Source organism: Miscanthus floridulus, chromosome 19 (assembly GCF_019320115.1).
Source record: "Miscanthus floridulus cultivar M001 chromosome 19, ASM1932011v1, whole genome shotgun sequence".
Classification (NCBI taxonomy): Eukaryota; Viridiplantae; Streptophyta; class Magnoliopsida; order Poales; family Poaceae; genus Miscanthus; species Miscanthus floridulus.
In genome coordinates, this window is record NC_089598.1 from 38,948,545 (window position 1) to 39,019,829 (window position 71,285).

Sequence of the window (71,285 nt, forward strand, 5' to 3'; positions counted from 1 at the left end):
TTGAGCTCTCATACTCAAGTCTTGCTTTGCCCTTCTCTTGGCTAGCTTTGAATGCTAAGTCCTTGTCTTTCTTCTTAGTAGAGGATGAGCCATCTTGTGGTGTGATGTGCATGTACATCTCATGAGCATTGATCTTTCCCAAGATTTGTGTCGGTGTAGCGGTGGAAAGATCACCTTGATGAAGCACAGTCACAATATGCCCCCATATTTGTCAATGAGGAGGACACTCAAAATCTTTCTTACAACATCGGATGATTGCATTTGAGTGAGTCCAAGCTCATTGACTTTATCTACAAGAACATTCAAACGTGAGTACATCTCATTAGCACATTCTTTAGGAAGCATCTCAAAAGAGTTAAGCTTTTTCATGACAAGATGATAGTGTTCCTCACGCTCACTATTTGTTCCCTCATGGAGCGTACAAATGTCCGACCATAGTGTATGGGTATCTTTGTGGTTTCTCACCTGGTTGAACATATCTTTGCAAAGGCCTCTAAAGATGGTGTTTTGAGCCTTTGCATTCTATTTTTCATAATTCACCTCATCGCCTTGTAGGTGTGTAGCATTCTTAGATTTTGGGAAGCCTTGTGAGGCGGCTCTAAGTATTCCAATATCTAGAGCTTCTAAGTACGCCTCCATGTGGATTTTCCAATAAGAAAAATCACCTCTCTCAAAGATAGGAGAAGGTCTATCCCCGTGAGACATCTTTCTCTAGGCGGTTAAGCCTAAATACGTAAGCACGAGGCTCTGATACCAATTGAAAGGATCAAGATGCCCAAGAAAGGGGGTGAATTGGGCTAATTTTAAATTTCTTTGCAATAATTAAGTCCTATGGTTAGTCCAATTAACCCCTTGTTCCTAGAAAATGTTTCTATTGATCTAACGTATAAAAGCTTAGCAACCTATGTTCCAATCCTACTCTAGCATGGTAATTCTAAGAATGTAAATGATAAAAATTGAATTGCTCAAGGTAAATGCTCAAAGTAAAGAGAGAAGAAGGAACACGGCGATATTTTGTCGAGGTATCAGAGAGTCGCCACTCCCCACTAGTCCTCGTTGGAGCACCCACACAAGGGTGTAGCTCTCCCTTGATCCGCGCAAGGATCAAGTGCTCTCTACAGGTTGATTCTTTGACTCTCTATCACGGTGAATCACCCACAACCGCTTACAACTTGAGTTAGGTCATCCACAAGCTCCGCCGGATGATCACCAAGCTCCCAATCACCACCAAGCCGTCTAGGTGATGGCAATCACCAAGAGTAATAAGCACGAACTCTCACTTGACCATAACAAGACTAATGAGAAGGGTGGATGCACATATTGCTACTCTTGATCTCACTAATAAGGGTTTTCTTTGGGATTCTCAAATCTCAATCACCTCACTAGGACTTTGCTCTTCTTGGCACTCTCTAAGGTGTTTCTCAGCTGTTGAAATGAACAAAAGTACCCCCCACACACGAATGGAGGAAGTATTTATAACACTGACTGAAAAATGAACCGTTATGTGCCTCTGCGGGGTGACCGGATGCTCCAATCATGTTGACCGGACGCTCCGGTCAGTTCTCCCTGAACTCTAGTATTTAAAGTGTGACCGGACATGTCCGGCCATGATTTTCTCTCTCTGAAACCTTACTGGAGTCAACCAAACGCTGGCCATCAACGTCCGGTCACTTCACCTCTCAGCGTCCGGCCGCACCAGACGAAATCACCTTAGTCAAATGAACTGACCGGACTCTGAGCCAGCGTTCGGTCAGTATTTGACCCTCCATTCACTTTCAACTCTCGATCATATGTGAATAAAGTTTACTCCATTGGATCTAAGGGATATTTTGGAGCTACCTAGTGCTAGATTTAGCAAGTGTGCACCACAGCTAACTCACTAGACTCACCTAGGTCAAGCTACCCATCCATACCCCCCTTAATTATATGGCCAAAGGAAAAGCAAAGTCCTAAACTACTCTAAGTGCCTCTTCAACACCAAACGACACTTAGAACTAGTCCGTCCTTAACCTTGTCGTCCATCCTTTGAAAACCGAAACGATTTCTATCGTAGGGGCATGACCACCATGATTGCCCAATCGATCTCCATTACCGTGATCTAACTTAATTGCCTCTGCAAAACACACGTTAGTCACAGTAATCACGTATTACATTAATCACCGAAACCTAACTAGAGGCCTAGATGCTTTCAACAGGCTCTACAAGTAGGGTAGTTCCATGCTAAGAATTTAAGACCACAGAATTGTGCCTAGTTCTAAAAATGGTAGATTTGGGCTTTGGATCATGGTATTATTTTCAAAGTTCAAATTTTTCATATAAAAATTTGCTAAATTGCAGAAATGGAAGTTTAGGATTTTAGATCATGCCATGCCAATTTTCATAAATAGAATTTCAAAGCTTGAGTTCATGACATGGTCAAATATTAGATCTAGAGATTCGAAATTATAAAACCTTTTTCGACAACACAACAAAATTGGACTTTTTTTTACTTAGATCTGATACATATTAAGTGGCTGTAAAATAGATGAAGAGAACAAAAGATTAGTATAACAGAATTGGGAATAGGTAATTAATGTGCTTGCAAAAATAACATGAGACAACCCCCTAACCTTCTTCAGTTCCTTCACTCTTTCTTCCTCCCTATCTCATTTTGCTGTTACTGCACCTTATCCCACTTTCCGTGCAGCCAATCCTGAATTTTCCCTTTCTTCATGCAAGGCAAAAAGAAAGAGGAAATAAGAAATTAAGAAGAAATAAAGAAAAGTGTCAATTAGTATTGCTCGTATTGTAACCTACAAGGTTACAACTACGACTAACCACCATATGGCGGCAATGCGGGCGCCAACAGAGATGTTCCTTGCCGGCATGTTGACCAGCTCTGTCCTTGAAATCAGTCTCCTTCCAAACGACAACCCAAACTTGGTTGAGATTGCCGCATCTCTTAAGTCCTAAGACATGTGTGCTGTAAGGATCCACCGCCAAAGTGAACACCTGAAAAGACATGGCCGATAGGGAAACAAAATCAGTATGAGAGGCCTTTCATCATGGAGAACTTGAAAAATTATTATATGGCAATGAATCAGAGGCAAAAGTTTTGCATCAGAAAAAGAATACTTACATATATACATATACAAAATAGTGTCTGCTGAACAGAGCCAAATCTCGTGGGCATTTCATCGAGCATGCGGTGTGCGCTGTCGCTAGTAGCTACAAGGGCGCTGCATAGGTACTAGTGAGGGAGCACAAGGGCACCGGGAAGCTGCGCAGCGCCATCACTGGTTAGCTTCTTCCTCGCGGTGGCGACGCTCACCTTCTTCATAATAATGGCCACTTGCCTGACTCCATTTGAGGATGAGCAGAGGAGGCGAGGTGAGATCAAGCACCACCTCGCGGGGCGAGTGTGACTAGTAGAGGAGGGAGGCGGAGGGCTCCCACGCCAGGTGCCGTGCTTTGTCGATGGGGAATAGCCATGCCGTGCTGCATCGCTGTCGGGTGGTTGCGGTCGCGGTCGCGTCGCCTCGCCGGTGCGCAGCGGGCTCCCTATCTCCACTACCGCCGCCACACTGCACGTGCAGCTGTTGGTCGCGCGTGCAACTGCCGGAGGGCGGAGAGGAGGAGGGGGGCGTTCGGGAAGCGGTCGGTGGCGAAGGCGCGGAGCAGAGAGGGAGGCATGGGGAGAGGCGTGGCTGCTAGCGGCGCGAAGCGGAGCCACGGAGGCGACGAGTTTTTGGGTCGCGAGACTTCGTGAGGTTTTGGATCCATATATGAAGCGGGCAGGACCCGAACCGATCTGCTTCGAACGGTCCTTATCGCGAGCTGCCTTGATCCGACGGTTGCGGGCTAACGGGCGACGTGGCCTTACTGGGCGCCCGCGGTTTGGTAGCAGGATTCCTATTAAGATATAGGTATTTGTATTTGGATCTGATCTAATTACATAAAATTGTTTTTTTTTTGGCAAAAGTTATTTTGGGTGTATGTATGTACACGGATTTCCTTCATTGGATGATCGATAGCTTAACCTAATCCGGTACTTGTGAGAGCAAATCAACAGAGGAACCCACACCAACCTCAATCCCAATCCAATCCGTCGCAGGTCGCAGGTCGCAGGATGCCTCCGCCGCGTGAGCACCACCAGCCCCAGGAGGAGGAGGACGACGACACCGCAGGCGTCGTCAAGCTCATCAGCACCGAGGGCTTCGAATTCGTCGTCGACAAGAAGGCCGCCATGGTCTCCAACACCCTCCGCAACATGCTCACATCGCCAGGTAGGGTACCCTTCATCACCTCTTCCGTTCCATCAGCGCGCCGTCCTCGCATCGCATCGCATCACATCCATCCCTCTCGTCATCCTCACCAGGCAGCTTCTCCGAGACGCGCCAGGGCGAGGTCCGCTTCCCGGAGATCCCCACCCACATCCTCGAGAAGATCTGCCAGTATTTCTACTGGTCGCTCCATTACTCCAGGTTCCTATGCTTACTTTCCACTTTCGACAATCGTCATCCCTTTTCCCCTTTCAGGCTTTTCACCGATAAGGCAATAACCCGCTTGTTACTTTTAGGCAGCCATTCACAGTTTGCTTAACCAGCGAAATCTGCTATTGGTTGATGCTATTTAGAATCTGTACTACGTTACATATTATTCTGTGTTTTTCAGTTCTCCCTCTGCCCCCATTATTTATTTACAAGTTCTGCATTAGTTTTGTAACCTGTAATAAATTCTTATACTAGTTTCTAAATATTCAGAGCAAAGGGCTCACCGATGGATTTGGTTTTACTCTCCTTAGTCCTGCTGTCCACAATTAGTATTTAGGGTAAAACAAACTGTTTGCATCTAATAATCTAGTAAGAACCAGCAACTTCCATCATTCTATGGCTCTTTGTCAGAGTTCACATATTCTCCTTGGCAATTATATCCACAAGAAATTGACACACGGCCCATCAGAACAATGACAAGACCTTACCATGTTTTGTAGCATGCATCATTGTTCTGTCTTTTATGTCATTGTTCAGTGGTTTAGAACGCACCAAGCGCGAGAATTTAGAATTTTACCTTCTAACACAGCAACTATTAATCTGCTTTTAGAATGTTATTCCATCTTGCTACCTAACTGTTCACAGGGAGCTTAGTGTTTACTCCCTCCGTCCCTTAATGCCCGTCGTTCTAGATTGTCCCTTAATGTCCGTCGTTCTAGATTTTGGCTCAGGAATTAAGGAACCTAGCGACACACCTGAACACCCCTATAAAATACGGAGTACAGTACATTCACCTGCTGTGAATGGACAGGCCATTAATGCTCATTCTTGGATTAGAAGCAGGCATGCCACACACAAACATTTTTTTACAGTAAACAAAACACAGTTGTCACATCAACTTTTTGGCCCTCAGAACTTGACGGAACTTGAGGGTCCTCGGCACAGGCCCTCAGATCCAGCCCCGCTCTGCCTTCACCTGGTAGGAGGCAAGGTTGTGGGAGGCAGCGCGACGACAGCAGAGGGCAGCGTCGACGAGGAGCAACGAGCCTTTGCAGGTCGGCGCGGAAGCCGTGCTCCACCCTTACGCTGTCGGATGAGTCTTGGCGACGTCACGTGGAGGAAGGGCCTGCGTTCCCGGCTCCCCAGGCCCGGCGCAGGATGCAAGGGAGGGGCCGGGCCAGAGGAGGCGGTGGACGCCGTGCGCCGCCGCACGAGTGAGCCTGCGCTCCCACCTCCCGCGGTCCAGCGATCGGCGACGATGAGGATGGGGCAACCGGCGACGAGGATGGGGCGAGCGGCGACGAGGATGCAGCGACAGGAGACGATGCGGATGCGGATGGGGCGACAGAAGACCGACGAGGATGCGGTCGAAGAGGGCGAGATTGGGGATCGGTGGATTTTTTTTTACGAAGTACCCGGCCTGTGCGGTGGTGTGAGGGGGAAGCGGTGAAGGGATAAGGCTGCTGCGGGCGACGAGGCTTCACGTGGTGGGAGTCTGCACCTATGTGTGGAACTCGCGTCACTAGCCCAATGACATACATTAAGGGACACCGCTCTCCTCCTAGAACGACGGACATTAAGGGACGGAGGGAGTAAGTCCACTCTACAGTGATTAGTGTGCTCTATACAGAGTATGCAGAGCCGATTGCATTTTGTCTTGCCTTTCTTTACTCTTCTTCTGCACTGGTGTTCACTGTTCATGCAAATTTCTCCTAGTTTACTGGTTGTACCAAGCATTGAACATAAGCCTAATTAGATTGTTGTTTAATTTTGGCAAAAGGTAAGATTTCAGTTGTGTGTACTGTTACAAGTTGTAAGCCATTGTAGTTACTTTACCCATTTGACTTATCCATCCCTTTGCTTAGTAAAGAATTAAGGCTCAGTAAGAATGAATTAAAACCTGGTTGTCTTGGTAACACATATAGTGAATCATGTGATGGCAAAACTGCATGCCACGAGAATGTGATCTTTGGTGTTTACTGCCTTATGGGCCTCTTCACTCAAGAATCACAAGGTGATGCTAGTTAAAAAATATCATCAAATTTAAGGGCACATGTGCTTCCTTTAGCTGTTTATTTGGCACTTCGATTTTTTTTTCTCCTGTTTAAGAGTTATATGGTCCAGATGATGTTAATTTTGGTGTGAGGCAGTCAGACAAGGACAATAGGGCCGTGAGGACTAAATTACCTGCGATGATTAACAAAACTTGAAGCGCATGTCGAGATAACTTGAACAAACTATGTATGTTGGTACATAGGGTTCACTATCATGTTTTGCAAAACTGTTGAACTATGTTTTCCATGCTGCCAAACAGCTCTGCTAACTAATGGATCATGTGGGGATCTTCGCTCTCTCTTTCTTTCACCGCACCATAAAAAAGCAATAGGGTTCTTGTTGGTGGAAGATATTCGATGGCTAAGAATGAACTTAATTGGTGGGCTTTTGAAGTGAAAATCCTTGTTCTGATTTTGGTGTCTGTATTGTTATTTATTTCCCTCTTAGCAGAGTTCATATTTCATTATATAGTGTGCATTGCCTTGTACAACAAACTTCTATGGGACTAGTAGTCATTACCATTTTTGCTTAATATTCATCAAACATGGACACCTTGATGGTTTTGCACGCTTTATTCTTCTACGTTGGTAGGTTGCTGCCTTACTGGTCATGCAAATTTGCCCTAGTTTACTGGCTCTACCATTGTCATGGGATATGTTCATAAATGTTAAACTTGAGCCCAATTGGATAGTTTAATGCTGGCAAGGTAAGATTTTAGAAGTGTGTAAGCCTCCTAATTACTTTACTGGTTTGTCTTGTCCATCCCTTTGCCTAGTAAAGAGTCATTACTTAGTACCCATTTATTAGTGATTGAGTTAAAGTCTGGCTGCCTTGGTGATGATTAGTTGATCTGATGATAACTGCATATCGCTGAGAATGTAGTTTTGTTGTTTCCTGCCTGGTGGACCTGTTTAGTCTAGTTGCCAGGATAGTGTCAATCAATAGTTTCGTCAAATATAATAATGGTGTCCATGCTTCATTTGTAGCTCTTAGTTCAACACTTTGGATGTCCCATTGAAGAGTTGTATGGTCAGGAATTTTGATGTGAGGGAGTCAGACATGGAGAATAAGACAGTAGGGACTACATCACATTCAATGTTCAGTTGATTACCAAAACTTGAAGAGCAGTAGAGCACGTTGAGATAACTCGAACTCCCTATTATGTTAGTTCCTAGGATTCTTGTTGGTGGAAAATATGAGGTGGCTCCCAACCCTGAACTTAATTGGTGTGCGGCTAAAGTAAATTCATTGTTCTGATTTTGGTGTCCACATTGTTATTTGTTTGCTAGTTAGCAAACTGAACTTTAGTTTGTGTTCTATTGTATATTATGCATTGCCTTGTACAACAAACTTTCTATGGGATTAGTAGACCCCCGTGCCTTGACTGTTCCTGTTTACTATGGAAATGTGAAAGCAGATGTTGCTACAATGTTGCAATGAGAGCTGGATGATTATATGCTTAGCAGCCTCTCCTGCATTCCCTTGGGGTTGTTGGTTTGCTGACTGAATCTCAATTTCGTTCGGTTTTGTAGTGGGAAGGAGACAGCTGAATTTCAGATCGAACCAGAGATCACCCTGGAGCTGATGATGGCCGCAAACTACCTGGACACTTGATGAGGGGCCTGACTGCCTGAGGGATCAAATCCTAGCAATGGTTACTAGTGAATCTTTCCCTCCCTCCGTCCCCTGGTTACATTACATGATGTATCCAGCATCCACTGGATGAAATGCTTGTTTTTTCGCAGATTTGATCCAATCCAGTGTAAGTTTCGCGCAATGTAATGTAACAGTGTAAACACAAGAGGGGGGAGGCAGAAGCCAAGGAATACATGTTGCAATTTAAAGTGTGTGCTACTATCGACTCTTGTAGAATAAACATACTCTGTTACTGCTAGTGTTTTGTTGTCTCCTGTGAGGCTATGACTTTGATGTATGGATTATTACCTGTTGGCGTATGTGCTGGGTGAGTGGGTGACTGATAGTGATAGGAATATGTATATATATAGGTACACACCAGTTACTGTGTGCTTCCTTCTTCCTGGACGGGTGCCAGGCAAACTGGAGTTTGGACGACTCCAATGCAAAACCGAACGGAGCCACATCGGTATATTGTTGCTGATTGTTGATCCTTATCGATCACTCCGGCGCCAGCGGCTCAAGTGCACGTGGCTCAGTGGCTGGCCACAGAAGGCATGTGTACAAGCTGAACTGTCGAAGGTAAGTTAAGCACATGCTTTCTTGTCTCCCTACAAGGTTGCTGATGAGTTGGCCAAAACTAGACACGATAAGGTCCAGTGAGGTCATGTTTGGTTTCTCTCTCCTAAACTTTAGTCACCTAAATGAGACTAAACTGAGTATTTGATTTGGTGACTAAAAGAGGTCTTTTAGTCCTTTTTAATCAGGGTTTTTGGCTCCAAAGTGACTAAAGGATGAGGTGTAGTCTCTTTTAGCAATATTTTGGTGACTAGTTGGCTATAAAGCTCATTTAGTCTCATTTAGTCGTAGTGTTCAGGTGAAAAGTGACTAAAATGAGACTAGATTTAGCTTACTAAACTTGAGGGGTCTAACCCCTGAGAGATGGGTGGAAGGTGACGTCAAAATGGGAAGAGAGCACGTCATCACTCCTCGTCGATCACGACTCAAAGCCATATACAAGCCATAAATAAGTTGGGGAATAAAGGGAGCGAGCATACGCCAATAGAGTGGAGTAGATGTCTGGAATCGAGAGCCATGATCCAAGAAAAAAAGCGACACCCAACAACCTATGACACGCAAGGTCGCAAGCACATGTTCTACCTAAAAACTTCTGCGCCTCCAACTTTTTTAGGAGTACATTCTTTTACCAGACATGTATGCGCACATAGGAGTATATGTGAATGGTTTTGTCAATAGTATGGTGTACTGACATGTGCTCCCTCTATTCCAGAACACTGGACATTTTAGGATCTACCACAGATACTGATGCTCAAGGTAAAAGACCTTACATGTACTCCCTCTATTCTAAAAATAGAGATAAAGATGTATTGAGAAAAAAATGTGCATTTGAAAAAAGAGAAAGATGCATTGAAAAGTGAGAATGACAACTATTTTATGACAAATTTGAATGTTATAAGGTGAAGTATTTTGGAACGAAGAAAGTAACTGATAAGATTACGAGTCTGTTCGATACACGAGTAGTTACTAGTTAGGACTAAAAAATAGCCTAAATTAGCTGAGGTAGGCTAGCTAGTTGGCTAATAGCTAGTTGAAAACTTGGTTCAAGAATTAGCTCACTTATTAACTCTCATATTTGAATGTACTATAGCTAATTTTGTCTAATTTGTTAGCTAGCCCTTAACATGTCCTAGAAAGAGTCAAGGTCACGCGTTTAGACATTTGAGCAAGGACAATGGTACAATTCTGAATTGCCCATCATCTTTTTTTTTCTTAGGACAATCAAGAACATATTGGATTTCATCCATGTTGGATATAGGATTTCTTTTTAGGCCCAACCAAACTGCTACAGACTTAGTAATTTTCAGGATTCGTTCATGGAACTTTCCGTACGGTCCTTTATACAGTGAAATCGGCTAACAAATACGCTAATGCTTAGGCTCGGGGTCCGTCCGTCCGGACCCGGAAAAATACAATCAAATCTCCCCACTCCCCACTCGTCTCCCAACTCCACGCTGCACGCCCTGGCCGTCCGCCCCAGTCTGCCGTGCCGCCGCCATCCCTCGTGGCGCCTCCATCTCGCGTCACGGCCCACTCCAGTGCGCCACCGCCGCCATCCCCCGCGCCCCCATCTCTTGTGGCGCTTCTGTCCCATGCCGTGCTCCGTCCTTTGCCGCACCTAGGACAGACCGCCAGGAGAGGGGGTCGTCGCTGGCCAGGCCCAGGCCAAGCACAGGCGCAGCTAGCCGCGCCACCATCCTCGGCCGCCGATTAGCCGGAACCAGCTGCTCCCCTGCACTAAGCTGCGTCGTACGGAAGAAGGGTGAAAAATGCAGGTTGCAAGTCTATGTTTCAAGTGTTTCAGATGTTTCATAGGTATGTTACAAGTATTTCATGTGGATACTGTAAAAGTAGATCGAGATGTTGCATATTTTGCAAGTGTTTCAGAGTCATATTGCAAACGTTTGTTCAAAATGTTTCATCTTTTTAGACGTATGTTTGCAAGCGTTTTTTATTTGGATGTTGCATATGTTTTATACATGTTGCAAGAGTATGTTCCAATGATTTCAGTTGTTTGTCTTATGTTGCAGTAAATACTTTCATGTTGCAAATGTTTTATCTAGATGTTGCATTTGTTTCATATATATATATATGTTTCAAGTGTATGTTCCAAATATTTTATACTTCAAACATATGTTGTAAAGTGTTTCATGCTACAATGTTTCTTGTTTCAGAGATATGTTTAGAGAGTCATGGAGCACAGCTCGGCATCGAGGAATGGGGCGCGACAAGCCGGATGCCCACGGATGGGGCACGCTAGGGGCTGCAGTCAAGGGGCGTGGCGCACCTAGGGTCCTACAAACGGGCGTGCTCATCCTCGTCCCGACTCCTGGGTCCCACCCACGAGGAGAGAAGCCGCGGGCACATCGACAAGGGCAGGGCGAAACGGACAGGGACGGGCTGCGCAGGTGTCACGCGCGGACGTCCAGACACTGGCCACGCCCAACAAATAAAGTACGCCTGCAGCTACAAAGCATCTTCAATAGTAGGACACATTACCAATGGACTTCAGAAAATAATCTGCTACCAGAAGCAAGCAAACCGAATCGGTCTCATGGCTCAATTTCATTTGTTCATTCTCACGAGATTGCAACCAGGGGAACAGAATCAGGGCTACACGACATGTAGTCATTCCAAAAAAAAAAAAAAAAACACTAAAACCAGTTCTTATTTGCTACCACATCCAGTCCGCTACGCAGAAAACTTCCATCGAACCTCTTATTTAACAAATCACAATATGGAGACTGCAGGCTGCTCCAGGAGACCCAGTGTCCAGTCTCCACTCCCAAAACTGTAAGAACAAAAATAAGTAAAGGACGCATCTCTATAACTCAGCACCGAGTTCCAGCATCAAAGTGTGGTTCGAGTCATCACTTCCAGGGCCACTGAACTGGATGGGGCCTGTCATGACAACGATATGTGAGTTAAACTGTATGTACGGGGGCCACTATAGACTAAACTGGATGATCATTGCTAGCAATTTCATTTCCACATACCAGGGCTGATGTATCTGTTCTTGATGGCCCATTCATCCCGCATTGATGCATATTTCTTGAAAGGTGCAGCTGGAAATTGACGTCACATGATATCAGATTTGGAAAAAAGATATAAATAAACCATAAAAAAATGTCATAATCATCAGTAAATCAAGCAAACATTCCAGAGTTCTTCATACCATCAAGTTCCACCATAGCCTTCTTGATCACTGGCTTGAACTTGCCTGATCGCAGAGAACAAATGCAAAGGTTACACTCGAAGTGACAAATGAGGCAGCACAAATTATAGCCAAAATAGAAATGCTAATCAACCCAAATGGGAACAAGACTAGCATGTCACACATTGGTTGCTACTTGAATAAACATCAAGAAGAATGTTACTAGAACATAGTAGAGTAGCCATCAGTTGGAAACAAGGTGAGGCAAGAAAATTACCGTGCCTCCTCTCAACATCCATCAATGATGTCAATGCTGTTCCACCAACAGTCCATTCTTCTACTGGAGCCGCAAGGTTGCCAACCTGAGCCAAGAAAAAAAAAGAGACAGCGGTCAAATCATGCAAGTACACAAGATCAGCCACAATCACGTTATAAAAGATCTCCCAGAAACTCCTAAAACTGTAGGTGTCTGTTTGCGAATTTCTCATGTGTCTACATGCCATGACTTTGTAGCTGTTACCACTTCACAGCGCAAGGTGAAACCAAATGTAAAAATTTGCTAGGCAACTTTGAATATTGGGATGGTGATGTTTACATAATTTGAACACTGGTGCCTATCTTTTCTGTGCCAGAGAGCTCCTCACATATTACAAGGTACAGTGCAAGTATGCCTCATTTGATTATGTCACATAAGATGATAAGATCAATAGTTATACCGATGAAATAAGTCCTGTCTTCCCACTTTGGAAAAGGGCACCAGCACCATAGCCTAATGCATAGCAATAGTTAGAATCAAAATTAGTAGGAAGGCCACATCTTCCTTCGTACCTGCAAATAACAAAGAAGCTGCATGAGAGAGAGTTGGAGAGAAGAGATCTGGAAATGCAATATTAATAAAAAAGATCCACCACAGGGAGATGACATCCCTTGGCTTTGTATTAAAAAAGTGGAGTATCAACCAAGTTATTGCTCAGCTCACAAATATGCAAAAAATAACGCTTACCCAAAGAAATGAGCTTGCCCTCTGAAATGTGCAGAGTATCTCCCCTCAGCTTTTCTCTTCTCCAGTTCAGTTTCCACCATGCTAATAAGCATTTTCTCGGTTTCAATTTTTGCAACCTGAAATAACAAGACTAGTGAGCATGTCTAGCTTACGTATATCCTTTCAGCAGAAAGAATCCTGTCAGAAGAGACCAAGAAAGCTAAGATGGTTAACCAATATTCCCAGTCTTTACCTGAACATTGCCATGGGGATCCCTTTCAAGCATAAGTTGCTCCTGAATAGTTTTGGGCAAAAACTCAAACAGCTCCTTTGATTCAGGCTGAAGCTTGCTTTTCCAGGCCCCTGCCTCATCAACAACATCATGTGCCAAAATTTCATTCAATTCTGCGATGAGTTTTTGAACCTGCAAAAGAAAAGGAGTGATGTCAGTAATATATTCTATGGCAACACAAAGTCACAGAACATAAAGAGAGTCAAACCTCTGGGATGAAATCAATCAGGCCTTCTGGTATAAGGATAACACCATAGTTGTAACCAAGATCTGCACGCTTGCAGATGATATCAGTAATGTAGTTTGTGACGTTCTTAAGGGTTTGCTTATTTGCAGCAACCTACAATGGCAAAAAAGGCGTTATTTGTGAAATAATGATGCACAGAATTATGAACAAACAATTAAAGATTTAAATGCATAATGTAAGAAAATGTAACCTATCAGATAGACAAAAATCAAGTCTGCTAACTTGTTCTTTAGATTCCACAATTTGAGATGTACAAAAAACTGCATTAATACAGAGTAAATTTGAACTATAGGGAGTATCAGATGGTGTAGATGTGCACAAACTCAATCTCGTCCATGTGTGCACAAACTCAATCCCATCCATATGATCCAATCTGAATGGCTCAGTTAAGAGGTGATAATCCCCTCATCTTCTCAATCACCTTTGCTTTTAATTGGACCAAATCTAATTGGGTCTGAATCAGCCAGAGGGATGGGAGGATACTCACCTCTCACCTGAGGCATTCAGATTGGATACGATGGATGAGATCGAGTTTGTGCACATGTGCACCAACATGTTCTTGTGTGCCCAATGCTCCCTCTTTGAACTAAGACCCACAGAACTAACTACTTTAACATGTATCACAGAAGGGCAACTATTTTGACACTTGGAACCACACAACTGATTTAACATGTATCAAATCCTTAAGAACTGCAACTATCTTGACACTGAGTAGTTACGAGAAGTTGGTAGGTACCAAATGCTAAAGCCGTTGTAGTTTAATGATACAAGTCAAGATAGTTGTGGTTTTGTGGGTATTAGGTCAAATTAGTTGTAGTTTTGTAAATTTACTCTAAACAAAATATGGATACTTGTGCATAGACAATTACACTCTACTTTTGTGCCATTGTATGTATCTAATCTGGCTAGATAAAGGTGGAACACCCAATCATGCTAATTCCATGTAGAAAGAACTTTGCATGTAAGAAATACCAACCTCTTCCCCAATGAGTGCAGCATTGGGGTGTGTTTGCAAAGCGCATTCCAACGTAATGTGAGAAGCAGCACGACCCATAAGCCTCACAACTGCAAGAGCAAGTGCTTGTTAGAAATTTTATTGTAAAAAATGCCAAAAATGTTAAAATGTGCCATCTGAAGTCCCGTTCTATACTTCCAACATTCATAGATTACTTGTTAGCACTGCTTTATAATGTCAAAAAAAATGCTCCATGGCATCACATGGTGTGGATGTTTTTCCAAATATTCCAATAGGATGCAAGATAAACTTACTAGTCCGTAATTATTAAATGACAACCTATTTTGTTGCTGCTCATAAACTTACAGTGGTAGTATTTTCCTGTTGATCTTGCATCAGTCATAACATTGCCAATCATTTCGGAGAATATCTGAAAAAGATTATTCTTTGTCATGATATATTCATGATGGGTTTTCAAATGCATCTGTGTAGGATGCCTTAGTTTCTCAAATTGAAAGAATGCTTGAGCAAGTATGCCATCACCATTGTAACTAATTAAAAATCTAGACTAACATTTGCATGCATGATACTGTGAGACGAGCACAAGGATCAAGAATTAGGTACCTTGCAAGCAGTATCAAATCCAAAGCTTGTTGGGACCTCTTTACATTTCAGATCTCCATCAATAGTCTTTGGGCAACCAATAACACGGGTCTTCATGTTCCTTGACCTATGGAGCAAAGTTCATAATTTGAAATCATAATCTTGATTTGCTTGTGAATAAGCAGAAAAACAGCTAGGTCAAGAAACAATAGACTACTATCGCAATGTCACATTCACAAGTCAGCCTTATATTGAAACGCCAAAACATAGTGTTAGCGGCCAACCTAAAGTATTCACCAAGGAGGCAGGCATTGGTGTTTGAATCATCACCACCAATGACAACAAGTCCATCCAAATCAAGCTTGTTGGCTGTGTCTTCAGCTTGCTTGAACTGCACAACCAACATAGGTAGTTGAGAAAAAATGATCGAGATTAGGCAATCCAGTAGAAAAGTTTTTCCAAAAGCATTTGCATATAAACATGGCCAGACCCCAGAGACATACCTGCTCCGGTGTTTCAATCTTGTCCCTTCCACTGCAGATCATATCGAATCCACCCTATCAAAAAGAAATAAATTTAAGTGCAACACCATCATTAAAAAGGAAATAGTATATATATAAAGAAGTTTCTTACTAATCAACTCATTATGGTCTGTCATGCATGTAAGGGTAGGAAATTCAATAAACGATAGTTAATTACTACAAAGGGGTTAACTTGCTGAACTAATCACGCTTTGTTAGTAAAAATTTTGCGAAACATTAACAGTAGTTGACACATAAGAAACGCAATTGCAACAAAAAAGGCCTACTCCAAAATCTTACCTAATCCTAACAGGCAAACAAACATGATTTAAACAAAGTGGCATTATTAAAATGTTCAGTCAGCAATATATATAGTTAATAAAGTATATGTTGCTGTACCTGGTTTCTGTAGGGATACACAAAGTCTGAAGTGAGCTCCACATACTTGCACTTCATGATCCCAGCTGGACCTCCCTTGAATCCATACAAGGTGCTGCCTTTTGCACGCTCCTGCAGGTAATCTGATCCACCCCAGACCAGGCAAAGTCAAACAAAAGAATTGCTTCAGGAAAGCCTTTAAAACAGTCAAACTCTTTCGTTGTCTATTCTTTTTTTTTCTTTTTTTTTGGCAAGGATTTCATTGTCTACTCAATTGTATGCAAATCCAAAAGTAGATTCACTCACTCCCAAAAAAAACAACTGAAATCAGTCAATTTAGCCTCATCATACTACCAAAATCCATTGAGATCTACAGCTGCGCGAGCTCACTGGGACCTCATTTAAAGACACTACATTACTGAAAAACCAAGGAGTACTCTTTAGATCTCCACCTGACTGCACTGCCCTTCCTTGAATCTACCATCAACATCAAATCTCCTCCATTAGCACCAAACAACTAGGCCTTGGCAATTTTGGTTATTGAAAAGCTCAGGAAGCCAACGCATATACTCACCAAAGATGCCGCAGATGACATTGTGGCCGCCCGGAGCCTGTCCACCGGAGAGCACGACACCGACCTTGAGCGGCCTGGTCGCCGCGGGCTCGGCCGCCGGCACCAGCAACACCGAGGGCTGGCCGAAGAGGTTGGGGAAGAGCTTGGCGATCTCATCTGCGACAGATCGATCGAAACAGCCAGCCGCAAATCTGGTGAGCTCGATGAAATCCGTGGTGGCAAACCACATGCAAGGACCCGAGATCCGAAGTTACGGCAGCGTCGGACGGTCACTCACCGGGGCTGCCCGCGGCGGAGCTGGCGGGGCCGTCGACGACGGAGAAGTTGGAGCGGAGGACGGAGGGGAGGGGCAGCGCGTGCAGGAGCCGGTTCGTCTGCACCTCGCTGTACACGGAGGCCAGCCGGCCGGGCGCCGGCCCGCCGTTCGCGGCCACCGCGCCGCCGTTGGACGTCGCCGCCGCCGCCGCCATGTGTCCGGTCTCGGGAGAGCGGAGCGGAGGGTGTTTCGCTGATGTGGGTTTGTGTTTGGTTTGGTTCGGGGGGAATATGCCGTGGGCGAAGCGAAAGGGCCTGTCGCCGTCGCGGGGGTTTTATGGGGGTGGCCGGGAGGGTGCGAGAGCGTGAGGCGATCGCGATCGCGTCCGGTGGGCCGTGGCCCTGGGTTCGTGTCGTGTCCGCGGTTTTGTCCAGGCGGCGCCGCGGCAGACAGGGTCGGGCGTGGAGACCGGGAATTTTGGTGGTTTTGCAGTGGGGCACCCAACAACTGGCGTTTTTCGGGTGTCTAGTCCGCCTGCTCGTTGTTTTCCGGCGGATTGACGTGCGTGCTGCCGAGCTCAGGATAGACCAGCCTCTTTTAGCCTGTCAGAACATAGCCATCGACGCAGCCCAAACGCAATCATACTGCATTTGACTATGACCGTGTTTAGGGGGTGTTTGGTTCCATAAACTAAATTTTAGTCTATGTCACATCGAATGTTCGGATGCTATTTAGGAGAACTAAATATGAGTTAATTATAAAACTAATTACATAGATGGAGACTAATTTACGAGACGAATTTATTAAGCCTAATTAATCCGCCATTAACACATATTTATTATAGCACCACATTGTCAAATCATGAACTAATTAGGCTTAAAAAATTCGTCTCGCAAATTAGCCACAATCTGTGCAATTAGTTATTTTTTCGTCTATATTTAATACTTCATGCATGTGTCCAAACATCCGAGGGGATAGGGACTAAAATTTTCCTGTAGTAACCAAACACCCCCTTAGTTGGGGAACCAAATTCCGAAATTAGTCTAGTTTTTGGAGTTTGGAACTAAACGGAGGGTGAAAAGCGGCCCGCGTACGTTTTCCGGCCTGAGGCCCAACGGCAGCCGCAAAACCGCGTGGCACACAGCGTCGGCAGGCAGCACCCCTCCATTCACGCATTCATCAACCCTAGCCCCGCTCTCCCCCGCACGCATCTCCCCTCGGCGCCCCCGCCGCTTGCAAGCCGAAGCTAGCGCACGCGCCTGCCTAGATCTAGCACCCCGGCCGGTAGATCTACGCGTGGCGTGGCCGGATTTAGTCGCTGCACGGCCGCGGCTTCGTAGATGGACGGCTTCCCTGATGACGGCTTCAACGGAGGCGGCAACGCGAACTTCGACGGCGGCTCCAGCAGCAACGACGGCACGCGGAACTTCCTGGCGCGGGCAAACCCGCTTTTGGGTTCGTCGTTGTACGAGGGCTTCACCGACCCACCGCCACCGTACACGGGGTCCAGCGGCGTCAACCCTCCCCGCTGGGGCCTGGATTCCCTGGACCTCAACGACGGCGTGGGATGGGCTAGCATGGATGGCTACAACGCCGACCTTCGGTCCGACCCTGGTGGTAGCCAGATGGGGCCGCCTCCCGTCCGTGTTCCTCGGCGGCGGAACCTCACCTACGAGCAGCCTCGCAGCGCCCGCTTTGGAGAAGGCGGTGACGGCATGGGAGGCCGCGCCACATCAGAAGTTGTCGGAGGTGATCGCGTGCCGTGCGTCCATCGTGGTCGCGCCTCTGCCTCTGCCGTCGAGGGTGGAGGAAGGGGCCGGCATCGCCGCCGTCGCGGGGCTGTCCCACACGTGGACAACGACATCGTGAACCCGATGCATGCTACCCCCGTGGGTCACATCCCGGTAGTTTTCCTCACCCATCGTCTATCTTGCATTGCTCATGTATACTATTGTGTTCGAAGCATTTGTTGTTCGCCCCATCATTGCCTGTTCATCGGTGTGAAATCATGTCTTATGAAATCGTTTAGGCTAGGAACGACAGGGGAAACTGGTCAGAGCCCAATATAAGCAAGTTTTGCCAAATCTGGTGCCACCAAATTGATAGTGGCAACTATGTCCGCGGCTGCATGAACAAGTCGGGGTGGAGAGATCTGATTGCAAGGTATTATGCAGCAACAACCTTGGTTCATGACAAGGACCAGTTCAAAAGTAAGTTACGCCAGCTCAAGCATTTATGGCATTTTATAAACGACCTCTGGAAAGGCACTGGCTTAGGCAGGAGAGACGATGGCTCCATCCTTACTACTAATGCTTGGTGGGACTCTCATACGGTGGTATGTAAGCAATCTTATGTTGAATCATGTACTTGGACGATTTGGACCGGATGTTCGTCGGCAACGCTGTTGATGGCTCAACCTCGTTCTGTCCTGCACAAAGCAATACAGTTGACGTGGAAAGTTCAGATGACGACTCCAATGATGAGCACGACGACCAACTTACGCCGCTTAGTGTCGGCACTAAGAGGGCAAGCAGCACCAGCACAATTGCCTCTAGCCCGAGCAAAAGGTCCAAGAGCCCCGCTGTCAGGACCATGGATGGTCACATGAAGGAACACAATGAGATTTCAAGGCAGAGGCTTGAGAGGATGATAGCCATGTGGCAAGAGAGGAACCAAAAATTTGAGGACAACAGCAAGGCGCTGGAGAGGAAGGTGGAACTAGTGCTACAATTGGCAAGACAGTGTGGTGCAACTGAAGAGACCCCAGCTGAGTGGATGGTGTGCTCAAGATCGTGCAGAGTGAGCCTGTTATGAACTTCTTCATAAGCTCCTCGTCCCAAGGAAGGATGCTGACGATTAAGCAATACATCGAGGTCCTCCCCTAGACCTTATTTTCTTAAGCTTTCTACGTAGTTAATAAGTTATGTTATTAGAACTATGTGAGGTGTGGTGGGTGTCATTTGTCATTGACCTAAGTATGTCATGTCGAACACTTGAACTGCTTATTTGTAGTATGACTGGATATGGCTATGATTTGTTGATGTATGTAGTGCATGAGTTTGAGTAACTGGCATGAGTCAGTTCGAATAGGGATGCATGCTAATGTTGCCTAGTTGATGTTGAAAACTGATTGGAACTGTTTTTCATTTTGGCAGGAGGATGTCCAAGCAATAGTGATGGGAATGATGTCATCGAGGCAAGATTTTTATGAGAATGATTTGGACAAGTTCATCAGTGACTAGATGGAGACAGAGGATGATGATGATGCTTTCCTGTATGGTATGTACCAGTATGCCTACCACATTGACAAGCACTTGTCAAGGTCAGAGTATAGACAGCCAGTCATTACTGGTTTGGAATGGGTACATAGTAAACTAGGAAATAGGAAGACCTGTTATAACATGTTTAGAATGAGCCCTGATATGTTCCACAGTCTACATGATTTGTTGGTAGAATCATATGGGCTAAAATCTAATAGCAAATCAGCATCTATTGGGGCTCTTGGGATGTTTCTATGGATGGTGGGGGCTCCACAATCTGTTAGGCAAGCGGAGGACATGTTTGAGAGGTCACTGGGGACTGTGCATAGCATGTTTCATAGGGTGTTGAAGTCTATTGTCAAGCTTGCTGCTGACATCATTAGGCCTAATGACCCAAATTTCAGCACTATGCATGATAGGCTAAGAAATCCTAGGTTCTATCCCTACTTCAAGGACTGTATAGGGCGATAGATGGGACTCATGTCCCTTGTGTGGTGCCTAGTGATAAGTTTGTGCAGCACCTATACCGCAAGGGGATGACAACACATAATTTTTTGGCTGTGTGTGACTTTGACATGCGATTTACATTCGTCCTAGCTGGCTGGCCAGGTTCAGTACATGACATGAGGGTCTTCACTGATGCGACAACAACATACACCAACATGTTTCCACATCCACCAACAGGTATACAATTAGTTGGTTGTACTTTTGTGCATACGAGTACAAGTTCATGATACTAACTGTTGTTTGGATGGTATAGGCAAATATTACCTTGTGGACTCAGGGTATGCTAACCGACTAGGTTATCTTGCACCGTACAAGGGAACAAAGTACCACCTACAGGAGTACCGAGAGGCACCAGAACCCCAAGGTAAAACTGAGATCTTCAATTATGCACATTTATTACTTAGGAATGCCATAGAAAGGTCATTTGGAGTGTTGAAAATAAAGTGGCGGATGATGAAAGAAGTCCCTAGTTATGCCCTCCATATACAAAGTCAAATCATTGTTGCATGTTGTGCCCTGCATAACTTCATAAGGGTGAGTGGCATAGGGGATTGGCACTTTGCTCGGTGTGACCGGGATGACAACTATGTGCCGGTAGAAGCCTGTGCCAATCAGCCAAAAACTATTCCTCCAAGCGGTAGTTCTGATTCCGAGCTTATGAATGCATTTCAAGAATCCATCGCAATCGGTTTGGCTAATCGAACATGATTTGGTCGTCTTTTTGAGGCGATCGTGTAACTGTTAATTTTTTTGACTGTAATTGTAATTTTTTGTCCGACAAACATTGTTGCAAGAACATTGGCCATTTCATTTGTTTACCAATAATTGTTGGTTTATGTTGATTGCTGTGCTGTTGAGGAGGCGCTAGGACAGATGCAATGACTCCTGCCTTGTTGATAATGATTGGGTGGATGTAAAAGCATGCTTTACTTGCATTCAATGTCATGCATGCATGCCATTAATAAGCTACATGCAGTTCATTAAATGTTCTACAGTAGTTTTTCCAGATTTTAGGAACTAAACGCCCCATGAAAAGTTATAGTGCACACTTTTTGGGCAACCTCATAGCTACAGTCATTTTTGGGATATTTTGGCAACTAAACACGGGCTATATTGAAGAAGTGAGCTATACGAACACATGAACCTTAAATGGGTGACAAGACATCTAAAATTAACCTATGTAGAAGACCTATTTTGAACTGTAGAGACACAATCCAAATATAAGCATTCTCTCTCCTCAAAACTCATTTGCAGAAAGGATTCTCTTTTATGTCATGTTATCGGAAAAGATGTCAAATAGGTATTAAACCGTTTGTCTGTAGTGTTACCCAAAGGTTAAATAGGTCTTATATTTTGGGTGTTGTTGTTGGAGATAGTCTTAGGCACCACCAACGGAGGCTAACACTTAGACTAGAAAATATTGAGACTACTATTCACACAATGCAAACTATCACTACTTGTGGTTTGTACAGAAACTTTTTCCTTTCATACCTCACCTTTATTTTCTCTTCCTCTTCTTTTTTAGCATGGATCATCATATCTCTCCCCAAGCATACGTAGCTTCTGCAAACTACTATGACGAGTGCAGAGCATCTATTTTTTATCCGATCCTACATGGTTCCTAGGACTACAAGTAAAAAAGCAGTATTAGGGAAGACCTCAGTAGCCCCAACAAAAAGACGGGTTCCATATATGAAAAGTGCTACTCAAGCTGACGTTTTTCCCAATGCCAAGGCACACACCCATCTCGTTCTTCATGGTCGTTGTGCCCCTGACTCGTCCTGAAATCAGTTCCACAACACATGCTCCAGTAAGGTGGTGTTTGGATCCAGTGACTAAAATTTAGGAGGTGTGTCGGGAGAATGTTGCATGGGGTATTCGGATACTAATAAAAAAGCAAATTACATAATTCGTCAGTACTTCACGAGATGAATTTTTTAAACCTAATTAATCCGTTATTAGCATATGTTTACTGTAGCACCACATTGTCAAATCATAGACTAATTAGACTTAAAAGACTCATCTCGTAAATTAGTTGTAAACTATGCAATTAGTTTCGTAATTAGTCTATATTTAATACCTCATGCATGTGTCCAAACATTTGATGGGACAACGACTAAAATTTAGGAGGGGCAACCAAACACCACCTAAGTGTCTCTGACATACTGCAGGATAACACTTTGCTGTGACATGAACATCTGGTGTAGATATGTATGTTGGGGAATAGGCACAAAAACCTCTCACAATCAATCGATCGGAGCCGAAAGCAATCACTGCATCCACTCAACAATCCTTCAAGCTCCGGGCCAGCTAGGGGGTGACATTTACCATGAGTAGCAGGAGCACCACTAGCCCAACTCGCCCTTCCTAGTGCCACAAGAACATATTCGGCGTGGCTAGCGCTCGGATGTCCGGACACCCATGCAGCCCACATCCAACCGCTTCGCTCCAACTTGTACGTGCTCTCCGTCCTCAACACTGCTCCCGTCGCTCCTCATGTCTAGATGGATGGCTGCGTAGCTCGCCCTCGCTTCGCACGCGCATCCTACCCCTGCTGCGCCCTGCTCCTTCCCTCCTGACCCTCTCCTCTCTCTCTTCGCGTGGGCGGGACCTAGGAGCCAGCCCCTAGCTCGTTGCACCCCCCCCCCCCCGTCCGCCGATCTCCAGCTATACTGCACCCCATCCCTCGTTGCCTGAGCCGTGTGCCCATCACTCAACGTGCCTTGTAAAACACTTATAACATAAAACACTTGATGCAACATACGTCAAATACAGATAAACCATTGGAAACAGATTGTTGCAACATATGTGTGAAACATATGCAACATCTAGATAAAATACTTGCAACTTGTTTGTGAAACATATGCAACGTCTAGATAAAAATACTTGCAACATGTGTGTGAAACATAGGCAACATCCAGATAAAACACTTACTACAACTTATGTTTGAAACAGATGAAACATTTTCCAAAACACGTGCAACATACTACTGAAAACACTTGTAAAAAATATGCAACATGTGTAACATCCCGATCTACTTTTACAACATCCATATGTAATAATTGCAACATACCTCTAAAACACTAAAACACTTGAAACATATATTTACAACATAGGGGAGGGGAAGGTCGGGGCTAGTCAATTCCGGTCGTCGGAGTAGGATCCAGCTGCTAGCGGTGGCATGCGAGCACCACCAGCACCGGGCACACTCGTGGATGCCCTTGGCTCGACCGAGGAAGACCTGAGGTGCCACGACACGTGCGCCCTAACGGCTATGGTAGGGTTAGTAGTGCGCCCGACAGCAATGGGCGATGGACAAATGGCGAGGGAGTATGATGAGGACATCGCTACGCTGGACACACCGACGCCATGGTCTTCCCTAAGTTGCAATTCGTTCCCAACTCAGCTGCCACGTCGCCCTCGGATTCAGCAGACATGTCGTCACTGTTTCGGTCATAACTTTCTCATACGACATCGAAATGGGCCGTTCTTGGATGTGTTGAAAGGGGACGATGACGCTGTCATTTTGGATCTAGTCCCAGCTCTAGAAGGTCCGTGGATCATTCTGTGTGACCACGGCAAGGTGCTGCATCACCTATTTAGGCCAACTTGGCCATGTATCGTGTCGGGCCTTAAGCCCAAGTTGTGGGCGCCCAACCCCTGGACGTCCCCAACCCTAGGTCGAGTCTTAGACTATAAACACAGCCGCCGTCGCTGCTACACAATTGGGTTTTGTTTAGAGTTTAGTTTTCCATCGAGAAGCTGAATCGTTCATTGTAACTGTGGTGACAAATCCTTTTACAGTGATCCAGGGCCCTCGTTCTTGATCTCCTCCACTGTGTCGATTAGTCCTTTGGAACCAAGTTCTTAAATCCTCTATTGATATTCGCGTCATTCATATTTGTAATTTCAGATTGCGTGTTTTACCTTCTTGCTTGTGCTCTTCGATTCGCTTGCAGAAAAAGCCTTCTTGGCGAGGTCAATCAAGTTGTGCTTGGTTGATAACCAACGGAGCAGTGGTGTAATGGTTGCAGGGTTCGAATCGTGTCTGATTTGAAGCCGGATCGCCAACATCGAGATCTCCACAAAATCGAACTTATCGGCTACCTCTCGGAAGATTGGGCCTGTACTCATCAGAGTAAGTGGCGTAGGTGACTGGGACACAGGTGAGCAGCGCAAGGAGCGAGGGTGCGTGGCATGGCCGATGATGGGGGAAGGGCATGACATGGTAGCCCGATGGAGCATGCGGTGGGGGAAGAGGACGAACGAATGAGTGGCTGAAAGCCCTAGTTTGATTTTGGATAATTGATCAAAACTATTTGGACTAATCCTTGCATCTAAGTGTGTGACTAGATAGGATGGTCCAATCCAAGTGGTGGAGCAAGTTGGAGTCCATGGTGATGATGGTGGACATGTGATGATGGTGATCATGCTCTAGACTTGGAAAAGAAGAAAGAGAAAAACAAAATGGCCTTAAGGCAAAGGTGATATCCATAGGGTCATTTTGTTTTCAGTGATCGATGCACTATAGAGAGTGTGATCACATCTAGGACTAGGATACATGGTCATACTATTAAGAGGAAAGCTCTTATCGGACAACTCGATCATCTAGTGCCACTAGGTGTTGGAAAACTTGCATATGCATTTAGGCCTAGTGCACAATCAGTGAGAAGTGATTAACATTTGAAAAATAATTATGAAAATGCTAACACACTTGCATATGATGGTGAAACACTTGGAGTGTTAGCACATTTGCAAAGGTGGTGGAAAAGGTAAAGAAAAGGAGGCGTAACTAGGCTCAGGGTGATGCCCTGGGGGCACCACCATGCCCTATCCGGTGCACCGCCACCCTTGATCGGCTAGAGGAGGCTAAGAGGGAGGTGCTGAGTTAGCACCGCCACCCTGTCTGGTGGCACCGCCACCCCTAGAGCGGTGCCCATTTGACCCTGACTGAGAGCAACAGAGAAGGAGGTGGCACCGGCATGTTTGGTGTACACCACTGTGGTGTGGGTGGTGCACCGCCTGGCCACTGCCACTGGTAGGGCGGTGCCACCGCCATTTTTATCTAGAGAGTGGGGTAAACCGAGTTGGTCACCACCACGGTCACCACCACCCTAGGGTGGTGCACCACCATTTTTATCTAGAGAGGTCTCGGGTGGCTTGGTCATCGCCCTTCCTAGGGCGATGCCACCGTCACTGTGTCCGGTGCCCCAGCCATTGAAAAGTTACCGTTGGGAGGGGCACCGCTGTGTTCGGTGCCCTCGTAGAAACCGGCTCTAAGGGTAATGACTCTATTTCGTGATGGGGCTTATAAATAGCCCCTTGGCTGGCCATGACCACTCTCTTAGAACCCTAAAGTCCTAAGATTTTATATTGTGAGCAAGCCACACCACTCCATTCACTTGCACACTTGATTCCATCATCTTAAGTGAGATTAGAGAGCCTCTAGTGCATTGCTTAGTGATCTAGCATCTTGTGGCACTAGTTGGGTGATATCTTGTTACTCTTAGTGTTTGTCGACACCAAGACGGCCTGGTGATTGGTGGATCATTGAGCGGAGGAAGGTGATTGTCTCCTGCTCCGATCATTGTGATTGTGAGGGGTTCTTGTGCCTTCCCTAGTAGAGCACCAGAGGTAACTCTAGTGGATTGCGCGTGGCTTGTGGATCATCATCTCATGTTGGTTGTGCGACACTCGGTTGTGGGTTAGGCATGTGATTCCTATTAACGCGTGAACCTTCAAGTGAGTGAATCGCCACAATGGGGACTATTTCTCCCTCTGTTTTCCACCACCATCGAGTTGCGTCACGGTGAGCTAGAGAGCGAGCACCTCTCATGAATTCCTCGTGCTCACATCTCCGCCTTCATGCCCTCTCTCCAGTCGACCCCACCTCGCCTTGACTCGCGTCATGCTGATCTCTAATTTTGGAGCTTTGCCCACCCCCGTGCCGTTAAGGCCCGTCACCGCCCACGCCGTGGCCAGCCTCCACCACTTCACCCCACGCTAATTCCTCTACACCACTAGCTCGCCTTGGCTCCCTCTTCATCGTGCGCATGCTAGTCGTAGCTCTAGTGCCACCTCCTCGTCGCTGCCGTGGCCGTGCCTTTGTGGTCCACCATTCGTCTCGCAGCGTGCATGTGGCTAGCCTCGCTCGGGGCGTCTCTGACCGAGCCGGCTTCTCAGTAAGGTCACTGGTGAGTTGTCATTGCTCATCCGCTACCCCTACCACCTTATTGGTGTTGTGGCTCACTAGAACGCCATCGCCTTTGGAGTCAGGAAATTATTCCCAGTAGTCGGGTAAGTCTTGCAAGTACATTGTATACTCATGGTTTGTTTACCCCTATTGTAGGTGTAGTTTGATGAGTAGCTATTGTGTAGAGGATTCTTCTGGTGGGCACAGACGGATACTTGTATCTTATCGTTAGACGTTTATTGTAATTCCGCTGTCTAAATTTCGCACTCTGAACTTGGTATTGTAATAATGTATTTTTAAGAACTCTTGTTATATAAAATGGACTAAGTACTATAAACTTGTTCTCATTATTGGATCCTGGAGGAAAAATATGGATTATTCAAGTTCTCCTTTGGGGTGTGCTCGATAGAACTGTCCGATATAGCTTGCTTTCAAGGTGCTTAGTGTCTGGTGGAAGACAAGCGCCTCCGAAGGTGTGTTATTTTGGGCGGTTCTGCCAGACTTTTGGTGCTATGATGAATGCCGCTATTGGCATGGAGGGACTTCAGCGTGACTCTTAGGCTGAGTGAAAGCGCAAGCGGGTGATTACTGGGTCTTGTAGTCACCCTAGGCTCAGAAGATATAGGTTGTCAGACGGGTGCCCTATCAGTCTTCAGGTGGGTAGTCATTCCGTTAGCCTCAGTAGACCTACCAGGCACCTCCCACTCAGTATCGTGCACCTGCTCTGTAGGTGCAATAACAGCCTCAGGGATAGCAGTTCTACCTCATCTAGGATAGGGGAACAAGCCTGGTGCTTGTTTCAAGTGTGGCAAGGAGGGCCACTATGCTTAGGAGTGTCCACAGAACCAGCCTGTGTAGTCTTCACAGCCTTCAGCCAACTCCTGTCTGGTCAAGAGGACGATTATCAAGAAGAAGGTGCCCGTAAGCCACTCTGGCCAAGTCAACTTCACTAAGGCTAAGGAGATTTTGTAGAATGAACCGGTGATGGCTGGTATGTTTACCATTAATTTCCACCCAACATATGTGTTGTTTGATTCTAGTGCATCGCATTTATTCATGAGCATGGGGTTTGCACAGAGGCACAATATATCTCTTATGGCTATTCCTATTGCCTATAGAATAAGTACCCCGGGTGCACAGGTGTGCGTTAATACTTGGACGAACACAGTCGGATTAGTGCTTTATAGGGTAGTTTTAAACCTTAAGCAGAGAGTTGTTGAGTTATGGCTTCCTTCTTCCGAGAATAGGATGTCTATCCTTATGACCTCAGATCCAGCCTTACCAGTTGTTGCTAATGTTGAAGCTTCTCCTGATCTTGTCTCTATTCCTATGGTTTGTGAGTTTTTGGATGTCTTCCCTAAGGATCTACCTGGGTTGCCACCAGATAGGGACGTAGAGTTTTCCATTGAGTTAGAACCTAGCACAGCTCCTATTTCATGGTGTCCCTACCGCATGGCTCCTAAAGAACTTGTAGAAATGAAAGAGTTAGAGGAATTATTGGAGAAGGGATTTATCCGTCCTAGCTCTTCATCATAGGGTTGCCTAGCTATTTTTATAAAGAAGAATGACAGTACTCTATGGATGTGTGTGGATTACCGCCCTCTTAATGCGGTAATCATTAAGAACAAGTATCCTTTATCTCATATTAATACTTTGTTCGATCAGTTGGCTGGTGTCAAGGTGTTTTCAAAGATTGATCTTCGTTCTGGGTATATCAAATTAAGATCCGTCCACAAGATATACCAAAGATAGTTTTCTCTATAGGTATGGGCTGTATGAATATCTAGTCTTGTCTTTTGGTCTCACTAGTGCTCCTGCATTCTTCATGTATCTCATAAATTCAATCTTCATGCCGGAGTTAGATAAGTTTGTAGTGGTGTTTATTGATGACATTTTTATATACTCCAAGAATAAAGAAGAGCATGCACAACATCTTTAGATAGTACTGACTTGATTAAGGGAACACAAGCTGCATGCCAAATCCAGCAAGTGCGAGTTTTGGTTGGATCAAGTGTAGTTTTTGGGACATGTTCTGACACCTGAAGGTATCTCTGTGGACCCAAGCAAGGTGCAAGATGTGTTAAATTGGAAGTCTCCAAAGTCGGTGCATCAGATCCATCAGTTCCTTGGTCTTACTGGTTATTATCGATGCTTTATTCCTGACTTCTCCAAAATAGCCTAACCAATGACTAAGTTGCTACAGAAAGATATCAAGTTTGTATGGAGTCCGGCTTGTGAAGAAGCTTTTCTAAGCCCTAAAGAAGTTTCTTACCTCTGCTCCTGTTTTTGCCTAACCAGATATTGACAAGCCATTTGATGTGTATTGTGATGCCTCAAGGACTAGATTGGGATGCGTGCTTATGTAGAATGGATGTGTGATAGCTTATGCTTCACGTCAGCTGAAAAAGTACGAGGTGAATTATCCTACCCATGATTTAGAGCTAGCTGCTGTGATGCACGTTCTAAAAATTTAGAGGCATTATTTGTTGGGAAATAAAGTGCATATTTATACGAATCATAAGAGCCTCAAATATATTTTCACTCAGTCTGAGCTGAACATGAGGCAATGGAGATGGTTGTAGCTAATCAAGGAATATAATTTGGAGGTTCATTACCATCCTGGAAAAGCTAATGTGATAGCTGATGCTTTGAGCTGGAAGCCGTATCAAGTTGAAGAAGCACCTTTGTCTCTTAACAGTGCTGAGGTGCTAGCTCACATTGCTCTAGTCTCGGATTTACTTGAGCAAATTATTATAGAGCAAAGGCAAGATGTTTTGGAAATTCCTCATATCAAGAAGTTAATTGCCGAAGGACGTGGTCCTCATTTCAGTGTTGATGATCAAGGTGTAGTGAGGTTCAAGAACCGATTGGTTGTTCCCTCAAGTGATGAGCTTAGAAGAAAGATTTTGGATGAAGCCCATCATTCCAAGTTGGCCATCTATCTAGGAAGTAACAAGATGTACCATGATTTACGCCACTTGTATTGGTGGTCAAATATGAAACAGGATATTACCAAATACATCTCTGAATGTAACATTTGTGGAAGGGTTAAGGCAGACCATATGCGTAAGCCTAGATTTTTACAGCCCTTGCCTATCCCTATTTAGAAATGGAAGGATATTTTCATGGACTTTGTTGTGGGTTTGCCTCGCACGACAAAGGGGTATGATTCCTCCTGGTGGATATAAGGTATTTAGCCAAGAAATATGCTAAGCTATATTTTGACTGGATTGTGACCCTGCATGGAGTTCCCCTTACTATTGTCTCTGATAGAGAGTCAGTCTTCGTCTCTCGTTTTTAGGAGCAATTTCAGAAATGTCTTGGTACTAGTCTCCTCAGAAGTTCAGCTTATCATCCGTAAACTAATGATCAGACAGAAAAAATCAATCAGGTACTTGAGGATATGTCGAGAGCTTGTGCCATTTCCTTTCCTGAAAAGTGGGACGAATGCTTGACTCTAGCTGAGTTTTCTTATAACAATAGTTTTCAAGAAAGCATTCGAATGGCACCATTTGAGGCCATGTATGGCAAGAAATGTAGAACACCTCTTAACTAGGTTGAGGTGGGTGATCATGGATATTTTGGGCCTAATTTCATCAACAAAGCTCGAGAGCAAGTTAGTGTTATTCAGAGCCATTTGAAGGCAGCTTAAAGTCATCAGAAAACTTATGCCGATGAGCGAAGAAGGCCCTTGCAATTTGAAGTTGGTGATCATGTGTATCTTAAGGTATATCCCATGAGAGGTGTACATTGATTTGGTGTTCGTGGAAAGCTAGCCCCTCACTATGTTGGACCTTACAAGATTTTGGCCCGGTGTGGTTCTGCTGCCTACCGTATCTAGCTCCCGGATATTTTGTTAGTAGTACATAATGTCTTCCATGTTTTCCAGTTAAAGAAATGTTTGTGGGTCCTAGAAGAAGCTGTGGAAATTGAAGGACTTTCTCTCCATCTCGATTTGTCTTATATTGAGCACCCTGTCAGTATCTTAGATGAAAAAGAAAGAGTGACTAGAAACAATGTGGTGAAGTTTTATAAAGTTCAGTGGCAAAATTACTCAGAGGACGAAGCAACATGGGAGCAAGAAAGCTATATCTTGAAGCATTATCCCCACCTTCTTTCTAGTTCACCGAGGTAATTGTTTAAATCGAAATTTATTTCTTATCTCTTTTCCCACACTAGGCACATGAAATCTTAGGACGAGATTTTGTTTAAGGGGGGTTAGATTTATAACACCCTCGGTGTTACACCATAAATTATTTACTAAAACATATCATAAGCATCATGTTTATGTGTTAATACATGTGATAAAGTGTGTAGATCAATTTATGTAACTCAAAACGATCAACTAAAATACGAAACAAAAGTTGATTCGATAGTCATGTTATATCACTTAGGATTTAAAACCATTTTTTATTAAGCAAAAATGCTATAAAACATGTATGTGATACTTAAATAAAGTTTGAAGTACAAACTTTGTAGATGATAATAAAATACTTGCGGTCGAAAAATGATATTACTAGCTAATATTTCCACTAGCTTAGAAATCACAAATGGAAATAAATTTCGGCTCTAAAACTTAGAAATTTTTAAGTCTGCCAACAGTTAGACACTGCTATGTTTAGCAATTTATTATAAGAGATTGGGTTAAGGAGTGGTGTAGTGTTATAGCTCGATTTCGTAGTCTCATTTGCCATCTTGAGCATGGTGAAGGTGGTTTAGGTCCTAAAGCAATCGTTTGGTTGTGTTGAACACTTTAAAATTGGTGCATGTCACTATGTCGGGTTGGTTGGCGTCGGGTGTGCGGTCACCACATGGCCTTCTCACGCCACGCACATGGCCACATCCCATGTAGTCAACCATGTCACCGTGCTTGGCCGAGGCTATCCACAGCGAGCCGTTGGCCCTACGCCCTGCTGCTCTGCCTCACGGTGACGTCTTGGGTGCCGCCGCGGTCACGCTACACTACCGTCACGTCTGCACTGCCGACCCTTCTCACATCGTGACACTACCGCTATCGACACCACTATGACGTTGTCATGCACCACCACTCGCCTTGTCCTAGAACGCACGTGGGATGTCATGGCTGCCCCACGCACGTCGCCTCGCCTTAATGACGTTGTGGCCGCGCATGCTGTGCCACCACCTACCTCCACGCGCACGTGGTTGGCCATAGTGTTGTGTAGCGGGTGTGTAGATTCCACCTTAGGTCCGATCAGCCACGTCCTGCCAAGGTGTGGATGAGCCGAGCCCACCTACCGCGTTGTCTCTTTCTTTCCCTATTTCTCCCTCTGTTTTCCACCGTCGTCGAGTCGCGTCACGGTGAGCCAGAGAGTGAGGACCTCTCATCAATTCATCATGCTCACGTCTCCACCTTCACGCCCCCTCTCTAGCCGACCCCACCCTGCCTTGACTCGCATCACGCCGAGCTTCAATTTTGGAGCTTTGCCTGCCGCCGTGTCATTAAGGCCCGTCACCGCCCGTGCCGTGGCCAGCCTCCACCACTTTACCCCGCGCTAATTCCTCTACACCACTAGCTCATCTTGGCTCCCTCTTCATCGTGCGCACCACCCATCACCGCCCGTGCTGCGGCCGTGCCTTTGTGGTCCGCCATTCACATCGCAGCGCGCACATGGCCAGCCTCACTGGGGTCGTCTCTAGCCGAGCCACCTTCTCGATAAGGTCACTGGTGAGTTGTTGTTGCTCACCCGCTACCCCTACTGCTTTATTGGTGCTGCGGCTCACCAGAATGTCGTCACCATTGCCGTAGGGTGCCCGTCATCATGGAGAGGTCCTTCTACGGCGTCCCGGCTCATGCAACTGCCGCCCATCGTCTCACGATGAACTCTAGATGAGCTTTGGCCTCGTAGATAGGTCAGCGTGGGTCCCGTGTGGCTGGCACAAGCGCCAGTGCCACCGCTCGCCACGCCGAAGCGCGCGGGGAAGGGCGGGAGCCTTGCCGTTGTAAAGAGGAGAAATATCTAAGGGTTCCGTTGCAAAGTCGCTGTCTATAGAAATAGTAACGTGGACTGTGGGTTGTTTTGCTTGAAGTCCAGGGACGTTTTTGCTAATGTGCTAGCGCGCGCAGAATTCCTCATCACGGGCCGCCTCGCGCTGCAGGCCGGCCTCACATGGGCCGTGCCTGTGGGCCACCGCGCGCTGCCCCGTGTGGGCCGAGTTGGGCCAAAAGCGGGTTACCTTTTTCGTGAAAAAATAGAAATAGCTTTTCATTTTAATTCTGAGCTAAACTTTGACAATTAATATAAAATAATGTAGATGTCCAAAAATTGTTAAACAAATTTTATTAAGTTCTTAAAATTGCGCTCTATCTGTTAATGTATTTAGTTCATATATAGACTTGTTGATACAAGGAGCTATTAAATCAATTGAGAGTGCTTAATATTATTAGGTTAAATATTGTAGGAATTTTTGTAGCAAAATGGTGATAGCTTTAGCTTTAAAAATTTTATAGTAGCTTCATGATATTATTATGTGCTCACTGTAATTTTTGTAGCCCTAAAATAGACTATTTAATATGATAGATAAATACCCATTAAGGCTAAATGGATAATGGCATGATATTGGTTTATAAAAATTAAGCAATTGTAGGGTGAGCTTGGAATCTATTTGATAGAGATAATGACTAGCTTAGTATTTTAGTCATTAGAGCTAGCTTAGTAGCTTAGCATATGTATTCTTATGTTAAGAGTTGCTGTTGTCAAAATACTAAGTGTTGTATCATCATCGCATGCATGTAGAGAACGAGTTGGCGGAGATCGTGACCATCAGAGATCACGAGTTTGAGGAGGTGATCGAGGAGTACGAGGAATAGATTTTCATGTAGGAGGAGTTCCCAGAGCCGCCACTAACTAACTGATCTGACACCGCGCCTGCCCAAGGCAAGGCCCGGTGCATAACCCTTATTTTGAATAATCACTGAATATATATATATCTGTGATGTGTATTTATGTTACAGGCATTTTATAGAAACCACCTATATAAATATATCTGTCCTATAAGTCCTACTAGCATAGGTCGAGTAGCTGCTATGCTTAGACTATCGGTAACGTGAGTAACCTGCCGTTACTCATAATAGGCGATTAGGTGATTATTATTATCACTCATGATAAAATGGTGAAAAGAAATAGAGACCGGGTAGGGATATGGTACGAGTATTGGTAGGTGTAAGAGGTTGTGTCCCGCGACCAATGGGGAAAGCTTGGTTACACTTTTTCTCTGTCCGTGTCGTTTAAGGACCGGTTGTTGTATTGGATTCTAGTCAGGCCACAGACTTATTATTCTGAGCACATACTTGCTTATGGGAGCGACAAGGCTTATTGCTCTCTTATTGTGGGTTCTGGCTCCTTCCGGACCGACTGATTGAAGGCGGGGATGGTGGAGGTCTAAGCATCACACCGAGTCCGAGACTTTTGTGTGGGGCTTGGAGTCTAAGTTTGGATGGGGACCTGGACCCCTTGACAGGAGAATGGTGGGTTGGTCCTACTTATGCCTAGGGTGCAAGTGAGGTGTGTGTTTTGGGGTACCCAGCTGGGCTACATTGATTCACGAATTGCCATATAATACAGTATGACTTGTCTACGATCTAGCACCGTAGTAAGAACTAGAAGATGAAAGGTGGTGAAATGGATCTGATTGCTCAACTCTTGCTTGAAACTATAACAGGTGCTTACATAGAATGGTTAGCTAATGAACTAATCATGAGTGCTAATAAAATACAGACATAAGGATTCACTGCTAGTAATGCTTTTGCAAAAAAAAAACCCCAGTAAACCATAAAGCCTATCATATCCTTTAGAGTCGGGAAATTATTTCCACTAGTGAGTATATTATGTACTCAGGGTTTATTTACCCCTATTGTAGGTGCACCTTGATGAGTAGCTGTTGTGTGGAAGATTCTTCTGGTGGACATAGACGGGTCCATGTATCTTATCGTTAGACGTTTATTGTAATTCCGCTGTCTAAATTCCGCACTGTGAACTTGGTTTTGTAATAATGTATTTCTAAGAACTGTTATTATATGAAATGGACTAAGTACTATAAACTCATTCTCATTATTGGATCATGGAGGAAAAATATGGATTATTCGAGTTCTCCCTTAGGGTGTGCTCGATGGAACCGTCTGATATAGCTTGCTTTCGGGGTGCTTAGTGTCTGGTAGAAGATGAGCGCCTCCAAAGGTGTGTTATTTCGAGCGGTTCTACCATATGGGTGCCCTTGGCTCAACTGAGAAAGACCTGAGGCGCCACGACACATGTGCCCCAACGGCTATGGCGGGGTCAGCAGTGCGCCCGACAGCAATGGGCGATGGACAGATGGCGAGGGAGCAAGCGGCACTGGTGACTAGGACATAGGTGAGCGACGCAAGGAGCGAGGGCACGCAGTGGGGGAAGAGAGCGAACGAAAGAACGGCTAAAAGCCCTAGTTTGGTTTTAGATAATTGATCAAAACTATTTGGACTAATCCTTGCATGTAAGTGTGTGACTAGATAGGATGGTCCAATCCAAGTGGTGGAGCAAGTTGGAGTCCATGGTGATGATGGTGGACATGTGATGATGGTGATCATGCTCTAGACTTAGAAAACAAGAAAGAGAAAAACAAAATGGACTCAAGGCAAAGGTGATATCCATATGGTCATTTTGTTTTCAGTGATTGAGACCGTATAGAGAGCGTGATCACATCTAGGATACATGGTCGTACTATTAAGAGGGGAGCTCTTATCGGACAACTCGATCATCTAGTGCCACTAGGTGTTGGAAAACTTGCATATGCATTTTAGGCCTAGTGCACAATCAGTGAGAAGTGATTAACATTTGAAAAATAATTATGAAAATGCTAACACACTTGCACGTGATGGTGAAACACTTGGAGTGTTAGCACATTTGCAAAAGGTTGTGGAAAAGGTAAAGAAACAGAGGCGTAACCAGGCTCAGGGTGATGCCCTAGGGGCACCACCATGCCCCATCCGGTGCACCGCCACCCCTAATCGGCTGGAGGAGGGCGAGAGGGAGGTGCTGAGTTGGCACCGACACCCTGTCCGGTGGCACCACCACCCCTAGGGCGGTGCCCATCTGATCCTGATTGAGAGCAGCAGAGAAGGAGGTGGCACTGACGTGTTGGTGTAGACCGCCGCGATGAGGGTGGTGCACCACCTGGTCACTGCCACTGGTAGGGTGGTGCCACCGCCGTTTTTATCCTAAGAGTGGGGTAAACCAGGTTGGTCACCGCCACGGTCACCGCCACCGTAGGGTGGTGCACCGCTGTTTTTATCTAGAGAGGAGGTCTCGGGTGGCTTGGTCATCGCCCTTCCTAGGGCGGTGCCACCGCCACTGTGTTTGGTGCCCTAGCCATTGAAAAGTGACCATTGGGAGGGACACCAACGTGTCCGGTGCCCTCGCAGAAACCAACTCTAAGGGTAATGACTCTATTTCATGATGGGGCTTATAAATAGCCCCTTGGCTGGCCATGGCCACTCTCTTGGAATCCTAAAGTCCTGAGATTTTATATTGTGAGCAAGCTACACCACTCCATTCACTTGCATACTTGATTATATCATCTTAAGTGAGATTGTAGAGCCTCTAGTGCATTGCTTAGTGATCTAGCATCTTGTGGCACTAGTTGGGCGATATCTTATTACTCTTGGTGTTTGCCGACACCAAGACGGCCCGGTGATTGATGGATTGTCGAGCGGAAGAAGGTGATTGTCTCCTGCTCCGATCATTGTGATTGTAAGAGGTTCTTGTGCCTTCCCTGACGAAGCGCCAGAGGCAACTCTAGTGGATTGCGCATGGCTTATGGATCCTAATCTCGTGTTGGTTGTGCGGCACCCGGCTGTGAGTTAGGTGTGTGACGCCTATTAGCGCGTGAACCTCCAAGTGAGTGAATCACCACAACGGAGACTAGCTTACCGGCAAGCAAGTGAACCTCAGAGAAAAAAAATCTTGTGTCATCTTGTTTTCGATGATTTCTTTGGTGTTCATTGATATATTGTGATTGATCTCTTGCCACAGTGGTATAACACTCCTACCTCTCTTGCATTACTTTTTTAGTGTAGCTAAACTCTTTAGTGTAATTTGTTTTGAGAGTTAGCTTGTCTTACTAGTGGTTAGTGAGGCTCTTTAGTTAGCCTGTAAGAGCTCACTAATTTAGAGGTAGTGACTTAGTCCTTTTTGTGTGACATAAAGACTATAGCAACTAGAATTGTGGATATGAGGCTTGTATTTTTAGTAGGCTAGTGCAACACTCGTTTCGCTTTATAATTATTTAACATCTTAGCTTAAGTGTTGTTGTAGAATTTTTTATAGGCTATTCACCCCCTCTAGCCATTAAGACCTTTCAGCGGCCACACTGCTTTGAAACCGAGCAGATAAGCATACGAGGGAGTAGGGATTTGTTTTTTTTTCTGAAAGAGATAGGGTCTGCTCTTATGGAACCGTGTATGGACGGTGGCATATGCCCGTGAATCATTATCGTAACATATTTTCATGGAAAATGGGTACTCAATGAACGTAACTTATATAAAATTATTTTACACTTGATTGACCTACAACTTTGTAGCCTCTCATTTCTGAAATATCACGAGAACATTTGGATCTACACTAATTCAAATATACAAATTTTCAGATCTGAACATTTGTAGGCCGGCGTGAGAAACTTTTTATTTCCAATTCTTTTTCATATTCTTTTGAAACTGATGACTAGCTTTTGTAAAATTAAAATGAATTATACAATTAATAAAAATTACAAAAATACAAAGTTTCCTCGATTCAACCTGCCTTCGCTTCATGGGCCACACGTCCTGCCCACGCAAAAATCAACCTGGTGCAAACCCGACGGGAGTAGGGGCCTGGTCCAACATGCGAAACCCAACCGCTTCATGGGCCACACGTCCTGCCCACGCAAAAATCAACCTGGTGCAAACCCGATGGGAGTAGGGGCCCGGTCCAACATGCGAAACCCAACCGCTCTTCGAAAAATTGTGCACCTTCGCAGCCAAGCAAGCAAACGACTCCGTTGATGTGCTCCTCCGTTCCCATAATCCCATCTGTGAATCTGTCTCTCTCGTGTGTCGCCCAAATCCACCACCCCCACGTCTCCCCCATCCCGTCCCCGTGTAGATTTCAAATCCGCGTCAGGCCAGGGCAGAGCTCAGGTCTCGGTCTCCCCCTTCGCCGCCAGTTGCCGCAGCTCCCAATCCCTCGAGATCCGCCGCCGGGGAGACCGCTGACCATGGAGGCCATGGAGGAGCTGTCGGAGCTCGCCGAGTCGATGCGCCAGGCGGCGTCGCTCCTCGCCGACGACGACCCCTCCGACGACGCCGCGCCACGCCGCCCCACCACCTTCCTCAACGCCGTCGCCCTCGGCAACGTCGTGAGTATCGGTCCCCCGCCGCCCCCCAACCCCACGAGACCCCTCGCGATCTGCTCCTGCTGCTAGCGTGCTGCACTGCTGCTGCTCGTGTGACCCGATCTGATCTGTTCCGATCCGCTTGTCCGTGCAGGGCGCTGGCAAGTCGGCCGTGTTGAACAGCCTCATCGGCCACCCGGTCCTGGTGAGCTCCTACCTCCTAGCCGAGCAGCTTAGTTCCGTTTCCTCCCTCTTCCCTTGTGCTGTTTTTTTTACTGGATTTGAACGCTGTTGGTGTGCGGTGCAGCCGACGGGGGAGAACGGGGCGACGCGGGCGCCTATAGTGGTTGAACTTCAGAGGGAGCCGGGGCTCAGCAGCAAGGCCATCGTTCTGCAGATCGACAGCAAGTCGCAGCAGGTCTCCGCGAGTGAGTTGGATCTCGTGGCCCTATTGACGAGTTTTGGAAGCTTGGGGGCTGAGCCTGATCTTGAACTTGATATTTCCTGTTTGGTTCTGCTGTGCTCGTGGCCGTGCTTCCTGCATCTATTGACGAGTTTTGGAAGCTTGGGGGCTGAGCCTGATCTTGAACTTGATATTTATATTTCCATTTATATTTCCTGTTTCGTTCTGCTGTGCTGCAGGTGCCCTCCGGCATTCACTGCAGGACAGACTCAGTAAGGGGGCGTCTGGTGGATCAGTGAGGGGCCGTGCTGATGAAATTTACCTCAAGCTGCGGACGAGTACAGGTTTGTTTGTGCTTTGAGTAGTATAACCATTTAAGCAACTATTAGCTGTAGAGTATGCTTACACTTTTGGTGATACTGTAAGGTGTTGAACTTAGTATGGAACAATGATGAAATAACAGTTGGGCTGGTATATGTATGCTTGTGACACTGTATGATCTGTGTTTGCACATTGCACTGTGGAGCAGTATAATCATTTGCCAGTACATCTTTCTATGTATTGATGTTCTAACATTGGTGAACCCCCACATAGTTGCTGTACTAAATCTGCTTTGTTAGTTTGCCTTTCTATTTTGTTGTGCTGCTTTGTGAAATCCTCACAATACTTTTCCTGTTTTTTTTCTTCAGCTCCCTCATTAAAGTTGATTGATTTACCTGGGATAGACCAGCGAGCTGTTGATGATTCCATGGTAGGTATTTGAATTATTTCTAAACTATTTTTGCTGTACATAGATGCTTAGAGATTAGGTAGAGTTCTGGTTAACTGCTTGCACAGTAATATCCACAATGAACTTCCGTCAGACCATTAAATTGTGAAAGACAAGCTATATGTTTTATCTTGGGGCCACTAGAACATAGCTTTGATTTCTCTGTAGCTTGTATCATTTTATTTGATAGCTTTTAAATTATCCTTGCACATTTACTTATGGAGATCACTTCTAGTTCTTTTAAGGCCATCAAATTCCTTACTCTTTAGCAGAGTGCTGATTGTTTCTTACTTTAGATCAATGAGTATGCTGGGCACAATGATGCAATACTGCTCGTTGTCATACCTGCAATGCAAGCTGCTGATGTCGCATCGTCTCGAGCTCTGAGGTTGGCCAAGGATATCGATTCAGATGGTCTGTGTCTTGTCTGAAAATATCCTCGGTAGTTTATTATAATTTTATTGTAGTAACTGATAACTGATGTATTTTCATTCACTGTAACTGTAGGGACAAGAACTGTTGGTGTTATAAGCAAAGTTGATCAAGCAAATGGAGATGCAAAAACTATAGCTTGTGTTCAGGCCCTATTGTCGAACAAGGGTCCAAAAAATCTTCCTGACATCGAGTGGGTTGCTCTAATTGGACAATCTGTTGCGATTGCGTCAGCACAATCAGTTGGGTCTGAAAACTCGCTAGAAACAGCTTGGCGAGCTGAAGCTGAAAGCCTGAAAAACATCTTAACTGGAGTTTCTCAGAATAAGCTTGGTAGAACTGCTTTGGTTGATACAATTGCTAAGCAAATCCGTAAAAGAATGAAAGTGCGGGTTCCTAACCTATTGAGTGGGTAAGAATTATGTCTCGGTTCTGCTATCTAATACATATAAATGCTATACAGTAGCACATGAGTTCTTCTCTTACTACAATGGTATTTATTCACTTTTATGCATGGTATGTTGCTAAAATTAAACCCATTTGCTTCTTGTGCTGCAATTTCAGCCTTCAGGGTAAGTCTCAAATGGTGCAAGATGAACTGGCAAGGCTGGGAGAATCTATGGTACAAAGTCCCGAAGGAACCCGGGCAGTTGCTTTGGAGCTGTGCCGAGAATTTGAGGACAAGTTTCTTGCTCACATAACATCTGGTGAGGTTAGTAATGAACTTACACTTCAAATTTGGTTATGCAGTTATACCTCCTAAAATTAATAGTTGATAATGATGTGAGTAACAAAGTGTACTGTTTTCAATATAAAAGGGATCTGGTTGGAAAATTGTTGCAAGTTTTGAAGGCAAGTTTCCAGACAGAATTAAACAGCTACCATTGGACCGACATTTCGATCTGAACAATGTCAAAAGGGTACGATCACTTCCAATTTTTTAATTGAGCTCTGGTTGGCAGTTAGCACATAATTAAACAGATTTTTCTCCACACAATAGATTGTCTTGGAAGCCGATGGTTATCAACCATATTTGATATCTCCAGAGAAAGGGTTGAGATCCTTAATAAAAATAGTACTGGAAATGGCAAAGGAACCATCACGACTATGTGTTGAAGAGGTACGTCCCAATCAATCAATAAGATAGTCATCACAACTCTGTGTTAGCTTCTACACATTTACTTTTGTTCTTCCCTACCCCTCAGGAGACAAGCAGTGAAGAAAATTAGTAGCTGCGTTTTGACAATTGTTGCAATACTCCATCCCAAAAGGAATGCAATTCTAGGTCCGAATCTGGACAAATGCTTGTCCAGGTTCGGACCTAGAATTGCATTTGTTTTGGGACGGAGGGAGTACCTTATAAATTAAAGTTTAGTTCTCATCGGATGCATTTGAATGATGTGTATTTATTTTTTGTTTATCTATTCTTGCTCTTGCCTACCTGATTTTAGTTTTTTAAATTGAGGTTGAATTTCATGTACCATGACTAATATCCCTCAGCTGTTAACTAGTAACTACTAATGCTTGTGATTTCTATCTAGAGGAAATTCTTTATGTCCACTTGTCCAGTTAGGTTTTGGTCTATCAAGTGTTTTCTATGTGCTATTATATGTTATGCCCTCTTTGGTATTGTCTTTGTCAGTCATGTCTTGTGTATATTGTCGTGAAGTTCTTTGTGTGTACACATTATGAAGTAATACTGTATATAGTTTTAGTGTCCATCTTGCCTCCTTCCATGGAAAACTAATTTTTCATTGCATTAGGTTCATCGTGTATTGTTAGACATAGTCAATGCTTCCGCAAATGCCACACCAGGACTTGGAAGGTATCCTCCATTCAAGCGTGAGGTATCACTTTTTCTGTTTTACACATATTTTTCCTCTTTCTGCTTGTTGATACTGTGTGTGGCCTTAATGGGGTGTAAACTTTCTTTTGTCTGGTCAAGGTTGTTGCAATAGCATCAAATGCATTGGAGACCTTTAAAAATGATGCAAAAAAGATGGTTGTCGCGCTTGTTGATATGGAACGTGCATTTGTTCCTCCCCAACATTTCATCCGCTTAGTGCAAAGAAGGTCAGTCATCAGGTTGCTGTAGTTTGTTTCTAGTTGTTATATTTCATTCGCATTGCTCTGTGCTTGTAACTTGACAAAAAGAAGTATTATATGCTTTCATTTGTCACCTCTTTTTCCACTGTAAGCCTGGCATTACTGGACCATTAAATTCAATTGGCTTTAGGCTGAGGTAGTACAAAACATATCTGCACTTCCAAGTAGCTACTCTATTAGTTAACCACATCATACATAAACACAGACGGAAATAGGCGACTTAAGGTTGTGATTGTGACTCTTCTCTGTTTGGAGTTTATATATATATATATATATATATATATATATATATATATATTATCTATGTTGCATGTAGTGAATTGCAGTTCTGTTATCTGTTGTAAACAAAACTGTCCATTATTCAGCTCCAGCAACATCTGGTTTCATGATGAAATTATTAAACACTGACCCATGTCCTTATATTTGTCTTGTATTGACAGAATGGAAAGGCAGCGTCGGGAGGATGAGTTAAGAAATCGATCTTCTAAGAAAACACAGGAAGCTGAACAGTCAACATCTAAGAGGGTATGATTTTGCGTCTATGCAGTAGTATTTGATTATAAATATTGAACTATGGGATCTTTTGGTTAGAGGTGTATAGTTCATACTGACTTTTTTGGCTTACAGTTACAGTATATATTGGCTCTGGTGGTTGATTAAACTGTTATTATAGGCCTCCAGTCCCCAAACAGATGCTGAGCAAGGTGGTGGCAGCTTAAAATCAATGAAAGACAAATCTGGCCAGCAAGATAAAGACGCAAAAGAGGGATCAAATTTGCAGGTTGCTGGTCCTGCTGGTGAAATTACTGCAGGTACAATACTCCTAAAATCTTACTGTGCCTAAGTTAGGTCATGGAAATACATTCTCAAACATTATGCATCTATGCTTGTGCAAACCAACGTTCTGCTAAACCTAAAATAGATATCACATTTTTCTTTAATGTTCCTTGTCACAAATTAACTGCATACTTGCACCATGTACGAACTAACTTCAATCTTGACGTTCCCCATTTAACTGCAATGAATACATTTTGATTGATTGGAGAAGTAAGCCTATAAGCATATTCTTCTGTTCCTCTGCAGGTTACCTCTTAAAGAAAAGCGCAAAAACTAATGGGTGGAGCAAAAGATGGTTTGTTCTTAATGAGAAGAGTGGAAAGGTTAATCAGTTCTTCAGAACATTTCTTTTGAACTCTTGATTTATTTGATATGTATGTGAAAGCCCTTTGGTTTTCAACTGTTTACTTACTGCTTATTGATTATTGTATTTCATGGTTCTTGTTTGATCTGTGGGTGTGGTTTTATTCACTGTGTTGTTTCTATGCCAGCTTGGGTACACAAAGAAACAAGAGGAGAGACATTTTCGTGGTGTCATCACTCTTGAGGTGTGCATAACCTTTGCCTTCATAATGTGTTATTTATTCGATGTGACACTGAGATGATATAATGATCATGTAACTTTTGCATTACCACTTCAACAGTTTTTCCCTGTTCTCTGGACCCTAGTAGAAAGTTATACTGATTTGGCAAAACATGGCTTGATGTTAAGAACTGTGAGATGGACTACTTCAGCAAGTTGCTTATGTTGTAAGCTGTATTCATTTGCAGGAGTGCAACCTTGAGGAGGTAGAGGAGGAAGAACCTTCTAAAAGTTCAAAAGACTCAAAAAAGGCAAATGGATCAGAAAAAACACCAAGTCTTGTATTTAAGATTACTAACAGGGTTGCATACAAAACAGTCCTAAAAGGTTGATATACCCTTGAATCGTACAGCCTACAGAGTTATATTTGCTTCATGATTCTGTTTTTTATTATTCTTTGCTTTAAATTTTGCAGCTCATAGTGCTGTTGTGTTAAAGGCTGAGAGCATGGCTGACAAGGTCGAGTGGGTAAATAAGATCAAAGCTGTTATTCAGAGCAAAGGGGGTTCTTTCAAGGGTCCAAGTACTGAGGGTGGTTCTATGAGGCAAAGCAATTCGGATGGCGCTTTAGTAAGTTCTAGATTAATACATAATTGAATTGCATTTCTAGCTTTCATTTGTAGTTTTGCTTTACTCAACTAAATCTTTATTTATTGGGGTCATCATGTAATTTTAGGTTCCCTTGTATGTTTGAGAAGTGCCAATACAAATACTGTTCCATTAAAATACACAAACTAACATCTGATCATACACTTTTTGAAAGGATACTATGTCACGGAGACCTGCTGATCCTGAAGAAGAACTTAGATGGATGTCTCAAGAAGTTCGTGGTTATGTTGAGGCTGTTTTGAATAGTCTGGCAGCAAATGTTCCGAAGGTTCATATTGTTCTGTCAATCAGTTGTATAGCCTTGTATTTGTATCAAATTTTCATTATTTGTCTGTGCTTATATTAGGCTATTGTGCTTTGCCAAGTGGAGAAAGCAAAGGAAGACATGCTTAACCAGCTATACAGCTCGATAAGGTTGATGTTCTGTACATTAATACTCCCTCTGTTCTCAAACACTTGACATTCTGGACAAGATGCAGTCAAACTTTTGAAACTTCAACTGTCAGTTTATAAGATATTGTTTAGTTTGCAAACAGAAGAGCCATGTGTAGACTTTTGTTGAGAAGTAATTTTGTAATCCCATAAATATTAGCTTTATAAATAAAAATATGCTGTGATAGTGGTCAAAGTGGAATACCAAATGAAAATATAATGGAGGGAGTATGTGTTTTCTATTTCTTCATCCATAGATTAGCACCTAGCGGCTTGTTTATGCTAAATAGCTTCATAATCTCACATTTCAGTTAGAATAAGAAATATTGTTGCAATATGCCATTCAAGGAAATAAAGCTGGCATATACTTGAACATACTAGTACACTAACTCCTGGACCTAATAATCTGGATTGTAGCCTGTATGATTGTTCTGAATTCCTTACTTTATCTGGACACCGTTTCGAAATTAAGGATGTAAAACTCACTATTACAGATTTATATTCTCTCCTTTTGTAATATTTCTAATCAATTTTGGTTGCCATATATTCAGTATGGCTTATGCTTATTTTTAGTACATTTTGAATAACTTTTGTATTTTCATTCATTTCTCCACCAGCGGGCAAAGCAATGCTAAGATTGAAGAGCTTCTTCAAGAGGACCATAATGCTAAGCGCAGAAGGGAGAAGTACCAAAAACAATCATCACTCCTGTCAAAACTTACTCGTCAACTCAGTATCCATGACAACAGGGCATCTGTTTCCTCTTATTCTAATGACACCCCTGAAGCTGGTAAGCTGCCATTTTCATTATCTGTTTAACAACATCAAGTGCTGCCAAACTTTCTCCCCTTATGCTATCCTGTAAAGACTATTGGCCAATATGGTTTAGTGCCTAATGTAGATAATAAACTGTCCGTGGGTACCTTTGATGCTCATTGAAGGTATTTTCTTAAGATTCCTGGCCAAACAAAACAAATTAGCTGGTGATTATTACTTGATAAAGCAGTGCTAGTAGTCCTGTGCTAACCATAGTTCTGATGTTTGCTAGGCTTGTAATTAACAAGTCTTCCTTGTAATTATATTAGCCAACATTAAGAAGTCAGCTTATATATGCAATGGTCATGCAAGGAGCCAAGGAGGCTCATGTCCCAAAGCCTTATTTAGCTAATGAACCTTATTGTCAAGGCTGGTCTAGCTTATGTTCAAATAGATCCTTTAGATGTTTCTTTCTATTGTTGTACCATTTAGCATTTGATACATTTTGCACACTGGTTGGATGCGCACACGGAAAGTATAATTAAATAGCAATTTAGACATTTTGTTTCACATTATGTGGAAGATTTCGTAACGATCAAAAAATCATTATTCGCAGAGAGCCCTCGAACACCGAGTCGCTCGGGTGAGGACTGGAGGTCTGCCTTTGATTCCGCATCAAATGGGCCTGTTGCTGCAAGCAAAAACAGTGAATCAAGGTCCAGAAGTGCTGATGGTCGCAGTCGGCGCTACGAGAACGGGGATGTGAGCTCAGGTGCCAACTCTGGCAGCCGGCGCACACCGAACCGGTTGCCACCAGCTCCGCCAAAATACTAACCGTGCTGATTGGTATTCATGAACATTGGGCCTCTTTGGTACAGCTTATTAGGTAAGCGCTTCCCAGATAAGCTCCACAAATAGAGTAAAAGCGGCGGTCAAAATGGTCTGATGCAGCTTCTGCTTTTTAGTACAAATGGGAGCTGTGGGAATAAGCGTGGTCAGAATAAGCTGCTGAAAAGCGTAGCGTTTGGCTATTGATTTCAGCTTATTTTGGCCATAGGCAGCTTATAAGCTATACCAAACAGGCCCATTATGTATTCTTGCCTGGCACACGCCCCTTGTTTGTCATATGGGATATTGGAGGAGCGTATTCCAGATCGGCTGCTAGAGATTGTGGTGTAGTGGAGTCTCGGGTGATTGCATGAACATTGTGTTCGCAGGTCGCTGCGACTCAGATGAGTTGTTTATAGAAATATATAGGTAACCATGGTCTCTACCGTTTATTATCTCCGCATATTTATGACCTGGTGCGGTGGTGCCTCTGGGATTTTGTTGGCATGATCCATCTTGCTTGCGCACTTGGTCATTCTAGGACGACGGCTATCAGACTTAAGATTATGTTGCCCTCCCCCGCATATTGTTCTTTGCCCCTGATGATTCTTATTAAGACTTGGTATATATATGACTTTGTGGTTGCAATTCTTCGGGATTTCGAGTGGTAGAGACGGTTGCCTGCTCGTGTGCCACACTTTCAATGCCGAATTTTTTTAGCCCTTTTTTTGATTTTTTTTTTCACAAATATGTCATTGGAGGTAAGATTTCAAAATATGGACCTTTAACTCAGTGTCATCGTTGCTGCCGTCGAGCTTACACTGCTCGGCGTCATTGTTGCTGCCGTCGAGCTCTTGGGCTTGACGCTGATGTGGCGGTGACTTGGCAGGCAGCTTGGCGCCGTAGATCAATTGGCGTTGAGCTCGGTGCCGTGGTTACTCTCCCTCTCTCTCTCTCGCACCGCCAGCGCACCGCCCTGTCTAGCCCTTGCTCGGTCGCCGCGCCTGCACCGGACCCCTTGCTGCGCCTATCGTGCCGCCTGTGCCCGACCTCGCCCGATGTGCCGCCGGTGCCATGGCTGCGCCGCATCGTGCTGCCCGCGCCCATCGTGCCGTGCCACCTGCGCTCGTCGTGCTGTGTTGCCCACGCTCGGCCTCGCCCGCCGTGTCGCTCGTGCCCGCCGTGCCGGCCTCGTTGCGCGGAGCGCCGGGCATCCCGTGCCCGTTGTGCGCCACCGCCATCCCCAGCACCTGCAGCGCCCGACCGTGCCACCGCTGGCCCGGCTCGTCGGCTTTACCCACGTCCGGCGTCTGCTGCGACTCCGTTGATGTCCACGACTCCGTCGTCGGACAGGTAAAAATTATGAATTTGCATTGAACGTACTTAGTTAGCTTTGATTGTAGTGTAGTAGTTTTGGCATTTGTTATTTACTAGTTAAAGCAATGACTCTGGTAGTTGATTTAGTTAGTGATCTAGTGAGATAGATATGTAGATAGATTGAAACATAGATACATATGTACATAAATATAGTTAGATAGCTACTTAGATAGATAGTTATATATTTAGTTAACTAAATAGGATCTAGCTATTTAGTGAGTACACTGTATATATATACGTAGTTATTATCTTATTTACTTAGCTTGTAGTTAGAAAGTACTTGTTAGGTACTATCTATCATTTAATTTGGACTAAAGGACATGTATTTTGTTACGTATTTGAAATAGATGTACAACCTAGTGACCATATATCATAGAGGTACCGTTGAAAGCGATCGCTATGGATATGTTGAGTTTGTTGACATGCAAAGCGTGCCTGTGCTATTCAATAAGAAGCCATCGTTTAGTGAGATAGTTGCAAGGGCTCGGGAGGAGTTGCATTGCCTTGGCGATGATGATGATGGCATTGCAGTTGAGGGTGTACTGCACCTAGGTTATCCTCCCAACATCCTCAGACGAACGATCCTAATTGGATGCGCGGATCAGTGGGAGAACTATGTGAGATCGGCTATGAAGAGCCAGCTGTAATGTTTGGACATGGTTACGCGTCGGGTGTTAGTTAATCCCATTCCTCAAGGGCATTCCTCACCAATGGGTCAACAGGCACACTTCGACCCTCCCGTCCCGGAACCTGATATGGATGTGGTGGTTGCACCTACGGTTCTCGATGCTCAATCTGCCTCCAATAAGGTAGTTGGAGATGTTTATTAGACTCATGTTGTTGTGGTAGATCCTCCTCATGAGATCCCTTTAACACAGAATCATCCGAATAAGTGTCTTATCCGCATGGTTACTAGGAGCTTACCCCATTCCTTACATCCATTTCTTTTATTATTTCCTCATTTCTCTACTTATGTTGCAGGAGACATTCCGGACAATGTGGATGTGCCCCCCCTGTTGCTACGCAAATGCTCTGTGGAGATGGATTCCGTGGCTCCAATAGTGTTGAAATTATGAATGATTCGAAGCCATATAAGATGGCAAGAGCTCTTGATTCTGATGATGATCGCCCTGTTGGAGAGATGACAGAGAGTGATATTGAGATGCTGAGGTGTATCTTTCCCAACCGTCGTGATCCAAGAGTTCACGAGTTCAGCAATCTTGCTCATTCCGATCAATCTGTCAGTGTCGTCCTTAGCCTCCTACGCCTACAAGCCCGCCTCTGCTAGAGCGATGAGCTCGCTCAGTCTGTCAGTATCGTCCTCAGCCTCCTCTGCCTCTGCTAGAGCGATGAGCTCGCTCAGTCTGCCAGTGTCGTCCTCTACCTCCTCCGTCTGCAAGCCCGCCTCAGCAAGAGCGATGAGATCGCTCAACCTGGCAGTGTCGTCCTCATCCTCATCCCCCTCACTAGACAATACAATCGGTGATTGAACGGTGCGACCAGCTCGCGTTCTATGCTCATCTAACTTCTTTTCCTCATACCTTGCACGAGCCACCTCTACGGCATGGTCATCGCTGCATCCAATCTCTTCATGTATAAAATACAATCAGTTAGCAACGTGATTATATTACATTTAAAATCAGGCAACGAAAAAAAGGCTTTCAACAACTCACTGGCACATAATGCAACAACATGCTCGTTCAAGACCTGCATCTGTACTCTTGTCTCCTCCCTTACCTCCTTCTTTGCCCTCTCCTCCTCTAACTTCCTCCGTCTCTCAAATCCCCTTTGTCAAGCACAACATTGATCGGGTTACGAATACCACACTGTCTAGCAAACTCACGCATCTTGTTTTTGTGATGTTTAACGAATAGGTTGACGTAGTCAGGTCCATATCCCCTCTTCTGTGAAATTACTTGCCTCCCCTTCAGTTCATCCAAGAACTTAGCTTGACCATCATAACATTCCCACCTATATTTTCTAGTGCTCTGTTCAAATAAAAATTATATCATATATGTCTTAGCAAAAGAAACAAAATACGATTTCATATTTACCTCAACCTCATCATAGTCAACCATATGGCCGCAATAATGTCCTATTCCAAGCTCCGTAGGGACTAGACCGTAGTTGAATTTAACACAACATTCACACTTGACTGGAGGTGCTTTGTAAATTAACCTTTCTTTCTTCTTTTCCTTTGTCTTTGGTGGCTCCAGCCATTGATTCTTAGGACCGTAGAGCCACTCATTGAAACGACACTTCACAAATCCATAACGCTACAAGAGAATACATTAGTACACGCACACATATAGAGACAAATATTTAAACAGATACACTTTCCACTTACTTCGTGTTTGTTCGGACACACAAACTCCAACATATTCTCAGGGTTTATCACAGCTCGATCTCCGCATTCGCACAGAGGAGGTTCCTCGAGTTGTCTAACTGTGGCTAGGTGCTTCTCCTTAGCCATCATTGGCGGGGGGTTAGGGGGGTGGAACCCAACGCTGGAAGTGCTCACGTGGATATCTCCCTCTACACCAATCGTCAAAAAGGAGGTACCTAGGGGCAAACTTCTCTGCACCGTCGATCCACTGAAAGAAAAAACACCTCTCATGGTCCTACACAACAAGATTCCAATAAAATATTAGTAGCCTATTTACACAAATGAAGAAAAAAGACAGTGGAAATAATTACTTACATTAAAATGACTGCATGTGTAGAAGCAACGCGCCGTTGTGTCTGGATGTCTCGATTGAAACACGTCGGCCGAGAAACCACAGTCACAGTTAGGGACAGAGAGGTCAGAAGGGACGGGGGCATCTTTGCTAGAGGCGTCGGGGTATAATTCTTGAGGACGACCCTGTTTTCGCAAAAACTCCTCACAATACATTTCTTGCATCTAACAAAACAGTTGTAATTTAACAAACAAAAATCAAAACATCACTAATTAATGTCAATGAGAACCATAACTACAATAGAACCAATTTTGCTCTAAGAACTGCAAGCAATTAACATTAAACCCTAAACCTAGGGTTTCCCATTTGATGCACAACAATGAACCCATAACATAACAACATGCGCTGCGGTTACCTAGGTTTGCTAGCTTTTCTACGCCTTGGCATCATCCTACGGTTGTATAATATAAATATTAAAAATTACATGAAACCCTAAGTCATAACTATTCTTAGGTTGAAAAATCCGACTAATATATACCGAATTGATACGAAAAAACTATGAGGGGAGCGAGGATACCTTGCTCTCGAAGATCTATGGATCAAATCAATGTTTCCAAGATCCAATATGCCGATTCGTGAGGTAGGGCGAAGTGGGGAGAGAAAAAATCCGAGAGGGAGGAGAAAGAAGAGGAAGAAGGCTCGAGCAGGAAGGTTGGGGCCGGGGTTAAAACACCACCTCGGCGCCATAGATCATGGCGCCAAGCTCGGCACTAGGATCTACGGCGCCAAGCTTGGCGCCAGGATCTATGACGCCGAGCTGCTTGTCAAGTCACCGCCACGTCTGCGTCGAGCCCAAGACTTCGGCGCCAGCAACGATGGCGCCGAGCTAAGGGTCCAGATTTTGAAATCATACCTCTAGGGGTATATTTGTAAAAGGTTTTCAAAAAGAAGGCTAAAAAAATAAAAAATTCAGACGAAAGTAAGGCATTAATGCATTATCTTGATTGTTGTTCTCATTTTAGTATTGGCGATGCCGAAGTAGTAGTCCGGGCTGACGAGTGGGCAGCAACACAAAATGGAAATGGGTTCATTTATCGAAGCCCAATATGTTTTCGATAATGATACAGGTCTTTAAAAAAATTAAGATGTTCGGACGGACACCTCCCTCCGCTCACTCCAGCACGCGCCGCTCGCCCAGTGATCATATCTGCTCGTCCTGTTCGCGCGCCTCAATGCTCGCTGTGCCATTTTCTCCCTGTGTCGTCGTGCCCATCCGCCCACCCCATTCTGCCTCGCCGCTACCGCCGGTCCCCTGCAGCGCCGCGCCCCATCCCCTGCTGTCTCCTTTGCGCCGCATTTTCCACCGGGCCTAGTCTGCCTCGCCTGCCTCCACTGCGCTGCCTCCTAACCGTGTTCGGCCCTCTTGCCGTGACCGCCTCCACCGAGCTGGCGAGCCACGGCCGCCTCCACCAAGCCGGTGAGCCTCCACGACGGATGCTTCAGCAAGGAGGCGAGGAGGATGAGATTCGTGTGACGTCGCGCCCGCCGACGAGTTGCGCGTGCCGCTGCCGCACAACGATGTCCATGCGCTGCCGTCGACGCCCGCGCCGGCGTGCCTCAATTCGTCTAAGCAAAGCTCATGTTGCAAAAGTATGTTTCAAGTGTTTCAGATGTTTCATCTAAATTTTGCAAGTGTTTCATCTTGATGTTGTAAAAGTAGATCTGGTGTTGTAGCTAGTGTTTCAGATGCATGTTTCATCTACCTTCAGACGTATGTTGCAAGTATTGCATCCGGATGTTTGAAGAGTAGATTGGGTGTTGCATCTCTGTCCTGGCTTTTCTGCTGCCTCACCTTCGCCTCGGTGTCTCCTCCTCCTCCTCCCGGCACCGGCTAGGCATCCACCGCCCCTCCCCCTCTTCTGGATGCTGGCGTAGCCACCTACTGTAGTCACCTGCTGTAGCTGTTGGCCGCGTGCATGCGTGTGCGAAGCGGAGGGGGCATGAGCGGGGACTCCCCACGTGCAGTCGTGTAGCGTGGGCCCCGCGTAGGCGGGCGCGGGATGCTGGTGCGCGGGTGGAAGACGGAGTGCAGGCGAGGGCATCCGAACGCGGGCGGGCGCTAGCAGTGCCGATATGTTTTTGCATGAGCTTATGGAAGTCCAATATATTTCTGTATGAGTTTGAATAAATTCTTGCTTTTTTTTTGATAACTGGATAAATTCTTGCTATTGACATAGGAGTGGCCTTGTACTTCCTCCGTCTCAAAGTGTAGGTTGCTTTAGCTTTAGAGCATGTTTAGGACGAAGCAGGGCTGCAAGCGTTATTCAGCATGTGCATCGAGCTGTTCGCCAGTTCCGAGCGTTGGTGCAGGTCGCGCCAAGGTCGCAAGGGCAAGGGTGCCGGGTACTAATTTGTGGTCGTGGCCTGATGTTGCTCGGCATATGTTGGATGGCAGAGCACGTCTTCAGGAGCAGCATGCAGGAGGTGGGCGCGGTGACCACGTCATTGTGTGCTTATGTTTGTGGGCTCAATAATTTGCGGTGTGCACGAGTTTATTCCTGTTTTTCGATATATATAGGTGTAGTGTATCGGTTGCCTGATGCTAGAGTGCTAGTAGAAGAGGCATCAGCTTTCATTCTACTTTCTTGCTTGAGACACTCGACATTGTGCTCTGTCATCTAAAAACTGCATCTCCGTGTTCTTCTTTTGCTATCAAATTGCATGCAGTCCGGAGATTGTTCGCCAACACTGGGCGCACCTGGAGCCCGTGCGGGTGCCGCCGCCCGCCTCCAGGCATACGCCCAGAATGGCACACCTGCGCTGCACGATCTGCGCTGCCCTCTTCGCAGTTCCAGTGCGAACGCCGTCGCGTGCTCTGCTCGTTCCAATGGTGACGGCGCTGAGTCTAGGAGCTCCTCCAAACGCCGTTACCTACGGAATTGACAGAATAGCAATGAAGGGAACGCAAAATGCATATTTTTGACCGGCAATAAAGGGATTGTTATAAGTTTTAATGGCAACCAAAGAATTCTCTAAAAACTAGCTTCACTCGGTCGAGGCTGGCTACACATGCTTCCCTAGGCAGGGCGGTGTCGGTGTTGCACGGCCACACGATACGGCGGTCGGCGCACACCTCTCTCCTTGCCGCGCCGCACGTTGCCTTGCCGCCCTCCCACGCCTGGTTGCCTCTCGGAGTCCACGAGGATGGCAATCTGTGTGTGCTGGTGTCTTTTTCCAACTTAGCCCCTGGGAAGTATTTTAAATTTGCATATAAGTTCAGATCCAACGTGGAACTCTCTCAAATAGGTTAACCCTGAGGCTCCTAGGGACACCGCGCGCGCTACTAGAATCCGTAGAGTAGACCATGCTCGGCTGGATGCAAAAGGGCAGGTTCGTCGCCGTCCTTCATTTCGCTTCGCCGCTCAACCTGTGCGCGGGCCATCACGCTGGTGCCACAGTCACTGAGACATAGCACATAGGGATGGCAACGAGGCAGATTCCGATCCGATGGAGCTTTCGTGGACCTGAACCCGAAACCTGAATTCAAAACCCGAAACCGCCACAAACACTGGATCGGGTGATAATCCAAACCCGTAACCAAACCCGGTGGATCCTGAAATCCGATTGGTTAACCGAAACCCGAAACCCACCACTAAATGGCGATACAAAAAAAAAAAAAAATAAATTTTTAGCAACATATGCATGATATATATTACATATTCACACATATAAATAAGAGGCAATAAACAACACACAATTTCATGACTCAGTTTAGAACAAATTTAATAGCTTATATAAACAATTTCTTAATAAAACACATGAGTTTTTTTATTCAAAATGTCTATTTCAGACCTCCATTCGGTATCCGCGGGTAAAAACCGAAACTCGAACCGAACCCGATAAGTTTTGGATCCCCGAACCCAAGAACCGTGGAGGAAAAAATCAAACCCGAACTCGAACCTGTTGGACCTGAAACCCACATATGTCCACCCTGAACCCGCCCCGCTGCCATCCATACCGAGACCGAGATCCCAAACTGCCGCGTCGGCACCGACACGGAGTCCATCGGTGACAGGTGGTGGCAAAGCTGATGACCCCAGTGCCGGTGGTGGCAACGGACCCATCAGGCGGCACATGATCGGCCGCACACTGGAGACCGTGCGTGACGAAGAGGAAGGTCAAGCTCCGGAACGTCCTCTCCTCTCAATACGGTCTACACTATCAATCGCGACTATAGGTTTCATGGCCATGCACAACTCGAGGAAGAAGCTACCGACGAACAAGAGGATGACTTGGGAGGACCCGAGAGGGTGCTGTCCACGTAGATACAGAACAAGTCGGACATGGTGACCATGTCGGGCGGCGTGTAGTTGCTGCCATTTTCTCAGATTGAGGGCATATTCAAGGACACATTGCAAGAAAGATAATTTGTAGTGATTAAATAGATCAAAATATGATAGAACATTTTATATAAAAGAGTAGATACATATGCTAAACAAACTTCAGACAAACAGGTGAAGTCATAGAACACTAGGCTGTGCAGCTAAAACCACCCCACCTAGGAACTAGGTACAGTGAGATGAGGATGATCCTGCATCGGGCTATGAGGCCAGCTTGTAGTAGAAGCCCTAATGCACGGATGGCGGGCGTGACTAGGACTCGCAGCGCGCGTGACAGTTATGGCTCACATCGGGCCAAAAACAGTTTACGGGAGGCAAAAACGACTCACATCGGGTCGAGAACAGGTAACGGGAGGTGAAACGGAAAGGTCAGGCAAAGGTGGGTGAAAATGGCTAAGTCGGTTGGGAAACGAGTAAGGGACAAAACGAGCGAAAACAACAAAAAATGGGCCAAAATGGGGGCAAAAAATGGGCAGTGGGGCATAGTCTCACCAGGGCACCCAGTGGGCCCTAGGGGACACGCCCACGGGGCTGGCACATGAAAAGTCCAAAGTCCGGTCATCCGTGGCCACAACGAGTCCTGTGTGACCCCGTTCTCCAAAACCCTAGTTTGTGAGCAAAAACGTGAAAAAAACTTCATATCACGTGATTTTCATGTGGTCTTCCAAAACTGTGTGGTTTTGTGAAGGGAAAACTCCTAGAACATCTAGGAGGGGGATGCTCCTCGGGTATAGTAGGGGGTGAGGGGTTCGGGTGGCTAAGACCTGGGTAAACTATCACAAAACCACTAGTTTTTTTGAATGTTTTCTTCAAGACTACTCCATGGCCCTCGGCCACCCGCGTAGCATCCCTGGCCAGCCGTCACCCTACCGTGGTCAGCTTCAGCTGGCTCCTGCTAGCTACCTGACTGCCATGGGTGGCCATCATGCGTCCATGTGTGGCTATGGCTAGATATGGCTGGTCGGACGCCCTGCATGTTGTTCGCATGTTTTGGTCACCTCGTGGCCTACCTGGCCATCCAACAGCCTATCATAGCAAGCATCGATGGCAAAGGGTGGATCCATCGGTTGGTTGGTTCCTTGGTTGGTTGGACCTATGTGTATTTATGCACGAATGGTGGGCGTGACTAGGACCTGTAGCGCACGCAAGTGATATGGCTCATGAGAAGTAGAAACAGGTCACGTTGGGGCAGAAACGGCTCACATCAGGCCAAAAATAGTTCAGGGGAGGCGAAAATGGGTCATGGGATACGAAAACGGCTCACATCGGGCCGAGAACGGGTAACATGAGGTGAAACAGCAAGGTTAGGCAAAGCCGTAGGTGAAATTGGCTAAGTCAGTCTAAAAATGAGTCAGGGACAAAATGAGCGACAACCAGGCAAAAAATGGGCCAAAATCTTGGGCCAAAACAGGTAGTAGGGCCTGGTCCCATAGGGGCGCCCGTGGGCCCTAGGGGACCTGCCCACGGGGCTGGCACATGAAAAGTCCAGGGTTCGGTCCACCCATGGCCAGAACAACTCCCATGCGTTCATATCACATGGATTTCATGTGGTCTTGCAAATGTGTGGTTTTGTAAAGGGAAAACTCTCGGAACTTATAGGAGGGGGGATGCCCCTCAGGTATAGTAGTCGGGTGGGATGGCATAAAATAAAGGAGGGATGCCAGAGAGAAGTTTAGATTTAGACTTTTGGATGGAGGGAGTAGTTCGTATATTCAAATTAATTTATGCTATCAACAATGGTCCAAGGGCGCAAGATAGGGGACTTGGAGTGTCATCAGAGAAGATCAAGGGCCACTTAATTACTCGGGAGTAAAAAACTAAGCATTGCATGCATGGCTAGCCATGGAACGTTGGCGATGGCGTGATGTACATGGAAAGTCGGACCCAAAAGATCACCAAAAATCAATAAAAGTGCGTCTAGAAGTGGGAAGAAGACGGAAAATCACTCGTAACGCATTGGGTTGAGCCTGGGTGTGTGAATATATACCAAAACACACTCACCCCTTAGGCCCTCACCTCTAGTAGCTAGTCACCCCTCGCTCCATACATAGTTCTCTCGTGACCAAATTGTTGCTTGTTCAATGTTTCTTGCGATGGATGATCACCAGAGCTCGGAAGGCCTAAGGAAACCAATGCTAGCACTAGAATTGCTAGTGGTGGCATCATCCATGCATGTAGTCATGCTGCATGTTTCACCAGGCTCCGACGTGATTGTGGCGATTGCCAAGTTTGCGCGTCGTGAGAATGTGTGCATCTCGGTTCTCTTTGCGAGCGGCTAGGTAGAGAATGCATGCCAGAAACACCAAGAATATAGGCAGTAAGGCCATCATAGGAGGCATCAGAACTATCTTGAATAGCGATAATAGCTCATGGTGATCTCACACGCGTAGCAGCAGCACTAACATGAGCACGAACGCATGTGGGGAGGGCACCCATAGCGTTGCATTCTCTGTCTAGCCGCTCATGGAGAAAACCGAGATGCACACATTCTCATGATGCGCAAACTCGGCAATCACAATGATCACGTCGGAGCTTGGTGAAACATGCAGCATGACCACGTGCATCGATTATGCCACCACTAGCTATTCTGGTGCTGATAATGGTTCCCCTTTGGTGATCGTCCATCACAGGAAACGTTGAACAAGGAACAATTTGGTTTGGAGAGAATTGTGTATGGGGCGAGGGCTGACCAACTGCTGGAGGTGAGGGGTGAGCATGTTTTTTGTATGTATTCTCGTACCCAGGCTCAACCCGATATGTCACGAGCGATTTTCCATCTTCCCACTTTTACACGTACTTTTATTTTTTTTGGTGCTCTTTTGGGTCTGACTTTTCATGTACATCACTCCATCACCAATGCTCCATTACTAGCCATGAATGCAACACTTTGTTTTTTACTCCTAAGTAATTAATTGGTCTATGATCTTCTCTGGTGACACTCTGAGTCCCCTATCTTCCCCCCATGGACCATTGTTGACAACATAAATCAATTTGAATATACGAACTACTCCCTCCATCCAAAAGTAAATCTAAACTTCTCTCTGCCATCCCTCCTCGATTGTCATCACTTTCATATGACATGCCGCATGAATTCTATTGTTGCCCTCCGTTTTAGTCGCATTAGCATCATTTACATCTTCTGTCTGCTCTGTTTTTGCATCTAGCGAGCTGCATGCAACTTAATGTGTTGCCATGAGCCATTGTTCCGCTTTGTGCGATGGCTAGTTTTGGCAGGCTGCTGCTGGCTGGCGCCTGCCGGCCGCTGTGGGTGGCCATCATGCGGCCATGACTAGCTATGGTTGGCTACCACCGGCTGGACGCCTTGCATGGTTGGCCGCATGCTTTTGGGCACTTGTTGGATACATTTTGGTTCCTCCCGCACTCTGTGGACCTTCGATTGTCGTCCTCACAAGCAGATTCATCGTGCCTAGCATGGAGGGATGCTTTGGACAACTTAATCGTTGTGGCTACGCTGGTGCATGAGTTGTCTTAGACCTATGACTGCTTGGAGGACCCCACCGATGTACGGCTGACTCCTGATACATGTGTCCCTTTATTTGTGTGGGCACCTTTTGCTGATGTAGTGACAAGTGCTTGCGTGTTGCTACCCGTCCCATAGGAAGTTGCATTCGTTACACGTTACCTTAGTCTAGCGCACCCCGTGGGTGTGGCTCGTTGAATCCATAGCGCTCATGGCGTTGCCTTGTGCTGCCGTTTGCCAAGGTTAGCACCGCTAAGGACACCTTGCTTGTGCTTTTGGTCATGGATGTAGCTGACGCTGAAGGCCAGAGGGTGGGGCATTGGCGTCCTATGCATAAAACTTAGTCCGTTGGAAATAATAACAGCCAACTTGGCCTATTTGCTTCGTGCAGAGGCTGGCGCTGGCTTGTCGATGAGGACATGCTACCTAGTCGATCCTGCAGTAGTCATATGCTTGTTTCAAATATTAAGGCATGCATGGGAAAGTATAAGCTAATTCAAACTGTGAAACTATGAATGGCTCATTAAATCAATTATAGTTTGTTTGATGGTACGTGTTTCTACATGAAGTGTGCACAAAATAGCTGGTCTTCTGTCATCTGCTGCAAAGAAAATGGTCAAAGACCTTGGATTCAAGAGTATGTTGACGATGCTGGATAGGCCGGATGACAGGGCTTTTCTGAAGTGGTTAATGGGTAGAGCAAGTGCGGAGCACAACAAAATTCAATTGAAGATAAGAGAGGTGACATTGAACCTCACACCCAAAGATGTTTATGTTATTCTGGGCATTGGAAGGGGTGGTGGCTCTAACTCAGAGCTCCCAAAGAATAAAAGCATGGAAGAATTCTGAAAATGCATGGACAACTTCTGAAAACTACTAAAGAAAATTGGAGTAAAGAAGCGAAGAAGCAGAAGGAAAAAGAAGGGAAGAAGCAGAAGGATACTACAATAGAAGGGGTGCGCTAGTTGGATACTGCAATAGAAAGGGACCAGCAGCAGGATACTAACAAGTTCATAGAGGCAAGAAATCTATTCACCGCTGTTTACACCAAAATTTGGAAAGAGGAATTGCAGAAACTCAAAGCTCCCAAGATCGTGTCATCAAGGAATCGATTGCATAAAGGCGATATCAGCTGATTCAAATGCAGCATCGGAATCGGCTCTCTTCAGATAACGCCAGCAGATAACGACAAAAGCTACGGTTGGCATTGGGAAATACATATTGGACTCTACAAAAAGGAAAAGATTAGGGTCCAAGTTATCTTAAGATAGGAATGTTTTCTTTTATACCAAAGATTGTAATGAGTCTTGCTAGAGTAGGATTCATGTTTGGGCTCTGGGTATAAATATTGGACCCGTCTGTCGTAAAAGGACATCCAATCAATCAAACACAAATTATTTACTTTTTCGGCTTTGGCCAACCCTTAGGAGTAGGAGTAGAGTAGATCTCGGTGAGTTCTTCAGCAAGCAGGGCTGCATCAGTCCGGTCGACCTCTGGTTTGTCTGTAAGTACCATCATGGTTTATACTTTGGTTCATATGGCTACATCGATCTGGTCGACCTCCACTATGAACTTTAGTATAAGCTAGTTATCAACTCTTGTCTAGTTCAAGTACGGCTGCATCGATCCGATTGACCTCCACTGCTCGAACTAGATTAAGGTCAAGTTATCGGCTCTATCAAAGGGTGGCGTCCTTCGGGTAGATTCATTAAGTTACCGATCTTGCTGATGTTTTTATTGTTATTAGTTTACAACAACATCAATTCACCCAGTCAAGATTGAGTTAGATTGACCTTATATCCTTTTAGTCCGTCGTTCGCTTTACTACAACATGATGTTTCTTACTCTGAGTGATGGGTCACGTTTCATCGGCCATTCTATTTTGATCCTGATTATGCATAGTACGCGGTTAAGGCATATATAATCTTGAAGAGGTTTGCTGGTTAGTTAAATCTAGTTTATAGTTCACCATTATGGCTGTAACGATCCGGTCGATCCCCACTGATGGCATTGTAGATTGGAGGATGCTAGTTAGTAGATTTGTTCCTGATTAGGTGTGACCTTAGCTGTTTGCTATACCTGCATCGGCTAAATAGCCGATCGCCTATGTGTTAACACCTACAGTGTGCGTCCATGATTCTGTTAAGCATGAATAGATCTGTGTACTTTAAGGATTTGATTTGTTATCTTTATTACGGCTGCATCGATCCAGTCAAACCCCACTGTTAGAGATAATAGGTTAAGTCTGAGGAGTTCATAGGTTTGTCCATATGAAATAGTTGATTGTTCACACGCTGTAGTCCCTTTTCACCTGAATCGGCTATTTCAGTCGATTCATCTGAGCCTTCACGTATAGCATGTCTTTCGGAAAGCCTGTCGAAGTATAGATGGTTTTATGGATTCTTCGGTTTTAGTTTGTTATTATCATCATAGCTGCCATTGATCCGGTCGAACCTCACTGTTGATGGTAACAGATTAGATTCAGAGCATTTATAGATCTATTGGTATTAGACAGTCGATTTGTTTGCATGCTATATCTTTTCCTGATTAGATTTATCGGCTCAACAATTCATATTGGTAATATCCACCTAGCTGATGATCTCATTTACATCTGCGGACATTGTACCTATCAACATAAAATTAATCGTGGTCCATGAGCTTTACTGTCCGTAACAACCGATTTCTGTGCGTATCAGCTATTTAGTCAATTTTCCCGTCTGATTGCTTCCGAAGCGGCACACTTGGAACTGTCTGGACACAGACCAGCATGTTTCACCTTAAATTACTGATAAACTTTCTCTCCTTGTCAATTGTAGGGTCAAATTGACTGGCACGTCTTGTGAGGAATACACATGATCGGTTATCCCTGCGTTGAAGCCAAGCGGATCTCCAGCTCCATCGAGCAGATCTTTCCAGCTTGCCGTGTGTTGACGCATTTTCGCGCTGACAACCGCGAAGAACATTGAAGCATTGCTTCAACATGCAGACGATCCAACGCTAGAGGGAAAACTAGACAATAACTTGGCTATGAAATTATTCTTGATAGTGGTTTTGGATAAGATCCTAATGCCATCAGTTGGTTATCATGCAAATTCAGAGATAATACATGTAGTTCAAAATCTTGAAGATTTGAAGTCGGTTCACTAATGCTTTTTATGTCTATAACTATTTGGCGAAGTCTATCAGAAAATGGAAGGAAGATCCTCCAACTACCAAGAATACGTAGCTACTACCAAGAATAAGAATGCTTCAACTAACAAGAGTATCAAGAATACAAAAGGCTGTGTATATCTTCTTGAAGTAAGTACCTTGGATCATATACCAAGAATATGAAAGGCTGGCTACAAAAACATGCGTCTAACTGTACAATCATGCTTTATAGGTTCTATACTTAGACAATATCAAGAGGACAGAAGAAGTGGACGATGATCCATACGTTCTTCTAAGAATCTACAGATATAACAGCTCTGGTGAATGGGCTGAGCTGATAGGTTGCGGCAAGGTGTACGACAGCATTGAAGTAAGTATAGGTCAACTTTAACATATGAACTATGTTAATATAACATCACTGCATTAATTTCCAGTCCCTTTTGAGTTTAAAAGATGGGAAGACATGCTATGACAATAGGGATAACGTGCAAATGGATTTTGATGGCTGGATGACAATGTAAGTATCCTTGCCTATTTTTAGTTTATACATTGATGAATGTTTTGATGCTAGCATGTGTTTCTATTTGTATTATCAGTTACTTGGTGATCAGGGGCTTTCTGCTGCAGAGAGGTTTCCTCAAGAGAGTCATGCTAAAGAGAGGTCTCCTGAAGGGAGGTAAAAGTTCTTCAACCTTGTCGTCATGAATATTTTCAATAAAATTGTCAAGTTGGCAACTAAGTTCTTCAATCTTGATTGATGACCAGAATCTTGATCCTCAGGAACCCAAAAATTGTGTATCAAAAGCGTGTTTTCAAGAGAACAAGGGATGTGATAGTATTGGACATATTTGACCATACTATGTAAGAAGATTTGTTGAATGCTTTAAGCTAGGATGTTACATGGAATCCGGTATATTGGATTTTGCAATTTGTGGAATCAACAATGGGATGATCATAGAATTATCCTTACTCAAAAGGCTGTAGTAAGTACTAATTCAACAAAGCACCTGGATAATTTTCATGATGTGATTTATTTGTTCATGATTTGCATTACTTGGATTTTATTCTAGAATGAATTGGTGCATCCTTAAACTGGAACTAGGGCACTTGAGATTGAGCTTAGACGTCAAATCTAACTACAGGAGCCTGGTATGTGGCAATAGAATTTTTTACTAGCACATAGTCATATTTTTGTTTATAGATTACTAATAACATGATTTCATATTTTTCTATACATTACTGATAATAGTTTTTTCCCTAGATATTCATCCCTGTTCTCCATTCTAAACATTGGTTCTTAATTGCGATTTCGATTTTGGATGGTAAATGCTTTGTGCTTGACTCCTTGCCTCAAGAATCCTGGTTTCAAGTGATTTTAGAATTGAGGTTACAACTTGCGGAGGTTTACAAAAGAAATGGAACTAGAATTTATCAAGCCCCGTAAGTACAAGCTTGAGAGTGTAACTATTCAGAGACAAGACAACAGGTAATTGTTCAGATCTACTAATATAATATTATTAGTTCATTGCTTCTGCTTCCTTAAATTTTGTGATTGATTTTTGTAGCTTTGACTGAGGTTTCCATGTCTTGTTATACGTAAAAGGATTTAAAAAGAAGATATAAGTGACATTAACAAGGTAAATGGACAAGATGCGAAGAAAGAGTAAACCATACTGTTAGGTTCAAAAGCTTTCATTTTTCATACATTGAAGTACTACATGTTTCATGCATTAAATCTAGAGTAGAAACTGAATTAATTCTCATGCCTAATTTTACACGTCTAATTGCTTGATGCAACAAGAGTGGCAATGGAATAAGCTAGCAAGGAAAGCTCACAAGTGAGTTGCAATGGAAGTCGTCCTTGTTTCTCTAGTTTCCCTTTTGCCATGTGTGGAAACTTGAACCGGTTACATCCTTTAGCCTTCATGGTTTCCTTGAAAACACCTTGGAGTGTAAAATAAATACTGTTTGCTTTCTTGGGACAATACTCTAGGAATGCCTACATATGTTGAAAAAACCATACAATGAGGAATAGAAGAAAACACATTATTTTGCATAATAGTACATAAAAGTATTTAGAGAAGAAGATATAAGTGACATTAACAAGGTAAATGGTCTTTCAGTAACTTAACTCTATTCCTATTGGCAAATCCTAGAAAATTACTTATGCCTTAAAATTGCAGGAAGTGGTTGATATGTTTTCAAAAAGACTTGCAACGGAACTCACCAGCAACGGTCACAGTAGAAAAAGTAGGGAAAATGTGGATGGTGATCAGGACATGCATGGCAAGGATGTTATGTACATGACCGACGACAATTATAGGTATGACTTCAAGGAGGTTGACAACGCTATTGAAACTGAATCTGAGGGCGAGGATGAAAGAAGTCGTACTGTTGGAACTAAATCTGAGACATATGGGGAGGATGAAGCCGAGAATATATAATGCACCTAAAGCCAAAGCATAGCTGCACCACCAAAACCACAATGATGAAAAAATGGACATGACTACATCATGGATTATGGTGTAAAGAGGACACTTAAATGCACCAGAAATGATCTTGCTATTTGGAGTGATGAGAATACAACAATAGAGACTTTTTTGCAGGCTCAACAATTCTGCCAACTAGTATCAATACAGTAAGTTTCTTGACACTTATATGATTATATGTGCTCAGTAAGTTTCCGGAGACTTGTACAACTTTCTGTACTAACTGATATCATGTTTTCAATTGGAAAAAATGTTGTACAAATCATATTGCGGGTGGGGGATATAGAAATGACCGGGAGAGAACTAAAAAAATCCTTCGAATGAAACAAAAGTGCCATGAACATTCTTAATGCATTCATGGAATGCATCAAGTGGGATGCTTCTACTTCTGATAAACACCCTGTTCGCTTGATCGTATCAGCCATGCTTATCAGCAATGATACTGTATTTTTCTCTCACAACAAAACAACATCAGCCGGCTTATAAGCCACAGAAACGATCAAGCGAACATGGTGAAAAACGTTGGCAAGATCTTCCTCTCACCAGCCATCAATGAGGTAAGTATTCTGCACTGAACTTTAACAATGATAGCAAATACCTTGCACATTGTTTTGCTCCGAGTGCAGGATGACATATATAATGAACAAACTCTAAAAAGATGGAAGAGGCAATTGAATACAGTGCTGTATTAAAAGATACCAAAGGTAAAAAATGGAGAGCGAAAAAGTGGATAGTGATGTAGGTTGCACGACATTCTAGTACATGTGTAACAACCCAAAAATCCATACACCCAAAAATACCAACTACAAAATTTTTCTTAAAAACTCCCATGCAGTGATGAGTGTCATGTATAGAAAGCCAACCTGAGGGCTGCATTAGGCATAACCCCAAACCAAGTCATCACATAAGCATGGCATATCATTTGTAGATTATGATTATTTAATTTCTAACAAATAAAGGGTTGCATACACTGTTAACTCAAATTGTGAGTTGGATCTTCATTTGCTTTATGTTATGCTTAACAATTCCGTTAAAGTGATAAACCATAAAATTATTATTAAACAAAATCCTCTAAAACTACAATGAACAAGTTACCTCAGTTTTAAATTCAAATTCTAAACCAAATTTGAATTCAAACAATGAAAAAGAAATGAAAAACAGAAAAAGAAAAAAAAGAAGAAGGCCTCGCAGGCTCGGTCTGCTCGGCCCGCGTAGGCCAGCCAGCCTCAGCGCACGCGCACGCGCACGCGGCCCAGCAAGCCGGCCAAGGTAGGCCGCCCACGCCCGCGCGCCCTCAGCTCGCTTGCGGTCGCTGCCGCTTGGCCCCGCGCGTCAGCCGCGCGCTGTTCACCCGCGCGCCCCTCTTCCCTTCGCCCGCAGCCGCTGCCAACGGACCCCACTCATCAGCCTTTTCCCTGTTCATCTTCTCCACGCCCACGCTGATTCTCCCCTTCGACAGAACGCCGACAGCACTGGCAGGGAGCGGGCCAGGGGGTCACGCCCGGGGCATGGCCTTGCCCCCCTTGCGCCGCGCCCACGCAACCCCTCGCGATCGTTGGATGCAAGCTCGCGCCCCGATCGCCCTTGAATTCCCAACCGCCAATCACCGAGCTCGCCGATTCCCGATCGACTATAAGAGCCTCGGCCGAGAGCCCTAGCACTCGTCCAGTCGCCCGCCGCCACTTGGTGGCCATCCACAGCACACCGAGCCAAGAAAGAAGAGGGAGAAGAGGAAGGGGAGGGGAGAAAACGCTGAAGCTGCCGCGGGGGAGGAGGTCGTCGGAGCTGAGAGCGACGCCGTCGTCTACATCACCGACGTGGTTTAGCACGGCACTGCACGACTTCCGAAGCTTCACGGCCTCGAATCGACATGGCATCGCCATCCATTCTTCCACGCCACCCATGGTAAGCCCCCCTTCCGGCTTCTCTCTGCCGCCGAACCTCACCGACGGCCATGGCGCTCCACCCCGAGAGCGCGTAGGCCAGTGCCTTGTCTCCAGCCACTAAGAACACACGCACCACGTGCACAACCGCAACCATGTCGTGACTATCCCGCTGGAGCCCCATAGATCACCCGCGCGCCTCACCGTCGTCACCGTCGCCATGGCCGCTGGAGTCTCTACCGGCCACCTAGGAACCCGTAGCCTCGCCGTGAGTCCTGGACGCCTTCACCGTGGACCCATGAAACCGTAGAAGCCTCATCTGCCTAGCACTAGCCACTGGTGGGGCTACGTGCGTGACCTCGCCACCGGTGAGCACTGTCGAGCCGTCGCTCGCCGTGGCCAGCACCTTGGGAAGCTCTGGCCGCCACTTTGACCCCACCAATGCAGTCGCCGTGACCCGGGGAAGTTTTCCCCTCTCCAATCGGACACCAGCGCCACCATAGGGGCTCACAGCGAGCTCGCCGCCGGCGGGGGCACCGCCGCGGGAGAAACAGAGGGCTTCCTCCCTCACCGGCCACCTGTGCATGAACTCGGTGCACGTGAGCCGAGCCAAGGAGAAGAGACGGTGGACTTGGTCCACCATGCGCCCCACCGTAGGTCTATGGACCATGAGCGCTGGTCCACCGTGAGCCACACGGTGTGAGCCGCGCTGTGGACAAAGCCCAATAAAGGCCCATGGCTGTGATGTGGTAGCGTCATAGCGTGCCACGTGTCTGGTCTGGCCCGGCCCAGACCGGCCCAACCGGAAGCCTGTTTGAGGCCCGGCTGTGTTGACCGTTGACTGGTCAACATTGACCGTTGACCTGGCCCCACATGTCAGTGACACAGACACTTTGGACCCACACGACAAGCAGTGACATCATGCTGACGTCACACAGGACCCACATGTCAGTAGCCCCCGTAGCCAGGGTGATGTCATGCTGACGTCACGTTGACATCAGCTGCTGACGTCAGTAGACCAGGCCCACATGTCAGTGACCCTGACTGTTGACCATTGTCCATTGACTCGCCGTTGACCGACGTTGACTTGGACCGGACCCACCTGTCAGTGACCCAATGGTCTCTAGTCCCACCTGTCGGTGTGAACGACGTTGATGACATCACGCTGATGTCATGCTGACGTCAGCTGGGCCCCACCTATCAGCTCAGAACCGTGAGCCTGACGTCATGCTGACATCAGCAAGCCACATGGACCAACCACAACATGACACGTGTCAGCCCAGGATTAATTCAGCCTTTTTCCATTTTCAAAAATAGATTTAAACTTCAGAAATTCATAACTAATTCATATGACCTCAGAAAAATACGAAACCAGGACCAAAATTCATCTAAAATCAAGCTCTACGCAATGAACCCATGTTTGAGTGCATTTGGCTCTTTTGAATTTTTATTGCTTCTTTGTGCTATTCTATAGATGTCGCTAACGCGACTATAATACGATCGTTTGCAGACTCGGAGGAGAAACAGACAGACGAGGATCATGAGTATCGTGAGGAGTATGGAGACGACTACACTGAAGGTGCCACATCCCACCCAATCTCATAGCACCTATTACGCATGGCTAATATAGAGCTGCTATTGCTTTACTTTACTGCTATAATCACACTATGATAGGACTTGCATGGTAGTATGCTTTCTTGATGGCCTTTACCTTGACACAACCTTACCCCTGCATACCCTGCTATTAGGTTAGACACACGCTTACTGCTATATTTCATTTGCTTGTACTTCTACTATGCTTATACTATATTAATGCGTGGTGTGTTCTGGACTACGAGGAGAGTGCTGCGTGTGTGACTTGGGTATATGGAGGGTGAGGGTTGTGTCGACCAAGTTGGAGTATACGACGAGCCTAGGGCAAGTCATGCTGTGTGGTGCTACCTGGGCACCCTTGGAATGGATACCTGTGGTGGGTAAATGGTATATGAGGTGGACCTGGGTATGAACCTGTGACGGGTGGAGCCCGGGATGGAGGTGCTGTGGTGGCACGGTAAATGGAAACCTTGATGGAGACATTCTAGCTTGGTCATCCCTAAGGACTTACTAGTACTCAGATTCACCGGGAAACCTTACGTACCACTCGCCCTAAATGGTGCGGGACGGCTGGACTACTTGGTAGGTTATTGCCACTACTGCTAGGCTGATAGTGGATAGTGTAAGGAGGTACGGGGCACGGAGGATTTCCCCCACACCCTTCTGAGACTTCATGGAGACCTTGTGGACCCAGCTCATGACTCACAGTTTCAGCCACCCCAGACTTAACTTGGGGTGAACCAGGGCTGAATGGTAGAGTGGCATTATCCTAGGCTAGCAAGCGGCCGAAATCAGCCTAGTTGATGACGGTCGGCGAGGAAGGCGGATCTTGTGATTATGTAAAACCTCTGCAGAGTTTATGGTTGATCGATCGATACATGTGCCGACTTGTCGGCTATGGACCTTTCCTGGGTTTCGCTTAAACTAGATAGTGAGATGAGTCCTTCTCTTCTTCCCCCATGAGAGAGTGTCGGTCGTAGCCAGGGGCTACGGGCCTTGAGATAGTGCCGAGAGGGAGTTGGCCTGTCGACTGAGCAATGGTGATGGTATGGAGAAGGTGGTATGTCGATCCTAGGATCGAAACCTGGCTCATAAAAGGGAATGGAGTGGAATATGTGTGGGAATGGTGTTAAAACTTGACAAACTATTATTTACTTGATATGCTACTGCCTAGGAAACCCCAGCCTTATAGGTTCATTTTGCTTATATCCAACTTGCATCCAATTTCCACAAAGCAATGCCCATAGGGTTGGAGTGGCCAGTACAAATCGTACTGATAACTTTTGGCACACAGGTTCTGCTGAGGAGTATAGCTCCGAGGAGTTTGACGGTTGAGGTGTTCGTGCCTACGCTCGAGTTTGGCGATCTTATCATCAAGCTATTCTAAATGAATGCTACTTTTGATTCCGCCAATACGGCGATGTAATAATTTATATAATTCCGCACTATTTGTACTCTGATATTGTCATTGTATGGATGTGATATTCGACTAGAATTTGGGTAATATGATCTACCATGGTCTTATTACACTTCAACTATGTGGATTTCTCTTCGTGGAAATTGGGGTTGTTTCAGTTGGTATCAGAGCCATACTTGACCATAGGACGAAACCCTCAGAAATGGACGATAGAATAGGACGTGGACAACCCTTCTTTTGGTTATATACCGACCCTGCATTTACTTTTATGCAAGGCTTATCTATTTATTGACCTGCTAACACCTGTCCCCTTGAAACATGCAGATGGCATTGAACGTCGACTGACCACCTCTAGGACCGCTACCTCTGGACCACGCCAAGCTTACCTTTGACCTACGTGAGATCGGGGGTTTTGCACAGACCCTCTGCTGAGTTCTTGTCACGTTAGGTGTCCCCGACGAGCTTGTCAAGGTCACCTGCACTGGAAAGCTAGCTCAGGAAGGAGGAGTCAAAGGACCAATCGTCACCTCAGTCGAGTTCCCAGCTAGCACTACCGTACCTTCTGTCCCAGCTTCCACCGAGTTGACTATAGAGGACATAGTCGAGGAGGGACTATGAGCTATCTCACACAAGGCACTTCGTAGAGTGATGAGGGACCACTACGAGCACCTGAAGATGATAGAGTTTCATCTACTTCCCTAGGCCCTCGACCTTAGCCTTACCCCCAGTGAGCAGAGTTTCGCAGCAGGCAGAGTTATCCTTGCCGAGGAGGATAGATGCCTTCATGTCTCAGCTATTCACCTATTGGAGCAGGACAGGTACGTGACCCAGCTGGAGTAGAGGAGATGTCAGTACTAGGCCCTTCTGTGGGAGCACCAGGAGCGAGACTCGCAGGGAGCATAGGAGCGAGCTAGTCTACTTGAGACAATTGCCAAGCTATAGGACGAACTCAACCATCATGATGAAGTCCATAGAGCCGAGGTCACTAACTTACAGGACAAAGTAGCCAACCTAGGCAATAGGAACTGCTACCTCGATAGCAAGGTCTTGGAGTTGCAGAGAGAGTTGGACGACAAGAAGGCTGAGTTCAACTGTAGAGGAGACAGAGAGAGATCTAAGGGGATAGATATGCTAAAGATCCAATCTCGGAACAAGACCATGACTCAAGATCTAGAGGAGTTCAGGAAGAAGGCCATTCGCAACTAGGGTCACTTGATCAAGGCACTCAGACAGAACGAGTACCTACAGGACAAGTGTGAGAGGACTCGATAGGCTTGGTAGAAGTCTGACAGGAAGCGCCTCAGAGAGATAAAGGATATGTGGGATCAGCTACCCAAGGAGGTTCGTAGCAAGACGAAGCCTAGGATAGAGGAGTTTGAGTTAGCCCCGACTCGCCTCAACCTAGATGCCTACCCTACCCTACCTGGAGCCAAGCCTACTGAGGAGCTCATCGAGGCCTTGAAGTACGTGTCCCGACTTCACAAGTCCGATGAGGAGATTGAGATCAAGAACAGTCGTACCCCAGCTACGGTGTACGAGTTAGAGTAGATGACCCTGTGTGGTCATGAGTCATGTCAGTAGCTTCCATAAGTTGTACCCCATGATGTACCCCTTATGAGATGTATTATGAGACACTATGAGTAGAACGATTCTCGCACGTCTTCAAGTGTAGCTACTGGAGATGATACTATGTAATAAAAACCATGTAATGAATGTTTTGGATCTTATTGCATCTTTATGAATCTTATTGCTTCTTTGTAATGAGTGTTGGATAGTATAAATGTTTTTCTTTAAATTGTCAAAATCATGTAATCATATTGAATTATAAGCACTTATGGCACAAGCACTAAAATCTCTATGATCCATGTTGCAGATGCCAAATCGCCGATGTAATCGCCTAATGAACCGTGGACGTGTGCCCACCCCTGAACTAGTTGAACCCAATGGGGGACATGGTGGCAACAACCGTGGCCATGGCCGTGGCCATGGACATGGAGGGATACCTTTCCACCTGGAGAATACTCCGCCACCTGAGGAGAACATTCCACCACCACCACCACTAAACCTGGCAGAAGTGATGGCACAACAGACCCAGCTTCTTGCAGCTCTTGTTGAAGGAGCAAACCGTCGCCAGGGAGGTCAGCAATATGACTTCCAAAGGAAGCTAGAAGGATTCCTGAAGCTAAGGCTACCTACCTATGATGGCACCGACCCTGACCCACTTGTAGCCAATGACTGGCTCAAGGAGATGGAGAAGAAGCTTGACCTCACTACTTTCACCGACGATGAGTGTGTTGGAGCAGCCGCACATCAGCTCATAGGTGCGGCACGCGCCTAGTGGGACAGTTTCAGTGATTCCCATGAGGACCCTGCCAACATCTCGTGGGATGAGTTCGCCGAAGCATTCACTGAGTACCACATTCCCAAGGGTATCATGGAGGCCAAAGCTGAGGAGTTCCACAACATCAAGATGGGAAAGGACAGGGTGACTGAGTACACCACTCGTTTCACCAACCTTCTACGCTATGCACCTTCCTATGTTGTGAACTATGAGAAGGAGAAGCTGTACTACTATTGCAAGGGACTTAACCCGCACATCAAGCTGAAGTTTGGCGGTATTGAGAGCAACACATTGCGTGCTCTGGTGGATCGCTGCATCTAGATTGAGAAGGACCGTGCTAAAGCTGGAGAAGAGTACATGGAGAGGAAGCGAAGGCCTGAGGAGTCTCTCTGTGGTCGTGATCGCAAGAGGTTCCACAAAGATGCACCATCCAGGGAACACTCTTGCCACAACAGGGATGGATCGAGTAGGGGAAGTGGAGGCTACACCGCCAAATACTCTCGCCCTACTCAGGATCATTACACCTAGGACCGTTATGCTCAGGATCACAACACTCAGGACCATTTCAACCGTCCCCGCTCAGCAAATGAACACCCAGCACAGAACTGCTCCGCACCAAGCACTGGAAACTAGAAGGCACCCGCGCCAACCCCTACATGCGGTACGCCTTTCACCTACTTTGCTTGTGGCCAACCCG

The 71,285-nt window shown here is 45.3% G+C and overlaps 3 protein-coding genes and 1 pseudogene across 4 annotated transcripts; 3 read left to right on the plus strand and 1 right to left on the minus strand.

Moving 5' to 3' along the window:
- The first annotated feature begins 4,018 nt into the window (after positions 1–4,018).
- LOC136529019 (uncharacterized) lies at positions 4,019–8,473 on the plus strand. Of its 2 annotated transcripts, XM_066522042.1 has the most exons (4): positions 4,019–4,265; positions 4,358–4,463; positions 8,060–8,181; positions 8,273–8,473. In XM_066522042.1, the coding sequence occupies exons 1-3, from the start codon at positions 4,109–4,111 to the stop codon at positions 8,139–8,141; spliced, it is 345 nt and encodes a 114-aa protein (XP_066378139.1). In that variant the 5' UTR covers positions 4,019–4,108; the 3' UTR covers positions 8,142–8,181; positions 8,273–8,473. The 2 variants fall into 2 exon arrangements, with proteins under 2 accessions (XP_066378139.1, XP_066378138.1); XM_066522041.1 differs by having other exon boundaries at positions 8,060–8,473.
- Positions 8,474–11,273: 2,800 nt separating this feature from the next.
- Positions 11,274–17,012, minus strand: LOC136527805 (pyrophosphate--fructose 6-phosphate 1-phosphotransferase subunit beta-like). The gene is made up of 16 exons (XM_066520651.1): positions 16,725–17,012; positions 16,448–16,603; positions 15,895–16,016; positions 15,478–15,531; positions 15,259–15,365; positions 14,996–15,101; positions 14,738–14,801; positions 14,393–14,481; positions 13,378–13,509; positions 13,131–13,301; positions 12,899–13,014; positions 12,612–12,723; positions 12,173–12,257; positions 11,917–11,961; positions 11,738–11,806; positions 11,274–11,642 (listed from the first exon to the last, which is right to left on the minus strand). The coding sequence occupies exons 1-16, from the start codon at positions 16,915–16,917 to the stop codon at positions 11,566–11,568; spliced, it is 1,698 nt and encodes a 565-aa protein (XP_066376748.1). The 5' UTR covers positions 16,918–17,012; the 3' UTR covers positions 11,274–11,565.
- A 2,933-nt stretch (positions 17,013–19,945) lies between these two features.
- LOC136525911 (uncharacterized) lies at positions 19,946–33,492 on the plus strand (annotated as a pseudogene).
- Positions 33,493–37,728: 4,236 nt separating this feature from the next.
- On the plus strand, positions 37,729–46,234 carry LOC136527098 (dynamin-2A-like). The gene is made up of 22 exons (XM_066519717.1): positions 37,729–38,048; positions 38,179–38,229; positions 38,332–38,452; positions 38,667–38,771; positions 39,117–39,178; positions 39,493–39,610; positions 39,704–40,040; positions 40,193–40,340; positions 40,447–40,548; positions 40,629–40,748; positions 41,392–41,475; positions 41,574–41,701; positions 42,175–42,259; positions 42,408–42,546; positions 42,818–42,894; positions 43,063–43,119; positions 43,343–43,481; positions 43,570–43,724; positions 43,918–44,031; positions 44,110–44,177; positions 44,813–44,985; positions 45,568–46,234. Exons 1-22 carry the CDS (start codon positions 37,908–37,910, stop codon positions 45,783–45,785), a joined length of 2,742 nt encoding a protein of 913 aa, XP_066375814.1. The 5' UTR covers positions 37,729–37,907; the 3' UTR covers positions 45,786–46,234.
- Positions 46,235–71,285: the final 25,051 nt, after the last annotated feature.

What these genes read in the sequence shown, in the direction of transcription:
- LOC136529019 (XM_066522041.1), top strand. Translation starts at nt 4,109, where the DNA reads ATGCCTCCGCCGCGTGAGCACCACCAGCCCCAGGAGGAGGAGGACGAC. An exon ending in CAACATGCTCACATCGCCAG is followed by an intron (nt 4,266 to 4,357) that starts GTAGGGTACCCT and finishes CATCCTCACCAG; the next exon opens with GCAGCTTCTCCGAGACGCGC. An exon ending in TGGTCGCTCCATTACTCCAG is followed by an intron (nt 4,464 to 8,059) that starts GTTCCTATGCTT and finishes TCGGTTTTGTAG; the next exon opens with TGGGAAGGAGACAGCTGAAT.
- LOC136527805 (XM_066520651.1), bottom strand. Translation starts at nt 16,917, where the DNA reads ATGGCGGCGGCGGCGGCGACGTCCAACGGCGGCGCGGTGGCCGCGAAC. An exon ending in CTCCGCCGCGGGCAGCCCCG is followed by an intron (nt 16,604 to 16,724) that starts GTGAGTGACCGT and finishes GATCTGTCGCAG; the next exon opens with ATGAGATCGCCAAGCTCTTC. An exon ending in GGATGTTGAGAGGAGGCACG is followed by an intron (nt 11,962 to 12,172) that starts GTAATTTTCTTG and finishes CTCTGCGATCAG; the next exon opens with GCAAGTTCAAGCCAGTGATC.
- LOC136527098 (XM_066519717.1), top strand. Translation starts at nt 37,908, where the DNA reads ATGGAGGCCATGGAGGAGCTGTCGGAGCTCGCCGAGTCGATGCGCCAG. An exon ending in ATCCGCTTAGTGCAAAGAAG is followed by an intron (nt 41,702 to 42,174) that starts GTCAGTCATCAG and finishes TTGTATTGACAG; the next exon opens with AATGGAAAGGCAGCGTCGGG. An exon ending in TAATGACACCCCTGAAGCTG is followed by an intron (nt 44,986 to 45,567) that starts GTAAGCTGCCAT and finishes CATTATTCGCAG; the next exon opens with AGAGCCCTCGAACACCGAGT.